Raw genomic sequence first — 72,089 nt, forward strand, 5'->3', positions numbered from 1 at the left:
TATATCCATCCAGCAAAGCGAGTAAAGCTCATGGCTTGCCATCGTGTCCAACAGTTGGTCAGTGAAAGAGATAGGAAAGTGATCCTTCTTCGTCTTTGAATTCAGCTTGTGAAAATCCACACATATTCACAATTTTCCATTCTTCTTGGGTACGACCATGATGGGAATCCCCTTCAGATCTTTATAAGACCATGCAAACAGGTCCAAGTTCTCTTTCAATAAGTTATGCAGAATCAATAGTTCCTCTTCTAGCAAGCTACTACCCACCTTTAGGTGGAGTTCAGAGCCATCTGCATCCACAAAAGTCAACTGTCTTTCACCTTCTACTTCACAGATGAAGGTCCCACGGACTGCTTCTAGATATAGATTCGACTCCTTCAAGGAAGTGGTGTCCTCATCTGATGTTCCACTAGAACCGACTTCTTCTTTGGGTTGCTCCTTGAGATGTTGAAATGGGATTAGGGCTATTTCGGGTTTGATTTCAAAATTAGTGACCTCTTGGCTCGAGGACTCATCTTCTGATGATGCATCCAAGAATGTCACATAACAGGGACCCTCTGATATCTGTTGGGGTGGTTGGATTGGTGATTGTTGGAAAGGTGCATCATTATCATCTTTTCTTGGGAAGGATGGGTGAGGGCGGTAAGAGCCACTGTTGAAAGACAACTTATTCTTTTTAGTCCATTTCTTATAAAGATTTTGCAAATGAGCGGATCCATTTATCAGACCAAACAGTACCATCACCACTTTTTCCCACAATATAAGATCTTCTTCTTCTAGTGCTTCTGGGAGGTCCTCCTCATATGTATCCTCTTCAGGTGGAATAGATTCTTCCACCTCGCTTTCATAATCGTCTTCCTCAATATCATCTTCGTCCTCTTTGGACTTTGTCTCTGTAGGAGCTCTGTAAGAGAAGAATAGGCTCTAAATTTCATCTTATGCCTCCGTCTTTGGCTCTACTTCAGCCATGTAGCAGGGATAGCAGTACATCCAGGTCTCTATCTCGCTATCAAAGGTAATGTCGGAAGTCATTCCTGGTTCAGGGAAGAATTATTTACCTATTGACAAGGACTTTGCATCTTGAGGGAGTTGGCTTATAGCGCCCACTGTTAGGGACTGTACCATATGTTACTTCATTAAAGGAGTCAGTTACGACTTCGATGGACATGGATCCATTGCCCTTTTGCGATCCATACAACTTCAATACTACTTTTTTGGGTCCTCTGCCTAGGATTAGGGTTCCTTTGAACCAATCTATACTCGCTCTCACTTCAAAAAGCCATGGTCTCCCCAGCAACAGAGGATATGAGGTCCCATAAGAATTTGGCTTCACCACCAGATACGTCAACCAATAGTCTCTTTCTGCCAAGGTTGTCTTCATGTATGGGAGAATGCCCAAAGGCTTAATTCTGCTCTGGTCTGCCAGTCTAATAAGCCACTGTGTAGGTTGCATACCTTGTAGGCCTAGATCCTTCATTGTGACATCCGTCATGATGTTTACTGATGAGCCTCCATCAATCAGTGCATCTGCAATAAAGCACCCTTCAATCCATATGCCAATCTTTGGGGTTCTAGGATCTAGGAAGGCTTTGGCTACATCCACTTCCTTTACAGGCTCTAGATCCTTATTGGTCTTGGTTGTTGTTGAAGGAGCAATCCTTAATCCACATCTTCAAGTCAGGTTGCTTTTAAACTTCTTTCGGTAGCTGTGAGACAGCATCAACAACTGTCAAAGCGTTAAATTCGGTTTAAAAGTGTCTTGGTCTTTTACCAATTCATATTCTTTGATGGGATCCACAGGCTTCTCCAACCTGCTAGGAAACGGGGCTATGCCCATTTTCATCTTGCCTTTTTCTTCCAGCAATGACAGCATTGGCACTTCTTCTATTTTTGGAGATATTTATGTATCCTCTATCTCCTAGACCTCTGGTTCTATTTCTAGAACTGTCTCTAGTACCTTCTGTGGCACTGTAGTGCTATGTACTATAGGGTTTTGTTATGTACTGGTCTACCCTTTTGTTGGCAGGTGGAACTTCATAGTCTTGGTAGGAGGATTGTTCTCTTTTTCGACAAGTGGTTCCTTCTTCTTCGCATGCATAATAACAACAACTTCCAACTCCACCAGATTAGAGGTAGGCTCATGTGCCTTCTACTGGCTATCAGTGGCATTGGCCTTGACAAGGGTGCAAAGGACTGGGACAGTCCTTTGCAATGTGGCCTTCTCCTTTACATCTGCTACATAGAGGTTTATAGTCCATTGACCTTCTAGGGTTTGGACAATTTGGCAAAATATGCCCCTTTTCTCTGCATCTATAGCATTCAATTTCTTATCTCTGACCACCACTAGAGACTGTCTTCCTCTGCAACTTTGGGACAAGAACCTCCTTGGTCCAAAATTAGATCCAAACTCCTTGGGCTTTGGCCCGATATCTTGGGTTTTCATCTTTGACTCCAACAGATTGAACCTTGCATCTTCGTCTCTCTTCTGTCTATCATGCATCTCTTTTAAAGAGTAGATATCTTCCGTATGGTTATTCCTCAGGCCGTATGAATAGAAAGCTCCTAGGATAGTAGGTTTGCAGGTACATTCAGTGGCTAAATGTCCCAGTTGATGCCATTTTTCACACCATGTATTGGATCTCAGGGCGTGTCGCACCACTCCTGTGGGATTAGACACATTGGCAGTATTTACCTTCAGAGTCTGCAGTTGCTCTATCAACACACCCATGAGTTCCTTCTTGATATTTGAAACTGAGTTAGATAAGTATTCCTTCAAGCTTTTTCCTCCTGCCATGTTGGTAGCAAAGTTTTGAGGCATCTCTATTATCGCTGCATAGACTGGTTGAGTTGATACAGAGGGCCCTCTGTTCTGGTTCTGATTCAGGGCTCCTGTCTAGACTGTTGGTTGTTGTTGATTCTAGTTGGTAGGATTCCACTGTTGAGGCTGATTCACCATTTGAGGGACTATTTGAGGCCATTGGAGTAATTGTGGAGCCATCATGGGGGGTAGTGTGTTGCCATTGTGGAGTTGGTGCATTGTACTGAGGCATTGTAGGCCTCTGTTGGTAGGGGTAGGAAACAGTTCCCGGGACTGTATTTGGCAGATACGCCATTCCTAACATTGTAGGAGGTAGAACTCCTTTTCCTGGGGTCATTGACAATCTTGCATTATGACTATACCACATGATGCACACATTCTTATCTTCCAATGATGCTTTCACATTTTGTCACCTAAGATGATTCAAATTTTTCTATGTCGTACCAAGTTGCAACAAATAGTTTTAGTGATATTTTTCTAGAAGCCATAGTTTTCCTTTTTCTAGAAGTCCTAAAGGATGTCTTGTTACTTTGTTTCTTTGTAGCATTCATTAATATTGACGAGAACAATATGTTTTTATCATAAAACTGTAGTATACTTGTTCATGGAAAAACATGCTATACTTCGTAATTTTATTTTAAAAATACCTTATTTTCTAATGTGCAAGAATGATAAGTTTTTTTCTTAATAGTCTAATAAAATAATTTAACAATAATAATATTTAAAAAAGGAAAAAAAATGAAATAAAAAAACATGCTACATAGCATGTTGAAGAGTTGGCACAAATCTCTTTATAATTAAATAATTATAGGAGAAGGTGTCATTCCCTCGTCCATTCAAAATATCTGGTTTGTTGAAGCTTTACATTTTCGTTTTTTCAAGTATATTCGAAAGTTTGTTATGCTTTTGTTTTCGCCATACATTCAAAAGATCGTTTTTAAAAAATATTTGTTTCACTACTATTTACTAATCTTTAAAAGAATGAACGACGAAGATTTGAATCTGAACTTAATAAATTAAAAAGACGAAAGACAAAACTGTTTAAACTAATCCTAGAAAGAATGAATGATGAAGATTTGAATCTAACCTTTTAGTTTGCAAACATGATGATCGAAGAACTGACGTTTGTGTCTCCACACACATGTGTATGACCTTCCTCTCTCTTCAAATAAAAGAGGAATTTCATAATGAAAAGAACGGCCTATACTACTTAACTCTCCCCCCTTTATATAGGCTTAAGGCTTCCATGCAGAATCACCAAAAGATACATATAATAGCATGCATTATCCAATTGTCTAATAGATAGAAGGCTTTTGGTCAAAGCCAATACATGGCATACATTATGTAGAGTAAAAGAGCTGCCTAAAGGAAAGTGTAGCCATATATTTCGAATGTCCATAATATCCAATGCCAAGTCATTTTCCAGTCGCACAAAACTTATCATGCTACGATAGGATTGAAACCAATCCCTACACAAGGTAACACAAAAGGAAGCCTAGGAATCGAGTAGCCAACACTAAGAATATGTAGATGAAGCATCGGTCAATTGAGAAGCATTAAGAGAGGAAGTTACTAAGATGTACTCATCATTTGACTCACACTACACTATATTATCTCTTCAATCTTTATAACACTAAGAATATGTAGATGAAGCATCGGTCAATTGAGAAGCATTAAGAGAGGAAGTTACTAAGATGTACTCATCATTTGACTCACACTACACTATATTATCTCTTCAATCTTTATACTAGACTTACTGGGAAGAATACTGGGATCATGAAAGTTTTCTTGCACTTCATCATTGCCTTTCTCTTTACGCTTATTGTCGCTCATCTTATGATACTATAGTTGAATATGACCCTACTTCCCATAATAATGACATAAAAAAGAGGACTTATGATCATGGGACTAACTACGAGACTGCCCATGAGATTGAGACCTTTATGAGTCTCTACTAGGGTAGTCATTCATGCAAAGGTCTATAAGGGGTCTATAAGCTATTCCAACCCACAGATTTGTGATGCAAGGCTTTGGTTGTCATAAAGATTGCATAGATTTTCCCATAATTACCAAGCATTATCCTTAAGTGCAACAACATTGAAGTAAATATGTTTACATGGTGACAATATAAGGGTGGATTTACATAGCTCATCTAACTCATCCAAATCCATGCCTTCGAGCTTTACACTCCAATAGGTGAAATTTGTGCCATTGAGCTTTTCAATATTGAAAACAATACTAAAGAGAGAGATTATACATGAGAGAGAGTGGAGGGGGTTTTAATTTGTGTGTGTGTGTGTGTGTGTGTGTGTGTGTGTGTGTGTGTGAGAAGAAGGGGAGGGAAAAGAGAAAAGGAGAGATTATGTGTGAGAGAGAGGGGAGGAGGGGAGGGGGTTTTAATTGAAAAATGGAGGTTTTGAAAAGGGGATAGGTTTGGGGCTTTTCTTCTCTCCCCGCTTTTCTTCTCTTTGTCTCTCTCCCCCTCCCCCTCCCCCTTCTCTCCTCTCTTTTTCTTTTTTCTTTTCCTCTCTCTCTCTCTTAAAATTTATATTTCTTCTATATAATTCTCTTTCTCTCTTTTACCCCTCTCTCTCTCTTTCTCTTCTCTTTTCTCTTTTTTGCTCTCTCTGTATCCCTCTCTCTCTTCTTATTTTTCTTTTCTTCTCTCTTTCTCTTTCAAGTTTTTTCTCTCTATATGTTTTTTCTCTCCTCTCTTTCCCTTCCTCTTCTCCTATTTTCTCTCTCTTTCAAATTATATATTTTCTCTCAATCTCTCTCTCTCTCTCTCTCTAAGTCAAAAACTATATAAAATTTTTTAATTTAAAAAAGACTATTTTCTTTTCTCTTTCCACTCTCTCTCTCTATCTTTTTCTCTTTTAAAAAAAATCATTCTCCTTCTCCTTCTTCTTTTATCTCCCTCTCAAAGTGTGTGAAAAACTATGTTCAAGAAACTTTAAATTAAAAAAAATTAAAAAGTATTTAATTAAAATAAAAGTTTAAATTAAAAAGCTTAATCTAATTGAGAGAGAGAGAGAGAATCTAGGCTCTACACATGAGAGAGAGAGAGAGGGTAGTAGAGGAAGAAAAATGTTTAATTAAAAAAAACTATTCTCTTTCCTCTTTCTCTCCCTCTCTGGCTTTTTCTTTCTTCTTCTTATTTTTAGAGGGGGGAGAGGGGAGGAATTTAATTAAAAAAGGGAGGGGGAAAAGAAAGAGAGAGATTATACGTGAGAGAGAGGGGAGAGGGTTTTAATTTTTAAGAGAGAGAGAGAGAGAGAGAGAGAGAGAGAGAGAGAGAGAGAGAGAGAGAGAGAGAGAGAGAGAGAGAGAGAGAGAGAGAGAGAGAGAGAGAGAGAGAGCCTAAGCCCTACAATGAGAGAGAGGGGGGGAAGAGAAAATGACAGATTACACATGAGAAAGAGGGGAGGGGAGGGGAGGGGATTTTAATTGAAAAAATGAGGTTTTGAAAAGGGGATAGGTTCGGGAAGCCCTATAGAGGTTTGGGGCTTTTTGAACCTACGACCAAAACTAGATTGACTTTTTGTAGACCAAGATGAATGTATTAATGATGCTTAATAGTTGAAGCTGTAACAACTTTGCATTAAGAATTCGTTTTGTGTGGTCTCGTAAAAGTGACACCATGTATTTGTTTCTCTCTTTCTTCGCAAGACATGGTCGATATTTAGTTATCATCATGTTAACTCCATATTGTTGGCATGTAAGGACGAGAATAATGCTTAACAAAGCTGTTGTAACTTGTATTCTTCTGTAGATGGATCATTTTTTTGCGAGTTGATAGCATGATGTTGCATTGTGACTATACCACATGATGCACACATTCCTATCTTCCAATGATGCTTTCACATTTTGTCACCTAAGATGATTTGAATTTTTCTACGTCGTACCAAGTTGCAGCAAATAGTTTTAGTGATGTTTTTCTAGAAGCCATAGTTTTCCTTTTTCTAGAAGTCCTGAAGGATGTCTTGTGACTTTGTTTCTTTGTAGCATTCATTAATATTGACGAGAACAATATGTTTTTATCATAAAACTGCAGTATGCTTGTTCATGGAAAAACATGCTATACTTTGTAATTTTATTTTAAAAATACCTTATTTTTTAATGTGCAAGAATGATAAGCTTTTTTCTTAATAATCTAATAAAATAATTTAACAATAAAAATATTTTAAAAAGGAAAAAAAACTAAATGAAATAAAAAAACGTGCTACATAGCATGTTGAAGAGTTGGCACAAATCTCTTTATAATTAAATAATTATAGGAGAAGGTGTCATTCCCTCGTCCGTTCAAAATATATGGTTTGTTGAAGCTTTACGTTTTCGTTTTTCCAAGTATATTCGAAAGTTCGTTATGCTTTTGTTTTCGCCATACATTCAAAAGATCATTTTTAAAAAATATTTGTTTCACTACTATTTACTAATCTTTAAAAGAATGAATGACGAAGATTTGAATCTGAACTTAATAAATTAAAAAGATGAAAGACAAAACTGTTTAAACTAATCCTAAAAAGAACGAATGACGAAGATTTGAATCTAACCTTTTAGTTTGCAAACACGATGATTGAAGAACTGACGTTTCTGTCTCCACACACTTGTGTATGACCTTCCTCTCTCTTCAAATAAAAGACAAATTTCATAATGAAAAGAACGACCTATACTACTTAACTCTCCCCCCTTTATATAGGCTTAATGCTGATCCATTTTGGATAGTAGAAAGCCCGCCCAATTGAACTTAGCACCCTCTAGAATCTTCACAGAAGCTGTGAACGGTTCCTTGGATAGATACTTAGATGCAAGTTTGCCCAGTCCTGGAGGAACGACATAGCTGCTTCCATGCTAGAGAAGAGATAAGGGCAACATCTACCCCTAAACTGTTAATAAGATGGTTGAGAAGAAAGGGGATAGAAGTTTCCTTCTTCAAGAGCGTGGCAATCTCTTCAGTAGTAAGTAACTCGTTATCGCTCGGCACAAACGAAGTAGAAATGAGCAACAGTGCTTCATTGATATTAGATGTAGATAAATAGAAGCTACAGTTATAAACCAGACCAGATTGGGTTTTATAAGAAGCCAAGAAGGAGTAACAAAGCTTATCATCCACATGCGGGAATGTGAGGGTAACAAATGGTTGGAGGCTTGCATGTTGAATGCAATATGCCTCTAAAAGGAGGGAATAATCATGACTACAAGGGGAACATGCAATACCACGATCGGAGGGATAAAAGAAGGTGCCATTCAGACTATATCCAAAACCCACACACACACACAACTAGAAATAAAAAGAGAAAACCTACAAAACCCACAAACAAAACCACCACTGAGACCATCAACATGAGAAAGATTTATGACAAGACTGACTGGACTGGACCAAACCATCCCAAGCAAACCATATTCTACAGAAAATTCGACAAGACTTACACACATATGTGACCAAAATCTTTATGATATGCATAACAATCAAACACCCTGATCCCCATAGACAAGCACATAACAGAAAATAAAAGTGTCACACATATCGTAACCCAGACACAGACTCAAAAAGTCATGAGTAAACCAAAAACTCTAAGCGAAAATAAAAAGAACGCCGATCAAACCAATAATCCCAAATCCCACGTAACGTTCAACCTCCTATAGTGCGGTGAAGTGGGTGGTGGGTAAAACTAACGACTCATTTTTTTAGATGATCAATTAAGCACAGTTCATTGTAAATTTAATGTGTTAATGCATGGTGAGTCGGAAATGTAGCCCAGGCCCTCTCAGACTTGACATGACTTAACTTGATTGGGTCTCTACTAATGCAATTCATTTTTACAATTATATGATGTGTGGTACAAAGCGCATGCATGCGTGACTTCAGGGGATTCATTTTAATTACAATTTAAATGTGTCGGTAACGCATGTGCGTGTGCACTTATGAATGGTTTTTAATTTTCAAAAATTAAGTGGATTACAATGCAAAGGTGTGCGTCCAACTACGGGGTTCCTTTTACAATTAACCTTTGGTTCATTTTATTTACAAATTTATGATGTGCATTTTGTTAATTTGGTGTGTGCAACTGTCACTTGATTTTTATTACAATTAAATGTGTGTTATAGTGCACGTGGGAGAGGGAAAAAGAGAAAAAACCTGGTGATGTGTGGGTCCATTTGCAAAGTCTAATATCACGTCCTCAAAGATGGAATGCGCAATCCACGAAAATCCAAAAAAAAACTAACAGAAGGGCGACTAACAATAGTCGTCCTACCGTACAGAAAAACGAAAACCAACTAACATCTTGACCAAATTAAAAAAATGATACGCATGACCAAAATAAAAAGAAAATGGATGTGGAGGAGAAATTTTTGATAAATTAAGGGAAAGTTTGTTTTGTTTTTTCTTTTCGTGCCAATAATGTGGAATGTGGACTGTGATAAAAAGATATATAAGTAGCATTTTGGTTTGTTGTGGTTTGGATTTTGCTTTGTGTGGTTTTATTTGTTTGCTTTTGTGGGTTTTTTTTTTCTTTTTTTTTCATACCATGACAATATAACATGGAGATGTTTTCTTTTGTTTTTTCAACATTAAATGTAAAGAAGTTAGGGAAGTATGATGGAATGGTTGTTTATTTTTGTTTGATTTGTTTTTATTTTTGTTTTAAAAAAAACCAAGAAACAAATGTTTCCCACCACTAGGAGATTGAAAACCTTTTTTTTTTTTTTGGAAAATTGTCGATCATGTTTTTGAATTTTCAAATGATTTTAAATGATAAGTACATTTTTATAAGATTTTATCATGAAAGAATTATGTTCCAAAAAATATGTTGACATTTTTCATTCCAAAAATTTGTCCAAAATGTGAAAGAATATTAATGTAATTTTAAAGAATTTTTATGTATTTTTATTTTTTAATTTTTATGTATTTTTTATTTTTTTTAAATGAATTTTCAGCATTTTATGAATGATTTTGGCCAATTTTGATTTTTCAAAAATTATTTAATGGCATTTTTCATGAAGAAAAATTTTCAAAATGTGGAAAAGGATTTCGGCAAATGTTTATAAATTTTTGGATTTTTCAATGATTTTTCATACTTTTAAATATTTTTTATGGATTTTACAATTTTGAAGGGAGTTTCAAGATTAAAAATGAATACCCGGGTACACACGTGTGAACAGCAATGACCTCGCACGCCCACGAACGTGTCCGATGAGTGTCCTCACGCGTGAAAACATGCAAAGACCACGAACACACCGACCACACATAGAAAACCATGTACAGTTGCGTGTGAACAGTCGCTACGAAATCTTGAAAGCACATAACACGCGTGAACTATTGGAATTGAGGTGTGGGCAGAGGGGGGTGTCTACAAGGGTGAATGGGGGAAAGGTGGGAAGGGGGGGCTTAGGAGGAGGAGGCGACAGAGCGGGCGCAGCGGAAGAAGAAGAGGAGGAGGAGGAGGAGGAGGGAGATGGAAGAAGCAGAAGAAGAAGGAGAAGAAGAAGAAGAAGGGGAGGAAGGAGGAGGAGGAGGAGAAAGAGGAAGAAGAAGAAGAAGAGGGAGATAGAAGAAGCGGGAAAGGAAGGAGAAGAAGAAGAAGAAGGGGAGGAAGGAGGAGGAGGAGGAAGAGGAAGAAGAAGAAGAAAGAGATGGAAAAAGAAGAAGGAAAGAGAGAGCGAGAGCAGAAGTAGGGAGAGAGGGGAGAGGGAAAGGGAGGGGTCAGGGAAAGAGAAGAAGAAAGAAAGAGAGAGAAAGAAGAGGAGAGAGAAGAGAAAGGAAGGAGAGGGGGGAGGAGGGAATCGTCGGGAAGGGGGGAGGGATTTAATTTTCTTAATTAAAAAATAAATGATAAATGATAATAATAATAATAATAATAATAAGGGAGCCCCTCCTCGTTCCGCACATAGGTGTGGGGTGGGGGTAAAAAAATTTGTAGTGGCGGGACCCACAAATGGCCAGGACACCATCACGAAGGCGAACAGTGCGACGGACAAATCAAAAGATGGGTAAATTAAAAAATGTGGAGGTTCACGTGCAACACGGGAGGCGCGTACACACGTAAAAACACTAAAATTTTAATAAAACCCAAACCGTGTATCGGAATGGAATGCCGTAAAAACAAAAAATGTGTCTAAATGCAAGGTAAAGACAATGGAAAAATGCAACAGGGGATTCGGGGAGAATGCATGGCATTCACATGGGAAAAATGCAAAAATCGAGCGTGAAAATATATATGGGGATTAATATCGGAAAATCCACTCGCTGAAACCCAGGCAGAAAGAAGGAAAAATATGCAAAGTAATGTGCTCGACAAACCTATCATGTCAAAACACGATTTCGACTGAGATAAGATGCATTCAAATGGAAAAAACCCAAAAAAACAAACTCGAAAATCAATGCTGGAATAACCAAGTACTGGAATGAAGGGCAATTAAAAAGAAAAATTTTGGGGGAAGGGGATTCACGAGGCTGTCACATCAAAACTCATGTCCGGGGGAATGAGGAGGGGTTCACAAGCGAAAAACACAAAAAAGACGCCCAAAAACACATTGAAATTTTAATAACTAAAAATCCAGCAGGCAAAATAGGGTGGAGAAAAAGGGAAAAATGTGGGGAAAGGTTGGCTGGACACAATTATCAAATTGAATAGGAAGTCCGATGAAAATAGGACATGGGCATATGGAAAAATGTAAAAAAGACGCACGAAAATGTCCCGAAAATCCACCGCAAAAATTAATAACCGATGAACTGTGCATCGAAATGATGGGCAGTAAAAAGAAAAAATGTCAAGGGAAAGGTGTAGGACGGGGTTATTATGTCAGATTGTTTTTCTGAAGCAAAAAGGACACGTTCACATGGAAACACATCCCATTGACGAAAAATTGCTCAAAAATTAATAACTCAAAAATTGTCAAGCAGAACAAAGATTAGTAAAAAGGAAAAATGGTCAGTTCAAAGGGACGAACATGGCTGGAAGGTTGGATGTGGGTTCTGGTGAACCTAGGGTGCATTCACATGAAAAACTACAAAACGAGGGATAAAGGAAAATAGAGAAGGAACAGCCCCAAGGGTGGGTTGAAAGTGGACGGGTGGGTGGGAAGGGACCCCATCAAGGTAAAATCGGGTCATGGCATAGATACATGATCAAATTGAGGCATATGTAAGGTGTATGCATCATAGACGCGTAGGGACACATCCCCACACTTAAAACCTTAATGGACAGGGTTGGATGCATCAACACAGCCTAGGACTCCTCAATCGACTGGACTCTGACGTCCCCACACTTAACACATAACATACACTTGCAATCATAAGTATAGGGTTAGAAAAACTTGGCCCGTTTTGCGTATGGTCGAAGGAACCGTGACTGCTACAGAAGGGTTGGAGTCGGCTGCAGGAGGTACCACGTCTCACTCCAGCATTCAGCTAGCATGGCAAGGACCATGTAGCAGCACCCAAAGAGGTAGCTCGTTGATAAAGCCCGTCGGGGTAGGTGTCATTGACGAAGGATAGTCACTCAGCTCTCACAAGCACTCAAAGGGGATGAGAGAACAATCACTCACCCCATAACTTACATCACTCGAGGTAATATTGATGGAAACCTAGATCTCACACCCGGTTTAGGAATCGACAAGGGGGATGGTGCAGAGAGAGTATGCCAAGGTGCACAGTTGATGGTGCATTAGTGCATCCAACCCCGTCTGGCATAGGTGCAAGCAAGAAGGCCAGGGAGCCTTGTTGTACAGTGTATAAAAGAGGATGACATGTCCTGTCATGATAGGAGAGACCAATCTCATGTGTGCATAGGGAAACAAGAATGTACCTGACTCCAATTATCATAATGTTCCTACATCCTCACCTCTCAATAATTGATTTAGGAAACACCAGTCACACTCAACCCCCCTCTATCTCACACTCTGTTGATAAATACATGAGGGCAGCATATTCCTAAAACCCATTGATATTATCCTCACAATCAAGTGTGCGAAGGTTGTATGCCTTATGCGTGTTTGATGGTGCAGTAGTGTATCCTGCCCTGTGCTGGCATACGGTGTGAGAAGGAAGGCCAAGGAGCCTTATAGTATAGTGCACAAGAACAGATCATGCGTTGTGCATTGAGAGGCCCAGCCTGAGCGTGCAACCCTCTATTCCACACAACTCACCTCTCATTTGAATTGAAGGGAAAGGACTGGTCACTCAGCCCACCCTCTATCTCACGCTCTGCTGATAAATACAGAGGATAGCCCATACTCCAGCCCATCTTGTTAAGATGAAAGCTCACATCACTCAAGGGGTTGTCGAGGAAGATCGCCTCATCTGTTGCTAGCATCAGGGAGTTGATGATGAGGCGTACCCAGGGAGGTAGCCCATATATCTGGTACGATAGATTTTCAAGAGATCATGTTGCTGTGTTAGGGAATCACAGGTTCTGCGGGGAGTGCACACCAAGGTAGGTGGCTTTGAAATTTCTTCTGGAAAAGTGTCTGCTGATGATTCGGCTATCCTGGATTGCGGGGTGTTACCACCTTTTACATAGCCAGCTTCCTATCCAAGGGTGCTTCCACCTTTTCTCAGAACAAGGCTTGCTATTACAAGGAATTGCTTACTTTTCTCCCATAATATTTTCTTTTCTTTTCTTTTCTTTTCGTTTCGTTTCTTTTACCCTATGCCTGAGGGTGTTTCCACCTTTTCTCAAAGGATAGGTCAGCATGATAGGGACCGAAGTCCTTTTCTCCCATGACCGTTATATATATATATATATATATAATGGGAAAAAGAGAATGGTAGAAATACCATGTGTCAGAACCATCCTCGCCACCGCTGCTGGATCAAACGAGGAGAATAGAGTAGGGATGAGAGGGGTCTGGGAGGGGCTAGCAGAAGGAAGCCACCTCGTAAAAAATAGCATAATGGCTATTAGTAGCATAAGGAGAAAGACAATGCAATGCCCAAAAAGGGAAAGGGTGGGTCAATTGTGATTGTCAAGATCCCTAGGGAGGGAAGTACTTCTTCAGGCGATAGCCATTGATTAGGAAGGGATCATCAGAGGATCATTGTCTGGACTTGGATTGAGCCATTCAGATTGACAGCAAGTACATTATAAGAACCCATCCATCGTTGTTGAAGCTTGTTTGGAAACTTTCCAAATCTTGAGTCATAGGCCAGGATGAGATCACCTTCTTTGAACTCCTTCTGCTTGATGAAGCTTTCATGATAGACCTTTCTGTGAGCTTTTGTAGCTTTCATGCACTGTAAGGCCATCCTGCAGATCTCATCAAGACGCTCCAAGTATAAGAGACGACGTTGCAAGGATTTGGCATCTCCCAAGCATTCATTGATGGCCATACATAGAGAGGGTAGCTCGAGTTCAACAGGAAAGAAAACTTCTGTACCATACACCACTGGAAGGGTGACTGCCCTATAGTTGCCTTATGGGAGGTTCTGCACGCCTAGAGGGCCTTTGTAATTCAATCATCCCGGGAGCCATCACATCATTCTTCCCTTCACATCGGCCTTGTTCATTAGGAAGGACATGGCCTCATGAGACACATAAAATTTGAAGTAAGTTGACAGCAAGTAGTGGTGAAACTTCTCTAGAGCAAACACCATTGCCAAACACTCTAACTCTGTCACTATATAGTTATTGCCTCTATCAGTGAGTTTTCAGCTTGCATAGCAGATGGGCTGATCTAACTTCAAGGAGCCTTTCTGGCATAAGACTGTGCCTAAGCCCTCAATGGATGCATCAGTGTGCACATGGAACTCCTTCATACAATCAGGAGATTGCAAGATAGGTGCCTCAACCAGACACAGTGTCAGAGTGTTGAAGGCTTGATCACAATCCTCTCTCCAAATGAACTCGTCATCCTTCCTTAGAAGCTTATGTAGGGGAGCTGCCTTTGTTGCAAAATGGGCTATGAACCTTATGTAGTAGCTCACATGGCCTAGAAATCCCCTCAACTATTTGAGGTTGGTTGGTGCTGTCAAAGTTGCAATCTTCTCAATTATTGTAGGGTTTGTTGATATCCCTTCTACGCAGAGACAATGTGGCCCAATAGGAATCTAGAAGAGACTCCAAATATGCATTTGTCGAAGTTGAGAGAGATCTCATACTCGCGGAATCGATCAAAGCATTGCTCCAAATGTCCCCAATGTTTAAGGATCAAACTATAAACACAGAAATCATCCAAGTATACCTCAATGAGGTGATGTAGATGATTTTGAAATGTGGCCATCATGACTCGCTAGAAGGTAGTAGGGGCATTGCAGAGCCCAAACGGCATCACTCTGTAGGCATAGGTCCCCCACTCTGTTGTGAAGGTTTTCTTGGACTGGTCTTCTTCTACTATCTGCACTTGGTTATAACCACTGAATCCATCCAGCAAAGCGAGTAAAGCTCATGGCTTGCCACCGTGTCCAACAGTTGGTCAGTGAAAGAGATAGAAAAGTGATCCTTCTTCGTCTTTGAATTCAGCTTGTGAAAATCCACACATATTCGTAATTTTCCATTCTTCTTGAGTACGACCATGATGGGCAAGACCCATTCACTATTGGCCACCACTGGATATTTGAACTCGCCTTCTAGAAGCTTCAGCAGCTTTTTTTTTACCAAGGTAGGGTAGTTTGGGTTCATTCACCTCTGTCATTGCCATACAGGCTTGGCATCAGGCTCTAGATCAATGTGATGTTGATATATTGTGGGATCAATCCCCTTCAGATCTTTATAAGACCATGCAAATAGGTCCAAGTTCTCTTTCAATAAGTTATGCAGAATCAATAGTTCCTCTTCTAGCAAGCTACTACCCACCTTTAGGTGGCGTTCAGAGCCATCTGCATCCACAAAAGTCAATTGTCTTTCACCTTCTACTTCACGGATGAAGGTCCCATGGACTGCTTCTGGATATAGATTCGACTCCTTCAAGGAAGTGGTGTCCTCATCTGATGTTCCACTAGAACCGACTTCTCCTTTGGGTTGCTCCTTGAGATGTTGAAATGGGATTAGGGCTATTTCGGGTTTGATTTCAAAATTAGTGACCTCTTGGCTCGAGGACTCATCTTCTGATGATGCATCCAAGAATGTCACATAACAGGGACCCTCTGATATCTGTTGGGGTGGTTGGATTGGTGATTGTTGGAAAGGTGCATCATTATCATCTTTTCTTGGGAAGGATGGGTGAGGGCGGTAAGAGCCACTGTTGAAAGACAACTTATTCTTTTTAATCCATTTCTTATAAAGATTTTGCATATGAGAGGATCCATTTATCAGACCAAACGGTACCATCGCCATTTTGTCCCACAACATAAGATCTTCTTCTTCTAGTGCTTTTGGGAGGTCCTCCTCATATGTATCCTCTTCAGGTGGGATAGATTATTCCACCTCGCTTTCATAATCGTCTTCCTCAATATCATCTTCGTCCTCTTTGGACTTTGTCTCTATAGGAGCTCTGTAAGAGAAGAATAGGCTCTGAATTTCATCTTCTGCCTCTGTCTCTGGCTCTACTTCGGCCATGTAGCAGGGATAGCAATACATCTAGGCCTCTATCTTGCTATCAAAGGTAATGTCGGAAGTCATTCCTAGTTCAGGCAAGAATTATTCACCTATTGACAAGGACTTTGCATCTTGAGGGAGTTGGCTTATAGTGCCCACTGTTAGGGACTCTACCATATGTTACTTCATTAAAGGAGTCAGTTACGACTTCGATGGACATGGATCCATTGCCCTTTTGCGATCCATACAACTTCAATACTACTTTGCTGGGTCCTCTGCCTAGGATTAGGGTTCCTTTGAACCAATCTATACTCGCTCTCACTTCAAAAAGCCATGGTCTCCCTAGCAGCAGATGGTATGAGGTCCCTTAAGAATTTGGCTTCACCACCAGATACGTCAACCAATAGTCTCTTTCTGCCATGGTTGTCTTCATGTATGGGAGAATGCCCAAAGGCTTAATTCTGCTCTAGTCTGCCAGTCTGATAAGCCACTGTGTAGGTTGCATACCTTGTAGGCCTAGATCCTTCATTGTGACATTTGTCATGATGTTTACTGATGAGCCTCTATCAATCAGTGCATCTGCAATAAAGCACCCTTCAATCCATACGCCAATCTCTGGGGTTCCAGGATCTAGGAAGGCATTGGCTACATCCACTTCCTTTACAGTCTCTAGAGCCTTATTGGTCTTGGTTGCTGTTGAAGGAGCAATCCTTAATCCACGTCTTCGAGTCAATATGCTTTTAAACTTCTTTCGGTAGCTGTGACATAGCATCAGCAACTATCAAAGCGTTAAATTCGGTTTAAAAGTGTCTAGGTCTTTTACCAAGTCATATTCTTTGATGGGATCCACAGGCTTCTCCAGCCTGCTAGGAAATGGGACTACACCCATTTTCATCTTGCCTTTTTCTTCTAGCAATGGCAGCATTGGCACTTCTTTTATTTTTGGAGATATTTATGTATCGTCTATCTCCTAGACCTCTGGTTCTATTTCTAGAACTGTCTTTGGTACCTTCTATGGCATTGTAATGCTCTGTACTATAGGGTTTTGTTCTGTACTGGTCTGTCCTTTTGTTGGCAGGTTGAACTTTACAGTCTTGGTAGGAGGATTGTTCTCTTTTTGGACAAGTGGTTCCTTCTTCTTGGCATGCATAATAACAACAACTTCCAACTCCACCAGATTAGAGGTAGGCTCATGTGCCTTCTGCTGGCTATCAATGGGATTGGCCTTGACAAGGGTGCAAAGGACTTGGACAGTCCTTTGCAATGTGGCCTTCTCCTTTGCATCTGCTACATAGAGGTTTATAGTCCATTGACCTTCTAGGGTTTGGATAATTTGGCAAAATATGCCCCTTTTCTCCGCATCTAGAGCATTCAACTTCTTATCTCTGGCCACCACTAGAGACTGTCTTCCTCTGCAGCTCTGGGACGGGAATCTCCTTGGTTCAAAATTAGATCCAAACTCCTTGGGTTTTGGCCCGATATCTTGGGTTGTCATCTTTGACTCTAGCAAATTGAACCTTGCATCTTCATCTCTCTTTCGTCTATCATGCATCTCTTTTAGAGAGTAGATATCTTCCGTATGGTTATTCCTCAGGCTGTATGAATAGAAAGCTCCTAGGATAGTAGGTTTGCAGGTACGTTCGGTGGCTAAATGTCCAATTTGATGCCATTTTTCACACCATGTATTGGATCTCAGGGCGTGTCGCACCACTCCTGTGGGATTAGGCACATTGGCAGTATTTACCTTCAGAGTCTGCAGTTGCTCTATCAACACACCCGTGAGTTCCTTCTTGATATTTGAAACTGAGTTAGATAAGTATTCCTTCAAGCTTTTGCCTCTTGCCACGTTGGTAGCGAAGTTTTGAGGCGTCTCTATTATCGCTGCATAGACTGGTTGAGTTGATATAGAGGGTCCTCTGTTTTGGTTCTGATTCAAGGCTCCCGTCTAGACTGTTGGCTGTTGTTGATTCTAGTTGGTAGGATTCCACTGTTGAGGCTGATTCACCATTTGAGGGACTATCTGAGGCCATTGGAGTAATTGTGGAGCCATCATGGGGGGTAGTGTGTTGCCATTGTGGAGTTGGTGCATTGTATTGAGGATTGTAGTCCTCTATTGGTAGGGGTAGGAAACAGTTCCTGGGACTGTATTTGGCGGATACGCCATTCCTGACATTGTAGGAGGTAGAACTCCTTTTCCTAGGGTCATTGACAATCTTGCCTCTACTTCATCATACAATCTAGCACCTTTCACTGTAGCGTGCAAATTGGCTGGTCTTTTCAATTCCACGAAGTTTTGAACTTTTGGTTGTAGGCCTCTGAGGAATACTCCTTTCTGGATGCCTTCATCAAAATGATGATTGGTCCATCTCTTCAGGATGGATTCCATTCACAAGACATAAGCTTCTACTCTTTCTCCAGAGGACTGACTTAGATTTATGAACTCCTCTTGCATCCGCTCTTCAATACCTTCACGCCTAAATTTAGTGAGGAAGGCCAACTTCAGGTTGTCCCATGTGCCAAATGTTCTTGCTGCTTGTCTTTCATATGATTGAAATGCCGCACCCTTGAAAGTGACGGGGAATATTGCTAACCAATGCTCGGGGGTTCTGGCATTGTTAGCCACACAAGCTACCATAAACTCTGCTACATGAAGATCAAGGTCTTCATTGTACTCTCCCTTAAAAATGGGTAATGGGACTACATTTACTGGCCTGTCATCAATATTTCTAAGAATAATGTGACTAGAAAGGGGACCTTGAGTCGCCATGGGGACTTCTATAAAGAGTGCTTTAGGGAGTCAAAGGAGGCTTCTGTTGCAAGCTCATTCTCGGCCTTGATTTTTGCCTTCTCTCTTCTCATGTACCTCTGGACCCGTTCTAGTACTTGCCTCTTAATTGTGCCATTCATCAGGGGGTTAGCTCCAACCAATTGATCTATACTCAACAGAATGGAATCACAGGGGGCTTCAGTCTCTGGAGAACTCTCTGGCCAACATCTCCTCTACTTCCTTCTTTCCTACATCTTTGAATTCAGCCTTCAAACCACTCCATAGGGGGAGATATTCTGTTCTGAAGGTATCAAAACTCATTCTTCTAAGAATCATTGTTGTGCCAACAGTGTATGTTGTGAAGAACACTCTGTCTACTAACATCCAGTGGGTTTCTAATTGGACAAACATGTCAGTGCACTAGGCATCCCATGTGTCTTGTTGTTGAGCATCTACGAAAAAATTCATTCTCTATTCTTTCTTGTTTTCGTGAACCTCCACTGACCATGACTCCTAAAGCTTCTTGACTATCTCCCACTTGATGATGTCTAGAAATTCTTCAATAAAGGCCAAATCCTCCATTGATAATCATTCTCTCTGTTCTACTCTTCAGTTTTGTGGGAGGAACTTTGCTATTGTGATGTAAGTTTTCGTAGCTTCAGAAGATAGTGGACACATACCACCATCACAGAGGGACCACATCAAAATGGCCTTGTGCTTTCTCCACTGGGGGATTAATCTTTTGTACAATGTGGCCTTGGCAAGGAAAGCTTCCAATTCTTCAATAGTGACAGGAACTTTACTCTCCATTGCTTTTCTTTCTCTTCAATAGTGCCACTTCTTCCATTTTCAGCCTCTATTTGTGCCTATTGATGGCAGTTTTCCTCGACTGCGCACTAAAAATGTAGAGCCCCAAGAGAGACACCAAGGAAAGGGGGTTTCTACTGCAATAAAATCTATCTTGTAACATCAACAAGCTTTTGTTTCATTCTTTAGAGAACCACAACAAGGAAAAGAGCACCACTAGCAAGAAATCTTCACGCAGCATCATAGTAGATATCTCCCACGGATTTGATAGAATCAGCCACCATAATCTTTAACATCTTCATAGAATCCATCAAAACTAATAAGAACACAAGAGAATACACCACTTTTGAATGAAAATAATCACATATGATTCATCTTCATTGTCTTCATAGTTCTCTCTCTCAACCTCTCATAGGTAGATAGATTGTTTTGCATAGAATTGGCTAATTCTTGCATATGATCTCTCTCACAATAGTACACTCTCAATAGTACATCAAAAACCTCACTACAATACTCAATAATCACTCACAATAATCCTTCTTAGGTTGTGGATATACCTCCCAAAAGGTGTGTTAGATGCAAAGAGGCACCACAAACAACATTGTGTCCTGTGAGATCTGGCTTTTGTCTCATCACTGTTCTTTTGTAACCTTCTTTGAATCTTCACCAGCTATTTCTTCACTTCAATTAGCTTGAATAGAGCTTCCATTCATCTTTTCTAAGACAAGAACACTTTCCAAAACATCCATACATCCAACGTAACACTCAACAAAAACAAACAGTACAGACCACAGAACAATAGGACAACAAAAGAACAAAACTACAGAAGCTACATAACCTTACAGAAGATTGACAAAGACCATAAAAACCACAAAAACCAAACCAAAATCAATTCAATCTTTCATAAAACTTTTAACACAACCTCAACCATCTCTCAAAACATCCATTCAACCATCTCAACTACCAAAACAGAAACACAACAGAACAAAACAGAAGAAAATCAAACCTTACAGAACTAAATAGAGAGAATCAAGAACCCTTTAGAACAAGATATCCTTATCAAAAACCAACATAAACCCTTCAAACATACTCAAACCATTCCAAGAACTTCAAAACATCTTCAAATTCAAACAATCAATTACCAAAATCAACCATTTAGCAACAAAAACAACAAAAAATTAGCCCAAAAAACAAATCATTTCCATACTCAACATTATGTGATGTCACCTAAGATGTAGTCAGCACATATATTGCTCCAACCACATGCTTGGTCAAATAGGTAGAGAAGCTTTGATCACTTCACTAGCACCATCTTCTCCAAGCTAGATGTTAGAGGTATTGCTTAAAAAGGTCCTAGGGCCCAAATTTTCATGATTTTTTTGTCTCCTCGTTGTGAGCACTTCTTGTGGAAGACTACCAAGTTAGTAACAAGGTTGCAAATGTATTCATGCAAAGTTCAATCCTTTCATCAATCCGCATGTTGACATCCTCTTTTGAAGAGAATAGCACAGTGAAAGCCAACCCTTACTCCACCAGTACCCAACGTTTCTCTTGAACATTTATTAGCTCTTGTCCCCTATATATGATTGCAACAACTTGTGGAGTTCTATTTTCATCACTCTCCTTCTCTATGGGTGTATCCAATGAAGGAGGTAAATCACCAACACACAATCACACTCGATGAGCTCCAAAGGTGATGTACCTAGTGCATTGCCCATGGGAATAGTGCATACTTTGTGTGAAGGATCCAGTGGGCCAAATACCTATTCACCACTTTTTGGTGGTTCTTCCTTGCTTGAAATACCCTGAGCTATTTCAAAGGCACCCAAATCATGTTAGGTCCCTTGATGGAGTATGTGTGGGTGGCAACAATGGTCACAAAGTCTTCTATGACCTGAAGGGGGGATCCAATAGTGAGAACATGTACTCAAGGTTGAAGTTCTTCAAGAAGACCTCAAAGATCTCATAACCCTGGCTAGCAAAGAGAGTCTCATCAATTCATGCATCAAAGTGTATGTGAGCATCCATCATAGTAGTAAGGAGGAGGGATGTGGTGAATAGAGAGATGAAGAGAGAATGTGTGAAATAAAACAAAGAAACAATAACTAAAGTAGTTCCACCTTAAAAACCCTAAGTTTCAAACCATGAGAGGACTATTCACATATGATGTTTAATTATGGACTTACTTAACGTACTCGTAAAGTTCACATGCATATGTAAACGTGTTAATGTGGCAATTGCATGTTATATCAACTATGATCTACAAGGAGGCCCCTCCCCCTCCCTTGTTACGTAGGTGTCCATGTGTATATGAGATATCAAACAATAAAAGGGTGTTATATATATTAAAAATTTTCATTGTAAATTACAAGAATACACATGCACTCTATTAATTAATGCAAAAAGAAATACGCCTTCTTCCCATGCCTGGGTGGATGCTTGGATGTATATGTCTTATCTCAATTAAAAAAATATGTATATGTGTTCAAAAGAATCAAGGTTGGGGTAGGTGTTTCTCTCCCTTGGTGTGCAGTTGGGTGTATGCATCTTATCTCAAGATTTTAAGTATGTGTACAATTACACATGTTTGAATAGTTTTGAATAAAATTATATAAACACACAATAAGTTTAAAAAATAATTAAAATTTAAAATATTACAAGGGTATGATTTTGTAAAGCGATAATATTTTCTTAGCCAAAAAAATTCAAAAGTTTACAAGTGTTGGATATTATAACTTATGGAGTTGAAATTTTAACGAGACTCTACAATTTCTAAAAATTTTGGAGCCATGACTTTCCATTGGGAATAGTACCCCTAGGCTTTGAATCTTCCTATCATCTAATTTAAAATAAAAGCTAGTAGGTGGATTCTCAATTAATATTGTGATTTTCTAGCCATTATACTTAAGGGGCAATCATTCTCCATTTACAATACTTGGGGCTCGTGGCTCTCACAGATGACTGTAACACTCACAGTTGTACTTTCAAGTGTGCCTTGATCAAGGCACAACCATTCATCCTTAAGCATCCTCCATCTATGATACTTAAACACTAGGCATAAAGTTTGTCACGTGACAAAGTACCTGCAATTGGGAAGGAAAGTTACCTGATCTATCCCAAAATAAGAAAATAGACAACTAAAAGAGTAAATTTTTCTTGAAATCCATGTCCCTTGTTGTTGTTCAGCACTCTACCATGCCAGGACTATGTATAATTTTTGACGTTCAAGTTCTGCCTAGAATCCTTGTTACATAATCCTCCAATGCACTTTTCATGATATACATACTTTTGGTATATCTCAAACCCTCATATTCATTGAACATATGCACAAACAATTGGTATGAACCAACTTAGGTATACATTCTTTGAGCTAGTACTTGAATTCATAGAGTTCAATATGTTTGCCAAAATTTTTGTGCTACATATGTCCAAAATATCGCTACTACACAATGGCCATTCTCTACTATTGAGAGTCGATACATGTATAGACTGAAGGATTCCATATTCTAGACCCCCCTTGGGCAATATATACTTGGAGTTATCAAAAAATACAAGGTTCTCTGTGAGCTACAGTTGTATGCCCCTGAAAGAGTAGTCTACCGATTTTGAGGTGGTAACACTTAAAAAAACCTATGAAACTCTCAACATTTATCCACTCATAGCAATCCAAAGGGTATACTTCTATAAATACAAGACAATGGGTTACATAGATATTATGAAATTTCTCATTCTCAATGTGCTGTAAAGACTTATTGTTCGCAACATTTCATTGAATTATTATAGTGCATGCAATATGTATTTGCTTTTACATGAGTATATGTTGTACCAACACCTCTCTTACAAGGTGAGAATCAATCTTCATTTGTTTGAGAGCTACAATTTTTATCATTCTAGTGCTTTAATATATTTGCAAATGTAGATACTTTCACCTCGAAATCTCCCTTCATACTTGGATGCATATGTACCCAAGATAAGCAATGATACGTATCTCTGATCCAATTTTCTTCTTGATCTTTCATATTACATACTTCTATTGAGAGAAGGTTTGTTCTTCTCTCAGGTACTATAACCTAGGCAATAGATGTAAAGAAGTATATGTTAAGCCCTAAACAGTAAGCATCTTAGGTCCAACTAGTAATTACCAGTATACCATACAAATTAATATGGCATTAATAGATGTTTATACTTTTGTAAATAGACACAAACATTGATATCAAAATGCATATAGTTATGTACATCAACACAAAGTAAGGATTTAATTTCAAGGTATCACTTTAATCATACCATTTACATGTAATAAAATGAAAAGAGTGGTGGTACAAGAGTACTCATAGAATTTTGTAAAAGAAATTGCATTGTAATGAATAAGAGTCTGATCTAACTCAATACATTGCATAAAAACATAAGTATCAAAGAGTAATTGATACAAGGATGGCAACCACATGGCATGCAAATCAGAATAGGCACATTGGATTGACACCTAAGGTATTCTATGACTCAATATGTTGTGCATTATATGGATGATATGATATAAGAGTTTCACGGATCATAGCCAATTGGCATGGAGATCCAAATGGACATGTAGAATCAATAAATCAAAGGATTTTTGAGCCTCAACTTCTAGCAGATCCATATTGTCCAATATAAAGCACAGCAAAATAGTTGATCAAGAGTTTTGTACTTCACCTAAACCTTACACAATACCTACATGACATAGAAACATAGCACTTCTATAACAACCAAGATAACTAATTATTCATGAGTTATTGCAATATAAAAGAGAGAACTTACCTATAATATAGAATATCTATACTATATTGATTGTAGTAATAACAATATATTTGAAACTTATGATAATCAAAACCTATTAAAATCATAGCAATGAGAAAATTGTGACTAGATTGTTCAATTGATGAATCCCTTTTAACAAAAAATATTTAGATAGTTGTATGAATAAAAGTATCATAAAATTGGACAAATTTACCTCTAAGTTGATTTGTTGAAGATAAGATTGAATCATTGTTGGTCAAAGTAGAGCTAAAAAATATTTGCTCTACCTTGTGTTAAGTGTTGCAATAACAATTGATCTGAAAGTTGGAACTAGCATCAAACTCTATTGTAAATATTACAGAAAAGAGAAAATACAAAGAGGAAGAAAGAGAGTGTATGTGTGAGTGAATAGGTGAGAGAAAGCAATGAGCACCTATTCAATCCCACCCAAATTTATCTCTACAAAAAGACAATAGCAAGAGTTAGTATTTACATGACAGTGTATTGAAAAAGCAATAGAATATATATATATATATGAGCACTTATGCAAACTCATCCAAAATAATCTTTGTAATAAAATAACAACAAGGGTTAGAACTAACATTATGTTGTATTGAAAAGATATTTGATCCATAGAGAGATAGAGAAAGAGGGGGGGGAGGGAGAGACCACCACCTTCATCTCTTGCTCCAAATGAACTCTATAGGAAAACACCAACAATTAGAGCTAATATAAAGGTCTATTAAAAATACAATAGAAAAGAGAAACACTCCACACACATACACACACAGAGAGAGAGAGAGAGAGAGAGAGAGAGAGAGAGAGAGAGAGAGTGTGTGTGTGTGTGTGTGTGTGTGTGTGTGAGTGAGTGAGTGAGTGAATGAGTGAGAGAGAGAGAGACAAGTACCTATGTCTCCTACCCAAAAAACCTCTGTAATAAAATAATAATAATAATAATAACAACATCAAACCTTATTGAAAAAATAGCAAACAAGAGAAAACACAAAGAGAGATTGGCATATGTGTTTTGCCCAAATTCTAGAGCTATAAGGAGAAGAAAGTGGAGAGGCAAGCAAAATGCTCAAAACTCTAATTACATTCACAGAGAGCTTCAATGGAGACAAAAGTTAACCAAAATGAAGAAGAGAGAGAAATTAGTTTGCTACTAAACCTTTGGGTCAAACTAATTTCATGAGAGGGGAAAAAAGTAAAATTGGAAAACTCGCTAAAAAGGGGGAAAAATACGACATGAGAGAAACTCAAAATTTTTATACTTTTCATTCACCCCTTTTTAAAATCCCCCACTATCCCTTTTTAAATAGAAAGATTTACCCTCCATGGATATCAACATCTCCCCTTCCTATTGGACAATCCAAAAGGCCTACATCTTAAACTATATCATTTTTAAGGGTGGCCATTATTTAGTCTAATTTTTTCCTAATGCTAAATTGCATGTGGTACCTAGACCCTACATTATACAAACTTACATTTTGAAAATTTTGGAAAGTCTTCCTACACACTATAGAGTCTGGTTCAGTAGAACCCATGAAAATGCCATCTTGTGCTTAATTGTTTAATGGTTTCCTCAATCCTCATTAACCTAGGGATAGTTGTAAAAGCTTTTCTACTTGTGTTATTAAATTTCTATGCATCTTCTAATATTCTTTCCAATAGTAGAATCATGCCTTTCATTGTGTATAACTTCTTCTTGATTGTCTTCTTTCTAATTTGGCTTATATATATCAAACTTCTTATCATTATGACTTCATGTGTATAACTGCCTATATTCTAGATAGGTTAAATGCCCATGTTCTACAGTCTAGCCTCACTCATATATTCAGGCCCTTGTCCTAGAGTAAAGGTATACCTTGGATTTTTGGAAATATTAATGAGTAGGTATACCTTGGATTTATTCCACCCTCTTTGTCTAATGCAAGATAGTGCATGGTACATGGGTTTTCTAACTACTACTAGAGTGCATTATAGTTTCTAACTAGAAGTATATCCCATTGAAAACTCCATGATCTCCTCATATTTATGGCATCTTGGGTGGGTGAATCCTCTTGTGATATGCATCTTGATGATGTGTTAGCCATGGTCATGGTCTCACACTTTATGGGTCATGTATTATGCCCTTAGCATGGTTAGTCTTATGTGTGAGGCAGCCTCTATTTGTCTCATGAAGTTCACTGCCTCATGAAGTGCAATTTTGGGGTAGTTGCAAAAATGTAACCTCCTGATGAGGCATTTTGTGTATTCTTCTCATCAATCTGGTCATATGTAATGTCTATGCCTAATGTATGATGGATTTATTTGATTATGAAGAGAATCTAGCAATTGGCACCATGATCTATGGTGTCTTGTCTCATTTGCAGCATGTTCTATGTGTTAAACTTCTCATTTTCTGATCTCTGTAGTGCTAAATAAAGTATGTCTATGCTTCTATATGGTTAGTTATGAGTTTCCATGGTTTTTGGATGCGATATTGAGTATTTTCCCCATGAAGCATTCTCTGTCCTATTATGTATTCTACATAGATAGGGCAGCAACACTTTGGCGATCCTGCCACACTTTTTAGAATCTCTAGTGTGGAAGTTTGACAACACAATGACTTCAATTGAAGCCATAATTTTGAAGCTCTATAAAAAATGACCCTATTTTGGGGAAGACAACCTAATTTTGTGTATGCAGTTTGGAAGGTTTTCTGGGTGCAGAATTTTTGCAGAGACTTGAAGTAGTAACAACTGAGATTTGTGAAAAATGACTTTGTTTTATGGACGAAAAATGAATTTTCTATATGGATTTTAAAGGGTTTTCTATTGGTATATATTGCCATTGATTCTCTGTGTCTTTGTGTTCAAACACCATTAAAAATAGCAAAGGTTGAGGTCACAAATTTGAATTTGCTATATGGAGAAGGATCCCTATATGGAGCACAATTTTTGCTTGAAGTGATTTTCTGTTTGAAGTAGAGTTCTTGCATGAAGTAGAATTCTTGCATGAAGCAGTTTCTTGCATGAGGAAAAGTTTCTGTAATATGAAGCAGAATGTCCTAAAAATCTGAAAGTTTTATCAAGACATGGAACAGGGCAAATTGCCTAAAGCAATGATAATTGCTTGAAGTAGTCACAACTACCTAAAGCAATGGGTAAATCAAAGTAGAAGAAAAAGTGGTACAAAGTTTGCTTTGAGTTTGGACATACTTCAAAGCATTGTTCTTATGTTCATGGGTCTTGTGAAGACGGAAAATATTGCAAGTATTTTTGCATGTTTGATTTATGCAATGAGTTTGATGGTATCCGCAAGAGGTTTTCATTAGTAAAGAAGGCTTCAAGTTCAAAGATGGATAAAGCATGGGAGAAGTTGGATTCTTTTGAGGATATTCTTCATGATGCTTATGAGTGGCATGATTATGAAGGCAAGAAAGTTAGGTCTTGTTCAAGTGCTAAGCATATTGGGAGATTGCTTACAGTAGTTGAAAAGCTCAAGGAAAGATATGAAGATGTTTTGAATTTGGATTCAAACTCTAATTCAAGTTCAAGTGATGATGATGATGATTGGTGCCCTTTACCCATGGCCTTGCCAAAGATTGAGGTCAAGGGAGTGAGAGAGGACAAGAGCCAAAGAAGCCAAGAATCCTCAAGTGCCCCAAACTCCACAGAAAAACTTGCCAATGGGAGAGTAGATCATCATACACTTTGCATCAATAATCTCAAGGTATTTTTCATATTTTGTTATTTTCAAATTGTCATAATCAATCTTCAGTCATCTTTAATCAAGAAGAAAGGAAACCAGCAGTTATGAACAATGAAGATGATCAAATTGGTGATCAAGAAGATCTGTTATGTATTCCAGAAGATGATGTTGTTATGGATTATAAGTTTGAGGATTATGGTTGTTGCAATGAAGATATCATTGTGCATGATTTTTTTGGTTCTCTTATTGATGCTAAGGAAGATAATGCAGCTACTAAGTTGGATTTCAATGAAGGGACTTTACCAGAACTTGAAGAATTGCCACTACTTGTAGTGGAAAATGCACCATCTTTGGATGTATTTGTTCAGGATACTGATGTTTCCAACATGCAAGATAATATTTCATGTCATTGCATTACTTGATCTGAAGAACAAGTCAGTGTTCTGCTACAAGAATTGAGGAATTGCAAGATTAGCACTGTAATTCCTTTGCAAGAAGAGCAAGATTGCAAGATTTGCACTACATTTCCTTTGCAAGAGTTGGCTGAATATGAAGCATTGTAGAATGCAGTTAGTATGCATGGTTTTTCTGAAGTTCCCCATGAGGTACACTCTATGCTTCAATCTCCAACTGGGATGATCCATTGGTTTTCTATTGAGCTTGAAAAGGATAGAAATGCAACCAATGTTGCAACAATTGAAGCTTTGTCTGTTATTAATCAGCTTCAAGAGGAGAAAGCATTACTATAGCAAGAGGTTTCTCAACTGAGGAATGTAATGGATTTCCAAGTTTCTCATTGTTTTGAAGTTATTAATGCTCTTGAGGAAGTTGTTTTATAGAAGGATAATGAAATTGTTTATTTGCATACACAGTTGGTATTTTCTCCTGATTTAAGTCAAGATGTTATTCTTGAGAATCTCTATGCATTGAATAATCAGGTTGTTGATGTTTCAATTCAAACTACTATTTCTGAAGTCTTTGAGAACTCTGATCAATCTATCACTGAAGTTAAAGTATCTGCAAGTATGCAAGTATCTACTGTGGATATCTATGCAGTTCATATTGCATCAAGAATGGTTGATGTTATTCATGTTGATTGGTTTTTGAGCATGAAAGTATTGATGTTATATGAGGTGGATGCTTGTAGCAAGTGTATGTTACAGTTTTTTGTATCAAGAAAGTTTCAAAATGATCTGCAAGAACCTAAATTCTAGCAATTTCTACTGTTGAATTCTGAATTCCTGCAACAGTAACTTGACTTCATGCATCAGCAACCAAACTTCATGCACCAACAAGTTGAATTTCTACAGTACCTACAGTAGCAAGCTAAATTTCTGTAGTACCTATAGCAGCAAGCTGAATTTCTATAGTACATATAGTAGCAAGTTGAATTCTTGCACTTCACAGCAGCAAAATGTACTATAACAAGCAGAAGTGCTACATCAATCTCAAAAACAGCAAATACGACAGCCATAAGATGATTACTGGTTCTAAGTACTTGAAAATAAGCAATTACAAGTTATTGTGGATTATCTTACATATTTCTTTTAGGATGCAATGTCTTATTCAAGATCCAAATTGGGTGGTACATTGCCATACATTAATTATGATGAAAATGCTAGAGCATCATTGATATTTTTTCAAGTCAATGCAATTCATCTTTGCATTTGGAGCACTAATCTACTTATTATGTTATGGTTCTATATCTTCATTCTCTATGATATACTATGGATGTCATTGTATATGATGGGTTCTCAGCCTTGGCATATTTCATTGAAATGGTTGTACTATATAACTATGGTTCATTACCTGTTAGCAGTTTGTAGATACATTCATTCTAGCTATAATGCAAGGGGACATTGTTCAAGTTGATTATGATGAGCCATAGAAGGATTCATAGGTCTAGAAAGTAGTTGGAACTAATTTTATGCTCACAGCTATAGTGCCTCGCATTGCAGTAGTGCGGAATTCTATGGATATTATGATTATTTGTCAGTTTTATGAGATAAATAGCTCTCAAACTTTGACAATATCTCATTATACTTATGCTGGTGATATTTTAGTGTTGGCAGTAGTATTTGTTTGTCTTGAATGGACAAAACAGATGTCATTCATGTTATAGGAAACTACGATCTTGATGAAGGTGATTGTAACCTTGCTGCTGCGAGAGACAGTTATTGCAGCAAGAAACAAGGTTATTACAGCACATAATAAGGTTACTACTACAGGAAATAAGGTTACTACTCCAAACAACAGGTTTACCATTGTTAGTAAACAATAACCCCCTACAGCAACATAATTAGCCCATACAACAACATAGTTACCCTATAGAGCATGACAGTGATTTCATACAGCTAGACATCAACTTGGTTGTAGAAAGCAATGGTAATCCTAAGGGGAGTAAGTGAACTGATATGGAAACACTCAAGAAGCAGCAAAAGCCTTTATATAAAACAAAGGAGGATTTTGATAGAGTAAACCAACAAGCTATTATTGATGCAGAGTTTAAATATGAACACACTATGAGTAAGTCAATTAGAGTGTTTGAAGATGATGTTCAGGAAGTGTAATTGGATACCGAATCCCATTCTAAACCGATAAAGTCAAGAAGACAAGTATGGGTAAACTGACACATTAAGAAGAAGTTCTTTGAGGAGGGAGATCTTGTCATAGTCTATAATCCAAAGCTTGGAAAGCATCTGGGAAAGCTAAAGTTGAGGTATACTGGTCCTTATGAGGTTGTAAAAGATGTGGGTCAAGGTACTTTTGTGTTGGCTACTTTGCAGGGTGAAATAATCAAGCCATCAGTAAATGGGTTTAGATTAAGGAGGTTGGTACAACCAGATTATAATGATTTACCTCCTAAAGTTCAAAAGAAATCCATAGTTGCTATCAATTTGGTTCAACTTTCTGTAGTTTTGCCCCATAGAGCAGGTAGTGCAATTTTGCCTCATAGAGTAGGCAATGCAATTTTGCCTCATAGAGTAGTTTATGATTTTCTTACTCTTTCTCAGCCCTATGCAGTATTACAACAGTCCTTTGTGTTTGAGAATATGGAAGCATTGGTACATGCGAAAGACATATTGAAAGAGAAGTTGGATGATGTACAGGCTAAGTATCATAGGCTTGGGATATGATTGCTGGATTGTAGAGTGAAAGGTGAGAAGGATTGAAGCTTGCACTCGAGAGCTATGGCGGGAGAGCAAGAGCAAGAAAGAGAGAGACAAGAAATGGGAACTCCAACAGTCACAATGTGTGACTGGGCCTTCCTTTATTCAAACTGTCACTAAAAGATTAAATAATAAAGTGACGGTGACGGCGGGCGTCCGTCACCTGCAGTGTGCAGTGGCAGTGATTGTTAGTGTAGTAATACATGGGCGGCTAGGTGGAGGCGCCTTTACCCCCAACAACCTCCCACTTAAAGGCGAATCTACCCTAGTGAGGAGTGAAAAGAAAAGGAAGAAAAGACAGTACAACATGTACACATGTACAACAGGATGAGGAAAGACGTCATCTCATCCCACGCCCATCAACCTCCTGAGGAAGGCAAAGCGCTCTGTAGAGAGGATTTTCGTGAGCAAATCTGCAGGATTCTGGTCAATCGAGATCTTGACAAGATCAACAGACTTGTCCTCAATGACCCCACGTATGAAGTGATACCTCACCTCAATGTGTTTTGTCTTCGCATGGAAGACTAGATTCTTGGCTAACTAAATAGCACTCATAGAATCCGAATGCAGTGTAGGGATAGCATCAATACCAAGGTCAGCAACTAAACGACCCAACCAAATGGCCTCCTTGCAAGCCTCAGTGGCTGCAACATACTCGGCCTCTGTAGTAGAAAGGGCCGTGCATTTCTGCACCCTGGACATCCAAGAAACAGCACCTCCAGCATATGTGAAATACATAACTGGAAGTGGACTTCCTACTATCTGCATGTCCTACATAATCAGAGTCAATGTACCCCACGACTCCTATATCTTGGTTGCCATAGCATATACACATATCTGCAGTGCCCTCAGGTACCTCATGATACCCTTCATGGCATCCCAATGCTTCTTGCTAGGAGTAGCCATATAGCGTGCCACAACACCAACTGCAATGGCAATATCTGGACGAGTGGCTATCATAGCATACATAAGACTGCCCACTGTGGATGCATAGGGAATCTTGGTCATCTCAACCCTCTACTCATCTGTCTGCGGACAATCAGCCTGTGATACCTTCACATAAGAAGGCAATGGATAGCCAATAGGCTTTACGTCCTGCATGCGGAAGCGCTCAAGGACTTTATGAATGTACTCCCTTTGTGACAATTAGAGGAGTCCCTGATACCTATCGTGTCTAATGCACATACCAGGTATGTGAGCGGCCTGTCCTAGATCTTTCATCTCAAAGCTCTTCTTGAGCTGAGCCTTAAGAGCATCTAGCTCATCATCAGCTTTCCCTGCTATCAGCATATCACCCACATAGAGAACCAAAATCAATAAAGAACCATCACGTGCTCTCTTCTGTAAAGACGTGGATCCATAGCACTCCTGCTGTAGCCTTGTGACTGCATAGAGGCATCAAACTTATGATACTACTCCCTAGGTGCCTGTTTCAAGCCATAAAGACTTTTCTTCAATTTGCACATTAGGTGCTCCCTGCCAGGTTCTGCAAAGCCCTTAGGCTTCCATATAAATCTCATCATGCAAGTCCCCATGTAAGAAAGCCATCTTGACATCCATCTGGTATAAATCCAAGTCAAGCTGAGCAACCAAAGCCAAGACTAAGCGCAGGGTGATCATCTTGACCACAGGAGAAAAGTCCTCATCAAAGTCCACACCATGCTCCTGCTTAAAACCCTTAGCTACCAATGTAGCCTTGTATACCGACTTGGGGTGTCTAGGGGTACTTTTCAGCTTGTACACCCACTTGGATGGCAAAGCCTTCTTGCCCTTAGGTAAGGAAACCAAATCCCAAGTTTCATTCTTATGCAAGGAGTCTATCTCAGACTGCATAGCCTTATCCCACGAGTGACTCTCACCCCTGCGTATAGCCTCATCATAAGTGAAAGGCTCTCCTGCATCTGTAACCAAGACATAATGCATCGAGGGCTGAAATCTATCAGGTGGACGTCTGTCTCTAGTAGACTGTCTAACGGTAGGCTCTGTTGCCTGCCTAGCTGCATGTCCAACACCCTAACCATGAGCATCTACTACAGCTGTAGGCTGTCCAACTAGCTGTGTGGGAGCTCTCGGCTTCTCCTGAAATATGACCATGCGGATCTCAACAACTCTCTCAAGCTGCCTATGCATCTTATCTTCATGGAAGCCTACATCATGACTAAGGATGACTTTTTGCGCCTGCGGATCCCAGAGACAGTAACCCATCTCGCTTTCATCCCCATAACCAAGGAAAATGCATCTGACACTCTTAGGATCCAGCTTACTTCTCTTGTCCCTGGGCACATGGCAAAATGCCTCACATCCAAAGACACGAAGATGCGCATAAGAGGGAGGTTTTCCAATTCATACCTCCTCGGCAACCTAGAAATCCAAACCACTAGAAGGTGATCTGTTTATGATATGCATAGCTGTACTAACTGCCTCAGCCCAAAAGCTCTATGGTAGCCTTGTGTGGCTAAGCATACTACGTACACACTCCTAGATGGTTCTATTCATCCGCTCAGCCAAATCATTCTGGGGGGTGTAGGGGGCGGTCAACTGATGCTTAATACCCCTCTCATCACATAACTGCTCAAAAACATGTGAGACATAGTCACCCCCATTATCTGTCCTTAGGCATTTTAGCCTATACCCAAACTGGTTCTCAACCAATGCAAGCCAGCTCTGAAACACATCCAAGACATTAGATTTCAGCTTAATGGGATAAGCCCAAACTTTTCGTGAAAAATCATCTATGAAAGTAACAAAATACTTGGCACCACCCATAGACTGACAAGGCATGGGCCCACATACATGTGAATGTACCAATGCCAAGGGCTCACTCATGCGTGGCCTACCAGACTTCTTATGCGTAGACCTAGTCTGCCTGCCATAAAGACAATGTTCACATGAATCAAAACATGCATAATCAAGGGGCGGTAAGTACTGCAAACTAGAAAACATTTTCATTCCCTTCGAAGACATATGGCCCAAAGGGGCATGCCAAAGAGATACATGTGAGATAGAATCCACACACAAAACATGATCAAGGGAAGAAGAAGATACAATCAAGGGATAGAGGTTGCCAGCCTTGGCACCTCTCGCAATCACAAGTCTGCCATGAGTGATCTTCCATGCAGAGTCTCCAAAAGATAGATGATAACATGCATCATTAAGCTGTCCAGCTGACATGAGGCTGCGTGTCAAAGTAGGTACATGACGTACATCCTGCATAACAAAACTGCTGCCAAAAGAAAACTGCAGCCTAACATCACCAATGCCCACAATATCAAGAGAGGTATCATCACCCAAGCGCATAGAACTCAAAACAGTACGGTATGAATGAAACCACTCTCAGCAAGGTGTCACATGAAAGGACGCACCTGAGTCCAAGAGCCAACACTGTGCATACATAGAGTGTATCTCTGTCATCTGCGAAGCACTAGAAGAAGCTGCAAGGATATAATCATCATCAACATCCTCAGGCTGCATAACATTGATCTCTTCAATTTTAACACTGGACTTTGCAGGCACTATGCTGCGATCAGAAGACTTCCTGCACTTTGTCTTTCCCCTTATCTTTGCGCCTTTCATTGCACAATTCATGGCATTGTGGCCTAATATGGCCATTTTTCCCACAATGGTGACAAGTAACATCTGCATTCCTGCCACATGATTTGCTATGTGACTTTCCACGAGACTTGAACCGAGATTTTTGAGAATCCCGTCCACGGCCATTGCCACTCCCATGCTTTCCATATCCATTATTCCTGCCTCTAACAGTCATAGCATGCGACACACAAGAGGCATCCAAATTCTTACGGTTAACCTCTTCCTACAGAAGAGCACTCTCAACATCAGATAATTTCAAGGTAGCAGTAGAGGCACATAATGCAGTGCGAAATACATCCCATGACTCATTAAAAGTACCAAGCAAGAAAAGAGGAGTGACATCCTCTGCAAAAGTGATGTCCTGCGAAGTCACGTTCTTGAGTATAGCATGGAAATGGCTCAAGTGAGCACACATAGTCACGTTCTCCTTCATGTGCTGATCCATAAGCTACTTCAGCCAATATATCTGTCTCACTGGACTTTTCTTGTCATAGAGATTCTTGATTTTATCCCACAACTGCCATGCACTCTGTTCTTCCTCAAAGACATTGTAATGAACCTGTTTTGTGAGAGATAATACAATAGTGGACTTGTATAACTCATCAAGCTCAACCCATTCCTCATCTAGCATAGTTGCAGGCGGATGCCCGCTCAACCTCAAAGGTTTGATCTGCGATTTCTACACCAACACCTGCCAAATCTGGCTCTTCCAATAAGAGTAATTCGTACCATCAATCTTAGTGATGTTGAAAATAGCATGTTTAGTGGATGAACTCACCATAATGCAAGTTGGAAGACTGTAGACAGTTCAAAACTGCTTGCTGTTTACTGCAAAAAAAGACCAAAAAATCACCAAAATCGAGAGAAAATGGCAAGAAAAGTGTAACCAAAGCTGTTGTCCACCAAGTACTAGTGAAAGTACATCATTTCAGAATATTTCAGCATGAAAAATCCATGTCAATCCATACATATATGCTTGCTGTAATAAATTACAAATTTCAGTAAATGAGAGCTAACAGTGCGAAAATTGGATCCTAGGTCAATCAGATACTGCCAAGACCAAAGTCGGCATCTTGCGGGCATAACATAGACATATGACAGTCGATAAGCATGAATCCAACACCCAAACATGTCATACAAACATCTTCCAATGAGTAGACATACCCCCCAGTCAACGGGGCAAAGTGTTCCTACCACTACCAAGACTTGACACAAGTAGGTGTCAACTCACAAAGAGAGGGACCCAAAGCAAAGAGTCACCTCATAAGTATCAAAGGAGCCAAGACATATGAACCATGCACCATCCTGAAGGGTAAAAGATCCCAAATAGTCTCAAAAGCTCAAAGAGCATAGACCGTCTGCTCAATGGCTATCAAGTATCCAAAGATGATGTGTCGTGTCGTGGGGCGGGGGGTGTGCTGTGTCGTGGGGGGTGAGGTGAGGTGGGGTGGGTTGAGCGGGGTTTTTTGAGGTGTGGTGGGGTGGTGTGGATGGAGCGAGGTTTTTTGAGGTGCTTGGCACAAAATCCGTAAATATCAAGCAACAAAGCTCTAACGAAGCATGCACAAGCACCAGTGACAAGTATCCAAGATCAAGCATCAATGGTACATCCCGGACATGTAGGCGGTAGAGCATTTGTATGTAGCATTCATAAGCATGTAAGACATCAAGTACATCCCAAAATACAACTTTGGCAAGCTGATAAATAGCTCAAGTAAGCTCCGGGAATCCAAGGTCAAGCCAAGACCGAGCTCCAGTAGCAATAGGCTCCAAACAATGTAACTAGCATGTAGTAATGGCATAGGCTAAGCATGTCAAGACCAGTCAGACATAAACAACATACATGCCATAAGTACATCCAAGATGGAGCATCCAAATGCTTTGCAAAACGAGATCAAGCTCAACCAACGATCCCGAATCAAAACCAAGCTCTATGTCGAGCCCCAAGTGTCAATACATCACCACATATATGCCTGAAACATAGCCCGAAAAGCATAGGCATAAGCATACATGAGTAAAATGACTTCAGCCCAACTGTGTACAACAGTGATTTACTATTCTAAACTGAGAATTTTAGCACCAAAATCAGCTCCAAATGTTTGCCAAACAATAGGCATACATTTCCCTAACATCTGGGTATCAAACGGGACCAAACCGGGCATCAAATGACAATGCCAAACAAGCTGTAGCATCAAATGTCAGTGTAACACTATCATAAACTGCTTGTGGACTGTTGTGACAGTCCCAAAACAATGTTAAATCAATCCAAATGCTATGCCAACACATCAACCATCAAAACAAAGCATCAAAGCATGTTCATATGCCCGAAATGGAGCCTTTTCAAGTGCCAATGGAGGGGGAGAGCTGTTGTTGTGACTGTCAATGTTGAAGACACATATGGGAGAGCTACGTGATTGTGCCAACTATAAATGCTGGTCCTGGGGCTGCAAAAAATGGTGGCCAAGCTTCGGAGTGGTCTAGTTAAAGCCAAGGAAGGCCTCAAACAAGCTCCAGCAAGGGGAGAGTAGCCCACATATGAAATGAGAGCTGGGAGTGTAATGGCTGCCCTGTTTCAAGAGGGCTGAAAACTGAGGTAAGCCCTATAAAGAGTGAAGAAATACCTCTGTGTGAATGCCTTGAGGGTGCCCAAAGGGACCGGAAAGGTGCTCGAGAAGCCGAGGAGTGGTGGGAGCTCGAAGGAGTCGGATATGGCTACCGAGAAGGAGACCCAATGCGAGTGGGGAGTCGATGCGAAGCTGAGAATGCCATGAACCAAGCTCAAGCGTCAAAAAGCCGAGCTCTGATACTAGTTAAAAGGTGAGAAGGATCGAAGCTTGCACTTGAGAGCTATGGCGGGAGAGCAAGAGCAAGAAAGAGAGAGACAAGAAATGGGAACTTCAACAGTCACAATGTGTGACTGGGCCTTCCTTTATTCAAACTGTCACTAAAAGAATAAAGAATAAAGTGATGATGATGGGCGCCCACCACCTGCAATGTGCAGTGGCGATGACTATCAGTGTAGTAATACACGGGCGGCTAGGCGGAGACGCCTTTACCCCCAACACAAAGTGCTAAGAAAATTAAGCAAAATCGGCTTGCAAATGTTGTTGATGTGGTTAGGGCTAACATTAGTGATGTTTTGCAGGATCTTAACGAGCAAGTTAAGATTAGATATCTCACAATTGAGAAGATTCATGATATTTCACCTATTAGATTATAGGAGCATCATGTTCAGGAGTAGTTTGTTAACAGATTGCCATGATGCTCATGAGCCTGATATAGTTCATGAGTTAGTTTGATGTACCAATCTCAGATCTGTTTCTTTCTTTGTCCATCATACTTACTTCATATGTTATATCTATGCCTCTAGGATTATGTCTTTATTTTTTGTTTTGACTATCTTTTGAGGGGATTATGCAACTGTAGTAGGGGGCTATAAGCATCCTACTTGAGAGGCTCTACTTATGGTTACTCTTTGTGGCTTACTTCATGGTGCAAGGCTATTAGTAAGGCATAATTTTTCTCACTAGATATATCCAGATTTGGATAAGGCATTTTGACTTCATAGATCATGCAAGGGTTCAAGTCATGGCTGTGGTAGGCTGTGCCAAGTGTTAGCCATGGTCATGGTCTCGCACTTTATGGATCATGTATTATGCCCTTAGTATAGTTGGACCTTAGTTATGTTAGTATTATGTGCGAGGCAGTCTCTATTTGTCTCATGAAGTTCACTGCCTCATGAAGTGCAATTTTGGGGCAGTCACAAAAACGTGACCTAATGAGGCATTTTTGTATTCTTCTCATCGATTTGGTAATATGTGATGTCTATGCCTGATGTATGATGGCCCTTTATCTGATTATGAAGAGAATTTGGTAGTTGGTGCTATTACGTGAGTGGTGATTGAGAGCAAGCCTCACTCACAACCCGATAACGAGAAGTTAAGGAGTGCCGGTTGGGATAATTGACTTTGTTGGATGTACAACACAACTTGAAAAATTCAAATATTCGACAATACACCACAAACCACACACGAATACAAGATAACACACAATGCCTCTTGAAGCTCAAAACAACTAAAAACCCAAATGTGGGTAGAGCATCACACAACCACAACACAACAAAAATACCAATTATTCAAAAACAAACCAAGTGAGATATATTTTCGTACCTTAACAACCTTGATCCGATGCTTGGCACTTTGACACCCAAAAGTTCCAACTTCCAAATTAGCATGACAAGAGCTCACTCTAGCATGCGACTCTCCTCTCTCCTCTCTCACAAAATACAATTGTAAGCAAGGGGGAAGGCCCTTAACTCTCCATTCTCATCTCCTTATATAGTTTTCTATCCACACTCACACACATTAGGCTTTTTACTTTTGCTTTTCTACTGCTTTTCACTATTTTTGTTTTTTTTGCTCTATGCATGTTTGCAACTTGTTTGGATCATAACTTCGTCATTTGAACTTCGAATACAGTTGTTTGGGTACTCAAAACGATCGGAACACATTTGGTCGACAAGCCATCATGGGCAGAATTACAAAAATCCATCAAAAATAAGTAAAAATACTGATATTCATAAATCACATCATTTTTCTCCATCTTTTATCTTGGATGACTTATTTCCTTCCTTGGCCTATTGTTATTGTAATTGCACACACTTTCAACACACATGTCCTCTTTTTCTTCAAGAAATACTCGTTGACGATGTAAAACTTACGACCTTTTCCTTTGATCCTTGAGCCTTCAAAATAAACATTCTCTGGATATGAACCTGTTTTTTTATGCAGTGTGCCCTAGCAGGAATATGGTTTTTTGAAATGAACTCCGTGCCCAATCATTCATGATTTGGAAAAATATGCAATGTCGGATCCATGATATGCAATCAATCAATCCATGCTACACACAAAATAATGTATGCATTGAAGAATTGTGCCTAGCCTATCTAGATGTGATCGTGCGTCATGCAAAATGCAAACAAAGTTCCTTGTTAATTTAAAATTCATTATCCTCACCTCTCAACGCTCATCAATAAAATATCAATCTCCGCTCCACCCATCCAAAATCTCAGAATCACTCAAGAAATTGATGGTCCTCAAGATGTTGACTAAATATAAATAACCCATCTCACAATTGGTGGCATCCTTTTTTCGACCCTCTAACTCACACAACCTCCTTACACACTCAACCAGAGGTTCCTAACTTTGTGATGAGCATCCCAAATGGTGCGCGCAAGAAATGTGCGTGCTCAATGATGTGTGCTCTCTCATGTGCGCATGCATCTAAAACTTACTGCATACAGCTGCAGTGGACCTCATGCTGTACTAGTGCTCAATGATGGTGCAAAATGTGCATAATCTCAACCCATGCATGGAAGTATTTGAGAAAATCATGAGATGACCCCCGAGTATAGTGCATCAACAAGTGCAACATGAAGTGCTCGTGAACCCATTATCCCCATGATGTGCAAAAGTCTCGAGAAGAAAACATACCTAGCTCCTCAATGTTCAGTAGCTATTGACAAACACAAGCTTCATGCTGTTCAAAAAAATACCAAGCTCGACCAAGGCTATCAAGTTTCACACTCAACAAAACAAACAAAATGACAGAAGCAAATCCTAGGCTAAACAAACACAAGAAATCCAACTACAAAATAACAAAACAAACTGTCACGTAAATAACTAAGCTAGCAAAAATCAAACCTAACTACAATTTGACTAGGGGTTTTCAGTTTAAATAAAAACGCTTGACAGCGCCATCATCTATGGTGTCTTTGTCTCATTTGCAACATGTTCTGTATGTTGCACGTCTCATTTTCTGGTATGTAGTGCTGAATAGTATGCCTATGCTTCTATATGGTTATTTTTGAGTTTCCATGGTTTCTGGATGCAATATCGAGTATTTACCCCATGAAGCATTCTCTGTCATGTTATGTATTCTGCATAGATAGGGTAGCAATAGGATGCCCCACTACAAATATCCATGGTTGATTGTGAATAGAGAGTGTTTTCAAAGCCACTTAAATCAAACCTAAGCAATCCATTATGAAATCAAGACAATTATTATCAGGGTTATACATGTTCTCTAACATGCAATGACACATTTTGAGTGGGTTGTATTTTGCCATGGAATAGTACTTTCTAATTGCTTGATTTCATTATAGTGAGTGATAAGAAGTGTTTCCCCATGAAAACCTCATGATGTCCTCATATTGCATCTTGGAGAATCCTTTTATGATGTGCATATTTAGGATGTTGATGGAAAAAAACACATTGCTAGCACCCACACTCTTATATATCACATAAGCATTGTTATCTACCACATTAGCAAGAAAATGCAATTCAAGAAACTATACCTCATGATGTCCTCATATCCTCTTATAATATGCACACTATCCATATCCTATTTATACTTTTTAGATAGCATCACTATAGCTATCCATGGTGAACAACTGGCATTAAGGCTAAGAAATCCATTATAAAATCAAGACAATTATTCTCAAGGTTTTACATTTTCTCTACCAAGCAATGACACACTTTGAGTGGGTTGTATTTTTCCATGGAATATTGTTTTTTGATTGCTTGATTGCATTATAGTTTCTGACTAGAGGTATTTTCCCATGAAAACTTCATGATGTCCTCATATTTATTACACCTTGAGTGAATCCTCTTGTGATGTGTATCTTTATGATGCTGATGGAAAATAACACATTGCAACCTCCACATTGTTATGCACCATATTAGCATTGTTATATACCACATGGTTATGTGCCATATTACTAAGAAAGTGCATCTCAAGAAACTACACATCCATCTAGATGTCCTCAAATAATGCTATCTTTGCTCTATTCTCTTATGATGTGCACATTAACCATTTCCTATTTATACTTTTTAGATAGCATCACTACAACTATCCATGGTTGATTGTGATAAATGAATGTCCTCAAAGCAAGTTGCATTTAACCTAGGAAATCCACTTTGATATCTCTATCTCAATGGATGTACTAGTCCTTCATAAGAGTTGCATATCAATGTAAAACCTTGTGATTGCTTGGTAGAGAAAATGTAAAGATGTAGAGCAATGACACACTTTGAGAAAATGTAAAAGCTTGTGGTTGCATCCACTTATCTAATCTTATGATTTTCAACTCTTAAATTGGTACTTTCTCTTTCAATTTTTATTTTATTAATCATGTGCTGGAAAATGAATATTATTAGTCATTGTAGCCTAGAATTTTACACCCATCTTCCCTTATTATGCCAGTTTTTGACCCGAAACCTATGACATGCATGGATTCATTTTGGCTAGTTGGAATGTCTTCCTCTGCACCCTAGGGTTCGAGTTGGTTTCTGATGTTGTATTGTAAGATTTTCTATGTTTTGTTTCTATTACTTTGCTCCCAAAGCCAATTGAGGTGAACGAAGAGAAGACCACATGTCTTGATTTCCTAGGATCTAAAGATGTATTCGTTAGAGAGGAGATCCCAGTTGTTGAAGAACCTCTTTTTCCAAGAGAGTGTGAAGCTAGAGAAAATCCTAAAAGTCTAAAAGATCATGATATCCAAGATGACATATTTGTTAGAGAGGAAGTCATTGTTGATGAGTCCCTTGCAACAAAGAAGCTATTCTCCTTCCTTCACAAGGTTGGCTTTGATAATGCAAGGAGAATGTTCAATGCTCCATTCAATCTAAAGAATGTCATTTTTTCCAACATGGATTTCATCTCAGTAAATGAGTTCAACACATTTAAAGACCTTGTGAAGTCAAAAAAAGTTGTTGAAGATTCCAGGTTCTTCATATATTTTCCATATGAGGGAAAGAAGTATAATCCTAAGAGAATTGTAAGGAAAATGCTCCAACACCTCTTAGAGGATTGTAAGAAAACATTAGGCTATCCATTCCACAAAAAAAGTTATGAATTTTTATGTAATCTACTCTAGTTTCTTGAGCTTGTTAGCTTCCTAAGAAGAGCCTGCTACCCCAACAAGGGTTCAAGAAGAGATTGCTTCCTCTTGCAAGAGAACTAAATATATCAAAGAAGCTAACACAGTAGGAAAGAGGTCCTACATGTTGAGTAGGAGGAAAAAATGTCAAATGATCTTGATATAGTTAATTCAAAGGTCGATAAACTTGTGGAAGGGGAGCAAAAAGACATTCCAATGTCTGTTGAATCCCGTGACTCTTTCCAATCTCCCCTCCATTTCAATACTTGGGAAGGAGTTATTGTTACTTAATGATATCCAAAAAGTCATGGAGCTTAAGGAGGACTTTTTCATGGGAGTGATTGTAGACACTTGTGAGGATGATTAGGATCTAATTGATGATTCCAACAAGAAATTCAATATCCTAGATAACAATACCTCAAATTTTCTTGAGGCAAATTATGCTCTTAAATTCTGCCTCTACAAAGGCTCTTGAGAACTCAAAGACACTTCCAACTAAAGATGAGTTTCTGGAGACTTTAAGACAAGTTGATATTAAGTATATGGATAGGGAGGTGGAGAAGAAGCTCACCATGGAGAGACCTCATCTAGGTTCTATCAAATTGTGGTGGATAGATGAAAGGGTTGTAGAGGGAAAAAAATCCTCAAACTGTAAGTCTTTTTAAAAGTTTTATTTTCATGTTCTTTAATTACTTGAATATTGAATAGTTAAACTAACATATTCTCATATTTTTTGTAGGTATTAGTTTACAATGACAATGGTTTGTTGGCTCATTCTGCTAGCACAAGACCAAGTTTGGGTAGGATTTTTCCCTCCCACATTATTTTCTCAGACATTATGAATATCTACCATACAAATTATAGTATGATGAGCCATCTATTCCAATGGCTACTATGAAGACTTTGTCCAAATATTTAGATTATTCCCACATACTTGGAAATAAAGACAAAGTCGTACTTATTGAGAAGTATGCTACGATATGTTTTTTTACTATGCACCTAGATGCAAAGGCTTAAGGAGTGAATACTTCTTATGCTACAATGCTTATCCATGCTACCAATTCCTTAAGAAACCCCTCTTTGCAAGGGTATAGGAGGCAAAGATACCTCTTGTATAACAAAAGTAGTGCATTTTTGCTAGAAGACAAAAAAGTGTATCTATTTTTATGGTTTTCTCATACATGTGTGTGCGTTTAATAAATGTGTCTATTTGTGTGGTCTTCTCATATATGTGTGTCCTCTCTCGCACTCATCATTTTATTTTCTCTCCTTTTTTTTCTTCCTCTTATCTCTCATCTTTCTTCATCTCATATGTGTACATGTTATGTATGCATGTGTGTATATCCATATGCACATGTGTGTATGCATTGCATGTATATATACATGTATATATTTGTGTGTGGATGTGTGTGTTTGTATATGTGGATGTGTGCATATTAAAGTTTGTATTCATTGTCACTCTACTATTTCTCTCTCCATTTTTTCTCACTTGTATATATGTTTAGATGTGTGTGAGTATGTATTTATTTTAAACATGTGTGCATTTGTGTGGTCTCATAAGAGCCTGCCATCCTCAAGCTTCTTGTCATGAGGATTATTAAAGATATATGTGAAAGAAGAAATCTAGACTATCATTGGCATGCCTTAGCATTGGATTTTCTGCATGAAGTTGTAGAAGACTTTATGGTCGAGTTATTCCAGGATGCATACATTCTTGCACACTAAGTTATGGTTACGCCAAGGGACTTCACATCCCTTAGGGTTTTGAGGTTCAAATATGAAAAATTACTAAGCTCGAATGTGTTTGAGATAGAAAAATGAAGGAAATTTCAGAAACCCCTCCCCTTAGAAGGAGCAAAGTGTGAGATAGAGGCCAGGGAGACCAATGATATTATTGAGATCGATGAGATTGGTGAGAGGCACATTAGGATACACGAGGAGAACCATGAGCTGCTAGATATGCTTGGTCCACTCTTTGACATCATATTGCCTCTACGAAGGATGCACTAGTAGCAGGACTTGACCATGTAAGCATATTCCAAAGAAAATTTAATATCCCCCTATTTTAAAATATTTTTTGGTCCCCCCTATTTGCGAGGAGTTTGGGCTAGTCTTTGTGGGCTTCAAAGTATCTCTAAGATTGAGCTTGATCATATAGCCAAGTTCATTTAAAGTCTCCTATAATTAAGCTTTTGCCTAGGTATATGAACAAGCTTAATCAAAACTCTCTTTTAGGTTGGAAGGAGATCTCTTCCAAGTTGTGATTGATTGTGTGGCTACTCCATTGGGAGGGATTTGGACAAGCTTGGACCTTTTAGTTTTAGAGAGAGAAAGCCTCTCAAACAACTAATAGGGCAAGAGCGACTACCATTATGGTAAAATAGGGCTTTTTGAATTTTGAAGTCTTTTATCTGATATTTAAATATTTTTGAAATAAAGCATTTTGAGGCATTTTTGGAGAAAATTTCATTGAGACACAAACTAAAGAGATATTGGTACAATTAAAGAGGCTAAATAGAGACATTTCTTGTCAGTCCCATATAACCTTATAACCTTCCAATTATTTTCTCAAAATTCTTGAATAATATATCCATTTTGGTTTTGGCTAAAAGCCTAATTTCAGCTACACAATTCAAAGATGCAAGTTATGGTGTCTCTTTTGGTGATTCCTCATGGAAGCTTACTTGCGGAAATCTTCTCTTGGCATGAGGTGCCAAGTTTGGTACTCTCTACCCCATACTTGTATCTAGGTCTATTGACTATGTTTTGGCAATGGTTGTAGTATCACATGCATCATTATGGCATCGCCACCTTGGGCACATGTCATTAAAGAGAATGAAAATGCTTACCTATTTGCAGTATCTTTTAACCTTTGACTATTATAAGTGTTTTGATTCTTGTGATCATTGTCTTTATGGGAGGCAAATTCATTTGACATGAATTAGGTTAAAGTATGTTGATTTATAAGTATGTAACTTAATAGAAATATAAGTATAATATTAAAGTAAATTTTTGTGCTAATATCAAATTGATAACAAAATGATATTATAGTGTCAAAGTGTAGCCTATTCTAAGGGGACTTGATATGAATTAGGCCAAAGTACCCCGATTTCTAAGAATGCAACTTGACAAAAATCTAAGTACAATGCCAAAGTGGAAAATGCTAACAAAACAATATCAAATTGCATCCTAAAAGATTTTAAATATATCAAATTAAACCAAGTTGTGGCTTCAAACCACTTTGATATCAAAGTGGTAGTCCTAGTATACTTTAGTCTAGTAAGGGTAGTTGACTTGATTTGAGTCATTGCATTAAAGTTATTGATAGATTAATGGTACTAAAGATTCTATTAGTATCATGAACTGAAAGCACATCCTCCCGTTTTAGATGTGAAAATATTTGATATATTATTGATCTTAAAGTGCATCCAATAGTGTTGAGAAGAGATAAAATGGAGGTGCATCCTACTTTAACATTGAGGTGAATCCTATGTTGGTGAGAAGAGACAACATTGAGATGCATCTTATAGTAATGTCATGCAAAGATAGTTAAGTTATAAATGACTTTATATTGCCTCATTGTGTTTAAAGCATGGAAGTTGATATGTATATATTATGTAGACATTCTTACATGAAGAGCTTCACCTTTTTTATCTCATGTTTTTGAAAAAAAAAAGGTTTGGGTCCCACTAAACTCAGTACATAATGATGAAATGTCTATCATTTAGCCCAACAAGGTTGGAAGAATAAACATTGAACTATATCTTACTAAAATCTAATGTCTTATCTTAAAATTCTCAAAGATTCTTAAACATGAATACACAAGGTGCTCGAAGGTGCTTGAGCACATGGCTAAGCTAAGGTCACAAACTTTAGCTCAATGCATGATCTTAAAATTCTCAATGATTCTTAAGCCTGATTACATAAGCTGCCACAAGTACATGGCCAAACTAAAATAAAAAAGTTATAAATTATTGGAAATTTAAAGGGATCATAAAAGTAGAAATATGGACACTAAGGTCTCACTAAGTCTACTACTAATTGACCATAAAACCCTCCATCCTTTACCTTGTCACTAGGTTTTCGAGTATAAAAACTGGCCTTATGACCAAACTATTAGCATGTATTTAGGATGATAAATGACAAAAGGTTGCCATATTGCACCAAAAATGTGACCAAGTTATAAAAATGGGTTACAAAAGCTAATATATACAAACTATTAGAGTATTTTTGCAAGAAATACCCTAACTATAAAAAATTGGCCATGTTGGGAATGTGACTTTTTCCACTTTATCTAAAACATTCTTCAACTATGGTTTCAAGGTTTCTTGGATCTCAATCAAGTTGATTTTTTACCAACATACAAAGACAAGATACAATTTTTACCATATGACTACCCACTTAGCTTTAAGAGAGAAAACAAGAAATTTAAAGTGAAAATCAATATGAAACTATCTTTTTATAATTTACCCAAGCCTAGTTATCCTGGTTTTGACCAAGCATCATTCCATGGGATCATTGTGATCTCATGTTGGTTTGATTTGTTGGGATGCTCTAGAGTCGTAGAAACTAGTTTTTGAGATGTCTTTTACTTGTATGCACACTAATTTCCTTCAAACATCAAATGGTTATCATACAAGGCATAGAAGAGATATAGTAGTGTGCTCAATTTTTTGGAAGTCATTTTGAATTTTTTTTCATGATTTGAATGCAAGGGGTTATTCATGGGCTAGAGTGACTTTGGAGATAGTTTGGTGTAAATAGACTTTGTGGGACGACTTAGCATCAGACGTTTGGGGGTAAAAGGGAAGAAACATCAACAAATAAGCACTGAGCTTATCTAACCATTGAGGATGCTGCATCTAATACCGATCTTCTCATCATGAACCTTTCGGTGTGCCCCCCTGCCCCCATTTGTGAAGATTTTTAAGTTTTATGCTTCTTAAGCTTCATTGAGCACTAATTGAAAAATTATCTGTTTCAATTTATTTGCATTTGCACTATCGGCAAAAGTGGTTTCAGGCCAAACGGAGGGGCAAACCCCCTCTGATTCATAATCCAACTAGATGGGTGGCTTCTTGGCATAAAAAACTATTAGCTTGGCCTCTATCGCTTGCTTTTCGGCTTCTAGATCAAGTAGTTGCTTTATAATGGCAAACCTTTCTGCCATTAAATGGGGGGTCTGACGGGCTTTGATCGACAAATGGACACTTGCATTGGATTCCCAGTCTTGACATCCACCTAGGAAAACTCAAGCTCCTCAATCTATAATCTACATATTTTTCGCCAAAACTGCCACTTTTGTGCTTTAAATTCCATCTTAAAATGAGCTCTCAGAATCTTTGATGCATTTCATGGCTCTATTGGTGAACAAGTATACAAAGCAACCTCAAATAGGTCATTGACTACTAAGAATAGCATTTTCTTTAATGATCAATTTTACAATACACCATCAAGTGTGACAAAATATGGATCTCTTAGGCCTCTTCCACTCTAGCTTTAGATAGCATAGAGAGTGGCCAATTTCGGAACTAAAAACATGTGAATCTTTTAGATTAAAGATTTGTGCAAATATTCAAAGATATCTACAACCTAATGTAGTGAGTTAATAGGGTGGCAACTACAATCTTCATGCCATTATATGTTTTTGTGGACTTTTTTTTATGAAAAAGAAGTTCATAAAAGATCATTAATGTTCATATAAAAATTGGAGAAATACATGGACTTTTCTAGGTCAAAGCTATGATAGAAAAGAACTTTTTGGGATTGCATCCAAAGCGTTATGGAAATCCATTGTTTTAAATATATGTTTGCATCACAAAATTTATTCTAACTTTCTTTTATATAGGATGGAATTATGTGGATGGAAAGATTGTAGCAATTGCCCAAGACTTACAATCTTAGGGAGACATGTGCTCAAGATTTTCTTTGTCTCAACCATCAATTCAAGGTGAGGATAATACAAGATAAAATATTTACTTATGTTTTTGGATATTCCACCCACTATTAATGGTGCCCAGAAGATAACATTGATAATCCTATGACAATGTTAGATGTTTGGTTAGAGGATGAGCTCTTAAAAATGATACTTAGTGTAAGGGGCAAATATCTCTTTATGTCAATTGCAAATGGACCTAGTAAACAAGGACCTAATTATCCCTACACTTATTCATTCAAGTGCAATGGTTACAAGGTAAATCAAACATATAATCCAAAACTATGTTGCATTGTCTAAGATACATGCTATTTTATTCGATAATAATGTTAAGAATGGTGAACATTTTTGGTAGGTGCCTCATATAAAAGAGAGAAATGCTTCATGTAGGGACATTCTCACGAAACAAGTTTTCTTCTTACCACAATCTGTATAGAAATACAGATGTAATAGTTGTAAAAATGACAAAGACTAATACAAAAAAAAAAAGAATTTCATTACCGATTATTGTAATTTGATTATAAAGATATATTTTATATACAAGAGGGAAATTTGTGATTTGCATACAAAATTTTAATATATTTACAATCGGCACAATGCAAGGAGAGGCCTGAGCTGGTGGTAGATCCACTCCCATTTTTGTGCTCTCTCTCTCTCTCTCTCTCTCTCTCTCTCTCTCTCTCTCTCTCTCTCTCTCTCTCTCTCTCTCTATTGTTTCTCATGTTTTCTCTTTATCTTTTTCTATTGTTCTACTCTCTCTCTCTCCCCTTAGCTTGTGGCGTATGCACACACCCTCTCCCTCTCACAAATCGAAGGTCCTCCTTCTCTCCTAAGGTATGGCCCTTGTCTTAAGTCAAATTTTTTGTCAATTCTCAATTTCAGGGGTAATGGACCTACACAATACAAGGGGCTGCCTTTTGAAAATTTAAAGTCCCCCCCCCCCCCCACTTTGCGTTGTACAGGTCACCTAAGGGTGACCTATAGAATTTGGGGGGGTGGGGAGGGTCAAGAATTTGCACCCCCACTCATGTTGTGAGAGTCCTCACAACGTGAAAGAGGGCACCTATTTCCAATATGCCCCCCTCCCCTAGTGCTTTGTGTGGATCCCTAGAGGTGATCTGCATAATGCAAGGGGGAGGACTAAGGTGTGACCTAAAAGAGTATTAGAAATTAGGGAAAAACTCATTTTAGAAACTACAATCTACAAGAGTAAATATAATTGAAGGATTTTTTGGAAGAAGATGCAACATGGATTGAAGAATCCATTCTCACAAAGATCAAACTAAATTTCTCTCAAGATGAAGATATCTTAATTTCTCTAGGGGGAGGAGAATGTAATGTATCCACCTCTTTATGCTATACCTCTTCTTGATATAATCCCATTGTAAATTTTTACTACATGCAAACATGCAAGTCCTAACCTAGTTCAATTAGCACACATATAAACAACTCTCATGTAGCATGCATAATCCCATAACCATGTAAATTTCTCCTTACTTCACATGCAATCACATGGACACCCCATATGTGTAGGAAAATATATATACAAACTTCCATACAATACTTACATTAGTAAAGCAAAGTAATCAAAATAATTTTTAATTAATACTAGCTAGTAAATTTAGCTAGGTTAGATATAAGTAATATTAGATATTAAATATACTAATTAATTAATTATTAAATATAATACTTATATTAAGTTAGTGAGAAAACGGCCCCGGGGGTCTTGCCACACCCATCCCACCCATTCCACCATCTTATGTTTACGAGAGGGTCCCAATGCCCACTATTAGCACCACCCCCACCATTGTAGGTCCACTAGGGGGTGTTGGCACCACCATTCTCCCTCCAACATTGCAAGCTCATGAGGGGGTCATGGCACCACTAGTCCCCCATCCACCATCGCAAGCTCATGAGGGGGTCCTACCACTACCACATCCTTGACAACTCTAATGAAAGTTATATTTGGAATTACATGATATGTATCTTTCTGTGCCTTCCTTATCTCACTAAAATGCTCCTACATATTATAGAACTTAAGACCTCCTCTTTCTTACTAGCTTGGAAGGCTCGCTAGGTGGAAGAGGAGAGGGTCCATCTTGATCAACTAACTGATTAGGTCCCCTAGGAGAGGTTGGAACCTGGGCAGTTGGAGAAGAGGACTGTCCACCAAGCTCAAACTGTTGATCCTCAACGGAAGGAGGTGTTGTGACCTTGCCTTGAGCACAGGGGGAGGACACATCCTCTACACTAGATTGCTTCAATTCCATAGCTAGAGACTGAACAAAACTAGGTGTAAGAGGGATCTCAATGGCAACAACCTCCAAAATCTCAGATGGTCCAACCTTTGGAACCTCTGAGTGCCCAACCTCTGGAACCTCTCTACTCTTCTTCCTGTTTATATATAAAATTTCCTTGATGTATGCCTTGTCCTTGCCATTGGGTTGATAGAATTCTTCGTGTTTATATATAAAATTTCCTTGATGTCTGCTTTGTCCTTGCCATTAGGTTGATAGAAAATGACAAGTCAAAAAGTGACATTTAGGTTGATAGAAAATGACAAGTGAAAAAGTGACAGGATGCTCATGTGATGTTGTGTGGGCAAGGAAGATATGATGTGATATGAGAAAACCAATAGCCATGGAAGGAGACACTTGTACTATATATTGGGGTAGGAAGATACGATGTGATGATGTTGAAACTAGCTTTGCGATGCCGCATTTCATATCGTATCATGGAAGAGCAACGAGGACAGTGAATTCTTGAAGTTGAAGAAACAATGCAAAGAGTGGGATGAGAGTGAGCAGATTGGAGAATGCACGGAAGAAGAAAACGTAGGGGCCGAGATAAAATGCAAGATCGAGGATGGAGGGAGACTTGAGAGAGCCATTTGCACCATTGCGTGGGGAGCAAGAATGTATTGCAGCATGTATGCGTGGGGTCTCTCGAGACACATGGGATGGTTTGATTCACCAGAATTTCTAATGATGGACTCTTTAGCACACATGTCATCCATGTGTCGGCGGTCGAGCATGCATGCCATGTGTTTGGCCCGCATGTTGTGCCTCCACCACTTGTTCCGCCACGTGTACAGTGCATGTGAGCCACGTGTCCACCTTCACCTACGACATGTCAAGTTGACTAGGTCGTGTATAAAAAAGGCGTGGATCGTTCATTGTACGATTTTTTTCTCAATTTTTCATCTCATTTGTCTTTGTTTATAGGTCTTGCTCTCAATCCTTCTTTCCTACTTTTGCCCATTTTCACTCCTTCTCATTTTACAATGTGATAATGGCTTTGCATGGATCTTTATTTTGGCTCTTCATATCATATCTTCATTTCGGCTACCACCTGGAGGACTCTTAAGATACGAAACGAGGAAGGACTTCTAATCTGGTGCAGATTTGTCTATTCGCGTTATATATTCACTTTAACTTGACATGTCAAATTCCAAAAGCTTTTAAGATTCCCTAGATTTGCAAACGTAGAAGAGGAAAAGAAGAAGGTTGTCTAGGGTCAAGGGGTTCAATTAGTACTACAACATCTTTGGCTCTTGAAAATTTTTCTGCTTTTTCTACATGCTCAACAACAAGTATGGGAATGCTTGGGAAATCTCTTGGCAAATGTAAGCCACCTTTGAGGGTTCTTGGTCCATCTCAAATCATATAGGTTACTCCCTTAGAAGAATCTAGGAATTTCTTCTTCAAAATGGCATGGAGTTGTCTTATTATGCAATTGCAAAGGATATTTTCAAGCCTGATTGAAATCTTGATCATGTGTTGAAGTTTTGCAAAAACTTTTGTGTGGAGGACTTTGTTGCTGAGTTTGAAAGTCTAGCATTGCCTATGGTTGAAAAGGATACAAAGGAATATGTTCATATATCCTATTAAAACCTCAATTATAAAGAAGTACATGTTCACAAGGAAGTGTGAAACTCGTTCTCTTGATAGGCTTTATGCAACATATGTGTTTTGTTCCACTCATTCTAGAAAATGCAAGCTTATGTCAAAATTTGCTACATTTATTGTATGTACTCTTGTTAAATATCTTATAAAGGCTAATGAACAACAATTAGAGGCAACAAGTCTTCTATCTTTTGCCTACTGGATGAGCTAGAAAATGAGAAGGATACAGAGGAGCATGTGGACCCTCATCCCAAAGCATCTATTGCTGACAATCTGGATGTTGCTCAATTTAGAGCTGAGACCATTATTGAAGAAAGCCATGCAAATGTAGATACTGTGTCTGACTTGCCTTCTTGCTTTATTGTTTCTTCTCTACCAACTTTTTCCTATCAAGAACAAGGAGTACTACTACTCTTAGACATCCAAAGGCTCTTTAATCTCAAAGATAATAATTATTTAACAATCATTGCAGAGGTTTCCAATGCAACAAATGGCATAGTTGATGTCGAGAATGTAGCCAATGAAGAGTTATTGGAACTAGGTACAAAAATTACAAATGACAAATTTATTAATGTAGGGGATGCCCTTTCTCTTTATTTCAACAAAGCAAGAGATGCTGAGAAAGAGTTAGGGATTACTTATATGAGGAGTTCAATCGTCTTCAAAACCCACTTGCAATTTCCAATTTTGGTAAAGAACAATTGAAATATGTTGAAGAATTGAAAGATACCAAAAAATGAGACATAATCACCAATTAATATATGGAATCCAACTGAACTTGAGCACGATGAAAACCAAGTGGTAATATTTTCTCTAATTTTGCAATATACAATGAGAAGTTTGACTTCAACTTTTATTTGGTATTTGTCTTTTTTGTTGTTGGAGATTGCAGATTCTAATAACTTGGGATGTGGCAAAGGGTTGAGAGTTGGTGGTAGTGCATTGAAAGACATTGTACTTGGGCATTACTTGGCTAGGATTTATCCTCATGTTTTCTCAGTATTTCATAGCAATTTCTCAGAGGAAGCAAGATGCCCTTTACTCTATCGCATTTCTTTGGGTTATAGTGTAATGCCCACTCGTATCTTTGTAATGCCCACAAAGATACGAGTGGGCATTACACTATATGCCCACTCGTATTTTTAAAACAAAGCATTTTGAGGCATTTTTGAAGAAAAATTTCATGGAGACACAAACTACAAGAGATATTGTTATAATTAAAAAAGCTAGATAGGGACATTTCTTGTCATTTCGATATAACATCGCAATCTTCCAATTGTTTTCTTAAGATTTTTGAATAATACACCCAACTATACTCCCTTCATTGTAGTATTTCTCTCTTTTTCTTAGAAATCTCAAATGGTTCAAGAAAGTATATGTCCTCCCTTCATTTTTGCACAGGATTTGATATTCTCTCTTTTCACTCAACGTGCTCTTCTTTTTCATCTTCTATTCCAATGGAAGCTTCATGTCATCGGCATCATTTGTTTTCTATCAAAGCAATCACAATATGTAACAATTTCGACCTTAACATTAATATGTGGATACCTATCACTATCATTGTTGGTTCTTGGGTCATGTTACAAACAAAGAAGAGGAGAAAACATGGAAATGAATTTATTGACACTTACAAGGAGTGAGTTTAGAATTTCAAGCTTGAAAGACCAGGAAAAAAAGTTAAGGAGGTGCTTATATAACATGCATATGTGCACTCAGAATTGCACTTTTGTAGATTTTTCCCATGGACATATCATGCCATAGACCAAATTGTTAGTTACATTTCAAGAATTTGCTAAAGTTTATCTATGTTTGCAAATATATATCCGTTAAATCTTAAAGATTGGCAAACTATTGCAAGCATAACTGGAATCTTTGATGCATTCCATGGCTCTATTGGCAAGCACTTATACAAGGAGATCTCAAACAAGTTATTGGTTGAGGAAGGTATTTTCTTTTATGATAAATTTTTACAATGCACCACTAAGCATGATAGGATATGGATCTCCTAGTTCTCTTTCACTCCCATCTCTAGAAGCACAAAGTGGCTAATTTTGAATTTGAAATCATACGAATCTTTTAGGTTAAAGATATAAAACAAATATTCAAAGATATCTACGACCTAATGTAACGAGTTTACAGCATGTGAAGATCACAATCCTCATACCATTACATGTTTTCATGGACTTCTTTAAGGATGAGAAAGTTCAGAAAACATCATTAATGTTTATGTGTAAATTGGAGAAATGCATGGACTTCTTAGATAAGGGGTTTCCAAAATTCCCTTCATTATTTGATTAAAAATGCCATCCACGCTCATCAAATTTGTCATATTGCTTTTTATACATCCATTGGTATAATTATTCCAAATTATTGGCTTTCTCTACTCCTCCATCATGTCTCATATGGTTGAAATAGCCAGTACAAGCTTGATTATGGGTTTTCTCCATACCTTGAGTTGACAACATGGATAGGCTACCATATTCTTGGCAAACCAAGGGGTCTGATTATATATAATGTGTTGTGAAAGAGTAAAAAAGGATACCAGATTAGTACTGCACTCTCAATTAAGCAATTATACTTTATCATGCATTATGAAGACAATGTACCATGTAGTGGGCAATGTGTTTATATGTCCATGCACTAACCATTGACTTTTAAAACTCCTCCAATGCTATTGTAAAGGCCCTGATAGTCATGTTAGTTTCACACCCACATATCACAAAAATCATATCTAAAGACTTCCAAACATTCACCCTGTGTGATCATGCTCAACTACTATCAGTATGGTCAACAACCTCATTATGGATGCACTTTCACCTGTTGAATTGAATCCTCTATATGAACTATGTTGCTTGACAAGGATTATCAGGGATAGTGTAGATAAACATCTTCTTGCTTTCACACCTCCAATGGAAAGTTTCTTTGGCATGTTGCGACCACCATTAGATCTTTTCCTGACCTTTTTAATAATCATGTTTCCACCATGCAAACCAATGACTGACAATGCCTTCTCAAGCTTTGCAATTGCCTTTACTTATGTTGGCCTAGGTCACATTGTCCATACAAAACATATGTACAAGAAAACCAATTTCTCAATCATTTTTCATAGGCCAAGTATTGTACAAATATGGACTCTGGACAAGGGAATATGCAAATTTGCTCTAAAATATGGATCTTTGAGGTGCCTATTAGGTGTCTAAAATATGGACTCTGGACAATGGAATATGCAAATTTGCTCTAAAATATGGATCTTGGAGGTGCCTATTAGGTGTCTTTTTCCTATTCTTTTATCAAGTTCCTTTGCAACACACATGTAATATATGCATGGGCTCTTTGAATAGGCTCCTTTCGAGACATTGTACATGCACTTCAAGGTCTTTAAATCACCCACTAGATACCACTCTACATTGAATCTCCATGTCCATGAGTCTCCCAATAACTAATAATTTGAGGTATAGTTTTCTTATGGAAAATCCAATGCAATGTTTTGAAATCCTCATACATAACCTAGAATATACATATATTATTACAAACATGTGACACAACCACACCATTAGCATAAGTAAACTTTCCATATATGTACATTGCTTACCTCAAAGAACCCTAGAGAGAATATATTGTTCTTAGGTTGGACACTAAACCATTTTGTATTTTGCCTTGAAAGTGTTGGATCAAGTGCCCTGTTCATAAGGAGGATGGTAATCCATTCCAACTTTGTGTCCTTCACAATCTGACACTCATCAAGCTTGAAAACAAATTTTAGAATACCATCGCACTCATCTTGATTCACCTCAAATAATTCAATAGAGTATGAGTGTACAACCTCCAAGCTGTAAAATACATTATTGTGTGTGTTATATATAAATCATTACCTCCCCTTTTGCTCCATAATACGTATCCTCGATATGGAATGAAACTCCTAAGAGACTGGTAGAACTTCATCATTCACTTGTTTTCACATTATTTTGAATGATGTTGGGTTTGCCAATATTGATCCACATAGCTTGGATTTCTTAATCTTCAATTGAAGGGTTTTGTAAATCGTTATGTATCCCTTGTTGGATATACTTGCCTCATCCAACAAGGCTTGCATATTGCTTGACCTAACTTGGTTTCCTTTCAAGAAGGCATCAATCTCTTCTTTTGTTATCTTTTGATACTTTGTGTCCTTTAGAATCGCTTTAATAGCTTCCTTATTGAGAAGCATTTCAATGTATGCAAGTGATGCCTCCATGCTCAAATTATTTTCTTCATTATGTTGTAGGATATCTCTGCATCCATAATTAAAATGTTCAATCGTTATAAAATACTTCACAAATACTTTATGAAATAGAGAAAGATGTTACAAACAACTTACTTCATTGCATGTATCTCTTTTTTAATGTTACCGCTTCGTAACTTTATATTTTGAAGTTTTATGCATCATTTGCAAACTCCGAATACTATTTCTTTAAGCCTCAATTGATCTCTTTGTTTCTTCAACTCTAGAATAGTCTCTTTATTTTGATGTAGTTTATACTTACATTGCTCTAATGTTAGTCTCAAGGAAGCATTTTCCTTCTCTAACAAATCTCTATCCAACTTATGCACATTGCTAATGGCATCCAAAGGTTGTGTGTATCCTAAAAAGCCATTATAGCCATCTCCAACAAAGCTCACTAAGGATGTAATAAGGTGTAAAATTAATCAAAGGATCTTTTGGGTACAATTTTCCATCAGTCTATAAATCTATATTTCTATTTCCTTGTGACCTACACAATTCTTTGGATGTAGAATATATTAGATAGGGTTTGTTTTTCTTAGATAGTGGCTCATGGCACTCACGCTCAATTATGAAGGTGATATACCTCTCACATGCATCTCTTTGATGATGAGTGTGTAATGTCCCCATTACTTAGTTTATTTTAATAAACAATGTGTATATACATTCCAAAGAAATTTGATTTATGTTACACATTTTTTTAAAACTAGCTCTAAATATGAAGATAATATTTATTATTAACAATGTATTATATGCCAGTTCGAGGAAGAAAGACTTGGGAAACTTCCCCAAGACAAGCTTATTAAAACTATGTTTGTAGTATCGAACAACAAAAAGAACTAGCCAAGTGGATAGTCACTTGGCAGTTAAGTACACTTGGGTGACGACATTACTGGGATGGGTAACCTCCCAAAAAGATTTTCCTACAAGCTAGTAGGAGCTTCTCATGCATAGCCAATGGCGCCAACGAAGCCTTTCCAACTCCTTTTTCAAGATGCCAAGGACTATGCCTTGGTCGCCGCCTTAGTCACGTCCTTAGTCGTATGCCCTGGAGTGATGCTCGCCCACCAATGATGTGATGTGCAGTGTGTCCTCGCCCATATATTTATCAATTTTTATCTTCGAGCTACAAAAATGGAGCCCCTCCCTAATATCATCAATGGCATCGTCAAAAACTTTAAAAGAAAGCATTCCCTCTTTGTCATCAATGATGTCATTTAAAAAAACACTAAAAAGCAAGTGTCCTCTCTTTACCCCCTCCCCCTCGGTTACTATAAAAACAGGGGTAGAGTGTCACGTCTGAAATACACATGACACACGCAGACACACAATGACTCGTGCAGAAGCATCTCTACTATTGACGCAACGAAGCTCTGTTGCAATCCGTTGAGCCTCTCTCTCTCTCTCTCTCTCTCTCTCTCTCTCTCTCTCTCTCTCTCTCTCTCTCTCTCTCTCTCTCTCTCTCTCTCCCCTCCCCTACGCGCAAGCACAACTCGAATTCGTCAAGATTCTTCCATGGCTCCCAAGAGACATCGAGATGTTGAGCTAGGTCATGCTCAGAGAACTCCCCAACGTGAAGAAGTGGTCATTGCTAAAACACAAGCAAAAGTTAGCCCCGAATCCATTCAACCTGAAGGACCAGTTATTCCACAACAAACTGAGGTTACAGCTATAAATCGTAATCACAATGGATGGCCAAATGGAGATAATCAAGCTAGTACATAAGAAAAGGATCACAATTAGTTAGAACTTACTTAAACTTGTAAAAGCATGTTGGTATTATCAAATGCTTTTTAGGAAGGAACACAAAAATTAATGAAGGGCATAGATTCTATGCATCGCATACATTGACAAGTGTGTTAAAAATGTTTTATGGTTATGACTGCTTTTGGATTTGTGAATGATGATTTATGGCTCTTATGATTCCGAGCTTGCACACCAGACAAGTTGTGGATTGTGGTGGTTCGGGACATGGGGTCCCCAACCCAATGCTCCCAAAACACTCTGCTTGCGGAGTGTGGAAATTCTCACCTAAGGGTGGGGGTCCTACACTCCCGAGGGAGGTAGGTGTTTTTAGAAAAACTCACTTGCAAGGGGGGTCCTATGCTCATGAGGGAGATAGATGTTTTTTATATTTGATCACTCGAGCACCTGAGAGGGCAAAGGGCCAAATGATAAGTGCCTTAGTTATGTAGGATGGCTTCGAAGGCTCAGGAAAGCTTAGAGGGGCTCTGAGCCCGTAAATTCCCTGTTGATCATGGATGGAGTGCAATAACATACAGCCCAATCCCGAGGGATTTGAAGGTCCTTGGACAATTTCTTTCTACGAAAAGATGGTTTTGTATCACTCTGTGGAGTGATGGTGAAATAAAGTATCTGATTTTTGAATTGTTTGTCATGTGCTAACAGATTGAGTTTAACAAACCCAGTTTAATAGAGAAATTAAAGGAAGCTGATTTTATATGTCCAAATAGTGTGGTAGTATGCTTTGCTAATTAGAAAACTAAGCAAATCCCATCGAGGAAAGTGGGAGGTTTCAATCTTAATGATTAGATGCCTATGGCTAGTTGGACCCGATAAGTTGGGTAACTTTCCAACACTAGATAGAGCTGATTAAATCATGACCCTCCAAATACTGGTAGGATTAGTTACCAAGTTTAACACTATTTTAGGGGGCCAGAGCTGAGATTTTATCTTTTGGGTAGGGGGATCGAGTTATACTCTCCCCCATCTCTCACTCTCTTTGAACCAAGTGCGGTGTTAACCTCACTCCTGCCTTTAATTGATTACAAAGTAGTATTTCTTAGGTAGTCGTTAGATTACTGTTAGGGGTGACTTGTCCACGCTTCCCCTGTGAAGTAGAAGTGAGATTCCCATGTTCAACTAAGTCCAAGGTTTCCCATGGGGAGACGGGATGGTGATGTGCATGGATATGAATTTCAATCAACTACTAAGAGGAATCCTCCATGTTTGTTAGAGGAAGCATCTCACAAAGTGAAGCACCGCCTTGTCCATTTCTAATGTTGATTTCATCCCAACCATCTCCATTTGTGATGTTGAATATGTTGAAAATGCGTGGATCTAGAACATGGCTATGGTGGATGGAACACAAAAACAATGTTCATAATGGCATAGACTGGAGAGACCAACTATTACTCAAGTGAATTAGGCTCCAAGATGGAAGCCTGGACTCATAAACACAATCTTGAGTATGACACAGACTATGACTGAAAGAAAAAAGTATAATAGTATTCCATCATTGAATGATAAGAAGGTACATCACTTTATAGGCTCATAATGGTTCCCTTTTTCTCCACTATGCTTATGGGATTCAAGCATCCTTTTTAGCAAATTGCTTGTATCTTGCCCTATTGCTCCATACAAAGAGACTGTCACATGGGTGTGATTGCATATTTCTCAACACCCCTCCTCAATCACAATCGTGAAAAAGACACTAAGTGTACAAAGGCTGTCATGAATAGAACCTTGCTAAGTGTGGGTATGCCACAAACATGGTAAATACCAGAGGCTGTCACAAAAAAGGCTAAGTGTGGGTACCAAAAAACATGGCTAATATCCAGGGGCTATTACAAGGCCTCACAAAGTGTGTAGAGGTTATTATGCATATGCTTACATGAGGAGTTTTACAAGGCATATGTCAGGAGCATTAATGGCAAGTACCTTCAATACAAAGTTCTAGTGAAAAGTAGAGACAAGGACCAACAAGCCCTTGTGATTTTCTTCATTAGATATGTCATGGTAGGCATAGTAGATATTCTTTTCTTTGTCTGCTTCTTTGACATAGTCCATTTTGATTTCTTTGATGCTCTTTTTGTCTTTATGGTCTTCTTTTTCTTAGTCTTTTTCATTCTGGTCTGTTTGGTCTTTTTCTTCATTATGGTCTTCATTGACTTTGCTTGCATTAATCTTCATGTCCCCCTCAAGCAAAGATATCACCATTTTTTAGATTTGCATGATGACTAGGGTAGCTGAAATGTCTTCAAAATCTTTAAATGGAAATATTGATTGTACTTGAGTGTAGCCAACTTCATGTCTTCCTGCAAGTAAAATAGAAACATCTTCTATGTAATACTAGTGAGTAAAGATTGCATCTCTCTTTATGAGGAAAACCTTCATGCTCTACATTCTCATTAATGAGAATCAGCCTCAAATCTTTGATTTTGTAGCAGAAGAATTGAAAGAATTTGTGTCAAGAAACACAAGTGCAAGGTAGTGTGAAACACACTCTATATGTAGTATCAAGCGATACTATCATGATTGTTGCTTGCACTCTTGTTGAACTTGAGGGCTTCTATCCTTCTAAATCCAAATCTTATCTTGAATTTGAGCTTGCTAAACCTTCATATCTGAATGGTAGAGGCTTGAGTGTTGCAGCATATCTTTGAGTGGTAAAGATTGAGGTAAGAGAATGTAGTGGAAAATGAGCACATGACCCAGTTTAACAAACCCAGTTTGAGGTAAAGATTGGAAGATTCAGAGATGACATCAAATGGGTTTCCACTACATTTGGAATCTTCGAGTGGTAAGATTCGGAGATTGTAGCAATGAAGAACTTGGTGTTGATGTCATCTCCGAATCTTCCAAAGTCTTCACAAATTTTCCTCCTCGATGAGAAATCCTTGTAGAAGTTTTTAAATCAGATTGGCAATAACTTCAATGTACCAAGAGGAGAGAAAATGAAGGAGAGATGAAGCTTTTGAGATTTGGCCATGGAGTCTGCATTAGGGTTTCTGGGGGCAACCTAGTTTTTCCCTCTATGAATAATGTATACTTGATCATTTTCAAAAACAATTATGATAGAAATCTTATCTCATGGGCTTCCAAAGCCCTATGATTCTTGGTCAAATCGTTGCACGTGCTAGGAGAGAAATCGGCATGAACAAGACAATGCCTATTTCTGATAGCGTGACATAATTTTGGGAATGCTGAGGCAATGAGCAGCTAATCTCGAGCTTTGACTTGATGGAGAGTTGCGGTCTAGCCTAGAAAAGAATCCCCTAGAAGAAATCTTGTTGAGTTATAGCTTGTAGATGGAGTTTTAGGTACTCACAGTTGGCTAGCTCATCCTAGCCATGATAGACACACAGAGCACAGGTTGGGAAAAATGACAATGCTGAGCTATGTGGTAAGGAATCTTGAGCTCAGAGGTGATGGGAAGTTTTCCCTCGAGTCAAGGAACAAATCCATAGAAGAAACCTTGGGAGATATGCTCTAATTTGGGAGGTATGAAAGCTTCAATCATAGCAGGTCATGTGTGGCTATGGCAGATAAGGGATAGTGAGCGTAGATGAAGTTGGAAATGGAGTCATAGACCAATCCTAAGCTGTCCAGAGATAAAGAGGAGCTGAAAGAGCAAAGAGGAGGCCTGAGACATGCTAAGCCATGCTCAGCTACGCTTTGATACCATGTTGAAAATGCGTGGATCTAGAGCATGGCTATGATGGATGGAACACAAAAAGAATATTCATGATGACATATATTGGAGAGACCAACTGTTACTCAAGTGAATTAGGTTCCAAGATGGAAGCTTGGACTCATAAACACAATCTTGAGTATGACATAGACTATGACTGAAAGGAAAAAGTACAATAGTATTCCATCATTGAATGATAAGAAGGTACATCACTTTATAGGCTCATGATGGTTCCCTTTTTCTCCACTGTGCTTATGGGATTCAAGCAACTTGTATTTTAGGCATCCTTTCTAGCAATTTCCTTGTGTCTTGCCCTATTGCTCCATAAAAAGAGGCCATCACATGGGTGTGATTACATATTTCTCAACAGAATCAACCATAGACATCCCCTTTATTCCACCAGAGCCATCTCCATTTCTCACATTGTTTTGAATGCAGCCATCTCCATTTGTGTTATTGTTTCAATCTCATCCATCTGTGTTTGTGTTGCTTGTGAAATTGCTTTAAAAAAATGAGATGTCTAGATTAAATATTTCAAAACATAATTTGTGTTAGAAGTATGGCATGGGACCCTATGTAAGTAAAGGTGCTTGAGGAAAGGTGAGGTGTGAATGGACTCGAGGATGGGGGAAACCATGTGAACCTTCATAAAGTGAATAGATGTAAGCTTTGCTGCAAAAACAATTCGGATTGTCCAACCACATAGGTGATACCATAGTTACTTGGCTATGGGGTGGTTTTTCTGTAGATAATACTACCTTGGCCCAAGCTATATAAACATGGCCAAGGGTCACTCTAAATAAATGAGAGTGTGCATCAGTTGTACTTTCATGAGCAACTAAATAAGCAATATCTTCTTGTACTTTGTGAGCTCTCATTCTCCCTCTTGTGGACATCTTTCCATGCTACAACTCTGATATTCCAACATGGTATCAGAGCCATCTCTGATCCATTAAGATTTTCCTAATCCTATCTCACCAATTAAGATTTTCCTAATCCTATCTCACCTAAGTGCACAAGAAGATCTCATTTTTCTCATCTTATCCTCTTCTCCTCCATAGCTAGTTTTAACCACCAACCAATGGAGGACTTGGGGAGAGAAAAGGAGGCAATATCTTCACAAGGCTTCTTCTACAAACCTTCTTCCCACCTCAAGATGCAAATGTGTGGCATGTCAAAACCTACAGCCCCATGAGCTCGGCATTCTTGTTTTTTTTTAAATGGTGCATTTTGGAATAGCATGATGTTTCGTGCTAGGTTGCGGGCTATAGGAGGGGGGCAATCTCTTGGGCTATGGTAACCCTAACTATCACCCTATTTAGCAGCCATAGCCAAAAAGTTTCAAGCTTGATTTTTTAAATTTTCTTCTTACTGAAGTCATTAACACTGATTCTAATCATTGATTAAGAAAGATTCAAGTTCATTCCAAATTTGGAGGCTCAAAACTCAGAGCTTCTTGCCCTAAAGGTGACTCTCAAGCCCATAATTCAAATGGACTCTAACATAAGCATTTCACCAAGCTTGGATATTAGTATTTTTAAACACTAATGATCAATCTATTTATCATTGTTTGCTAGTTATTCTAAAAAAAATTGAAGGTTTTTAGACCTTAAGCATATTCATGAGTACTTAACTATCATCATCTCTCTTTTTATCATTGTAAGGTTATGTATCAGATGTAGATAGATAGATAATTTCATCTCTTCGTCCAATTGTATATCAGTTCTAAGTCATGTTTAGCCTGCTATCTAAGCATCATTATGTTTATTTTTTATCTTATTTCCCGCTTTGTAAAGGAATAGACACTACCATTGCCCTACGCATTCGGTAAGACCTTCCTATCATGGTCTATGATGATGTAAAACCTCAAATCTGTAAGTTTGATAACTGAGGCTTCCATCCATGGTAGGCATTGGTGAAATATAAAATGATGGAGAGGGGTTACTAGTCCTTCATAAAAGGGACCAAGGTCATTGACCCATCCAATAATATAGATGTAGAAGATGATGAAAGAGCCCAAGCTATACCACCACATTGATCAACTGTCAACCACAAAGAAATGGGATGAGCTCAAGAAATTGTATGGTACTAGAGGAAAAAACTCCAAAATATTCCTCAAAATAGAATTCTTCAACTTGAAATACAAGCAAGGAAAGGACTTCAGGAAGTTCATTTCCCACATGAAGGGGCTAATGGTCCAACTAGCTTCACTTCAAGCTCGAGTTGTTGAACAAGATGCCATTGCAATTTTTCAGAGCTGTAAGGAAAGTCTTCCCAACTCTTGTAACTACTCTAACAAAGGTACCAAATCCTACACTTGAAAGTGTCATTCAGTCTTGTCTAGATGAGGATAAAAGAACTGAGGATTCTAGTGAAGCATCTACCTTAGCCTCCCGCGACCAACTCCTTGTGCATACTACTTCACCTAAGCGCTCCTTTCTGCAATAAAAAGAGCCACCTAGTCAGCAATTGTTGGAAGAAATTTCTTGAAAAAATGAAGTGTAACAAATGTAAGGAAGTTGGGCATATTACAAGTAAGTGCCCTAACTCCAACAGAATCAATTAAAGATTTGGAAGCTAACTTTGTCTCTAAAGCTCCAAATACTGATGATTGCCTTTTTTAGTATCCTTTGTATCATATTTCCATAAATATCCTTGTAGCCTACTTTATAAAGGAATCCTACTAATTGATTAAGGGAGGGAACATCTAACATGCTATGTAATCTAATGCCACCTTGGCATTGGGGGGGGGGGGGGGGGGGGGGGGTGTGTGTTAGAAGTATAGCATGGAAACTGTGTGCAAGAAAGAATGCATAAGGGAAGGTGAGGTATGAATGGACTTTGGGATAGGGGAAACCCTAACCCTAGCTCTAGTAAGGCTATATAAACATGGCCAAGGGTCACTCTCAACAAATGAGATAGAGTATACTGAATTGTACTTTTACGAACAACTTAATAAGCAAGATCTTCTTCTTATACTTTGTGAGCTCTCATTCTTCCTCCTATACACATCTTTCCATGCTACAACTCTGATATTCCTCATGGTTTCATGTAGTATTTTGGCTCATTTTTTTATTTAAAAAACTTGTGTCATTAATCCCAATCAATCTAGATATGAGCCAATTCTAAGCACTGAGCACTTAATTTTAAGTTTTGACCACTACACTCTTAATTCAAGCTAATTGATAACTTAAATGCTATGGGGGAACATTTTCATATTTTGGAAGAAATGAAAAGCATTCAATTTTTTTATTTTTTAAATTTTTAATTTTTTTTGAATTACCTCTCTCTATGCTAACGTGAAATTTTTTACAAGTCCCAAACTTGAGTTCGCAACTCATTGAATGGCTCTTCAAAGCTAGCTTTGTACTTTTCTATCTTATAAAATGGTATTGATTCTTAGGTTTCATTGTCATCTTTATGTTCATTCTTTGAAGTTGTCGTCGAAAAAACTAATTGAATATCTCCTCAAGAGCATTACTTTTTGTAACTTCTCCTCCATATCTTGTGCTTCAAAAAAAACTTGTACGTCCTTGATAGTGAGATTTTTCCATGCCTTGGCCACTATAAGTTGCTAAGTAAGCCACATGAATATGAAGGATGTGTTGTAATACAAGAGAGCAACAATCATTTTACACTATTGAAAAATATGACTAAGAAAACTCGCATTAAACATTCTCTATTTTACCTAATAAAACGTGATATCCTTTTCTCCCCATGCCTCCTTTATTGCTTAAACAAGATTTGCAATTGAACATTTGAACTCTTCCAGATATGTATATGTTGCCTTTTGTTGTGTAAGGAGAAAGACATCCAGGTATCTCCAAACCTCCATTGTTAGAAACACAAGTCATTGTGTGCTTGCAACATTTGTTATGATCCCACACAACTCTCTCCAACGCTCCCAAGTTATATTCATCTATTTTCATGCATGGTTTCTTAGAAATCGTATGGCTTTTGAGCCTCCCACAGAGACATTAGCCAAGATAACTCTTGTTTTCCTTGAAAGTATTATTTCTTTTCTTAAGTAAACTTGATCCCCATGAAAACCCATTTTCAAGAGTAATGCCTTGCATTTGTCAATACACTCATTTGATAAAGACAATGGTTTAATAGAATATGCATAGTCATGATGCAACCTAAGAAGCTTGTCAATTATTCTAATCTCTAAATGCAAAGTACAAATATGAATATTTCTAAGAGAAATTTAAAAAATGGGATCCCATATGTTTTTAAATTTACTCAAGTCTAGAGAGTCTTTAGTTGGGGCTCTTCTTGCTTGTCGCAAACTGCTCCAAACCCAACACTTTCCATGCTATAAATACAAGGATATTTTGCATTTGTCCCATTGCATATTCCAAGCATAAATTTGAGATTTTTAAGTTTACACTCATATACCATTCCACATTAAAATTACCAACCCAATTAACTACCAATATTTCTCATTCACTTTCAAATTTAATAATATTTGGAATACCTATATGAGTGAATAACCATTTCAATGTTTGATGATTCTCAATTGTTACTTAAGCCGCACCAATCCACCAAATCTCCATCTCATACTGGAACTTATGCACTGCTGCTTGACCCTCACCATTGCTATAGTCCAATATCCTCTTCATGATGTGAATGCTGACTCTTTCCAACTTCTATCCTTTTTTAATTTGTGGTTCATCCAACTTCAAGACAAACTTTGAAACCTCGTGATATTCTTCTACGATGAGTTTATATATGTGGACCATACACTCTTCTTAGATCAGCCCATATATTGTTAAATGCATTGTATTCAAAAAGAGTTTTTCTTTTCTACTTTTCATAGGGCATAGACCCTTCGATATAAATGTACTCTCCAAAAACATGTGAAATCTTATGATTCATGGTAATTCTTACGATTGAAACTGCAAGGGCTCAAGGCAATCCAAATGCACTTACCCTGTTACATTTGAGTTCTTAAACCATAATCTAGTGATAGCACGATAAGATTTCTGGCTAATACCCACAATATCACATGCGTCTACAATTTCATTCGGTTTTAGTATGCCTGTTTAAGTCCTTTACTAACTCTTTGAGAGTTGGACCTCTCAAATTCACATTTTCAAGTGACTTAAGATTCCTCAAAATATCTTTCTTATTCATAGTTTCCTTTAAAAGTTTGATTCTCTCCTCACTCTCTTGGATATTAATGCCTAATATGTTAAGACATAATCATTTGCAAGACTTGGTCTCCTTTTCCTTTCTCTCTCACACAAGTTGGTTTTAATTTTATTGGTCTCTTCCTCTCTCTAAATCCTACTTGAATTTATTTCAATGTCTTATGATGACTTATTAGCATTCTCCAAAATGTCAATCGTATTTGTTAGCTCTTCTCAGGTAGAAGCTCCAATGCATTTAAGGCCTAAGTTGATCAAGAGATCCCTTGTAGAGATGGTCATCACAAGACAAGCAAAGAGAAAACAAAAGCACTGGAACAAAAAGGAGAACGATGTATTTTTTTTGAAAAAATATGATATTCTAGTGGGTGTTTAGTAGCTAGAGTTGACAATCAACTAATGGCTATTATTGGGGCTCTCTGGACTTCAAATGAATCATCCAAAATATGCAGCCCTTTCATCATTGAGAGTGCTCACAACAGCTTGTGGTGTCAAACTTGCTAAGTCTCCCCATAACCATCCTTTGTGTGAGAAACTCCTCATGAAGGAAGAGTTGCATATTGCTAAATGATTGGGATAAAAAAGCATTATGATTGATGCCATTACATATGTCTTTTTCCTTCACTAGAGACCCGAAAATTATTGACGCATATGCTCCATTGAATCCAATCTCAACTTCTTTGAATGGTTTACCACAACTGAGTGACACAAAAACCTAATCCTTAGTGTGCTTCCACTCATGTGAAACGAATCTTCATTGAATGTTGTGAAGCAGTGTAATGTAGGTAAACCTTCTAATAGCAAGGATGCAGTAGTAAGAAACCATACAGTTAAGATTAAGATCCTAAGTTGGATGTTACTAAATTCTCTACTAATCCCACCCACCAATTAGACCAAGATAAGTAAGCAAAAACCTAAATCTCTCTAGAATATATTGCTTAAACTCACCTGCAAATTATCCCTATTAAATTGATCCTCCTTTGGGTCTTAAACCTCTACTTATGTATCAATCTCTTAGCAACATGGCTCTTGAGTTGGCCAAGAAGGAGAATTATCTTAAAACAAAGTTGCTCCAACTTGGCTCTAATTTTTGTACTTTTTACCAAATTGTTCGCCATGACAAACATGGATTTGGTTTAACTTCGTTCAAAATGGCATTCCATGTGGGAGGAGAACAAGCATCTCTTCCGCAAATGCGTATTTGTCCAAGTTCAAAATGGCATTCCATGTGGGAGGAGAACAAGCATCTCTTCCGAAAATGCGTCTTTGTCCAAGTAGAGTTCTCCAAAACCTTTCCTCAAAAGTAATTGCAATCATACTAGCTTATTCCTTTATATGTTTTTCTTACAACATGTAAACACTAGCCAACAATTGACGAGTTTTAGCTGTAGAAACACAATTACTCAAGCTTTTTCTTAAAGTGATATATGCATTATCTTGATCTTGCTTGTGTTGTTTGTTGCCTCATGATGATAATTGAGCAACAATATGCAGTTATACTATGAGATCACTTGGCTTCAATCAATCATCATTGCTCGTAATTTGAACTTATCACCAAATTGCACCCATTGATTGATAAGATTATGATTGAAGAGGAATTACATAAGGAATCTTCCTTGCTTTGTGATTTGACTACTTATCTTTGTGAGGGCTGACTATGAAACTAACTATTTTGTATGCTTTTGCTACATTAGAATACAACCCAAATTTTTATAATCGATCAATTCCTAAACTGTAAGATATTCATTCTTGTATATACCTAATCCTATTTAACTTTATACATACTTGATTTTTTCATAGAAAGTTTTACACCAACACAAGTTGATCCCTCCAACACTTGAAACATTATTACATTTTGTGGAGAGAGGTAAGAGATATGATGCATATACTAAAAGCAATGATGTCATCAATTATTTCAATTTTTTGGACTAGAATCTACTACCTAGTACTTTCAAAGTTTTACCAAGTGAATGTAGCATAACACTAGGTGGAGAATCAAGGAAACTTTAAGGTTTGAAGATAACATCTACAAGCAGAAGTTTTTCCCTAAGAGCCTAAGCTGTAGATACATCAAGACAATAAGATTCCCATGGAGCATTAAACAAACATGAGAAAATCATCAATATTGCAGCTCAAATTCTTTAACCAAGACATATCTTGACTCTAATAAGCCATAATCATCTACTTCCTCAGGAGTGATTGCAAATTACTTCATCCATGAGCACACAAGTCTTCATCAATAGTATGGTTCTTCTTCTTCAACAACTTCTTCAATAACACCATAGTTTTAAAGGAAAAGGGAAAGGAAAATATCAACCCCAAGATAGACACCTTCATGGTCAAGTAGACCAAAATGGCAAGGGAAGATCTCCCTCAAGAAGCAAGCTTATCAACCTCTTGTGGACTACTACTACATAGTTATTGAAGGGGAGGGTGAACTTTGTGATGTCCCAAGTTATTGGAATGAGTCTCACCAAGAAGGTCATTGCCATCACATGGAACATTATGGAGCTATGCTCCAAGAGAAGGAAGGTAGTACTCCATAGAGTTGTGAGGAAAAATAAGCATGAGACTGTAGCAGTCCAAGAAATCAAAATGGATGCAGGAGAGGTGCAAGCTATTGACATACATGGCTATGTGCCATTGTCTTGGGGTTGCACTAGAGGCAAAGGAGGTATAATTCTATTGATAAATGATGAACTTTTATCGAGATTGATATGGGAAGACCTAGGGGAGTCTATTGTTGAGGCTAAGGTCACCTTAGAAGGCTAAAGTTTGAGATGTGTCTTGGTGTGTGTAGCAAACTCCTCTATAAGTAGGGCAGAGTGGTGGATATTGCTCAAAAACAAGATGCACTCCACCCCTTCCATCCTTTTGGGAGATTGGAACATGATGGTGGAGATTGGGGATCGGTCTCATTGTATAAGGAAGATGCTGGATTTGGAGAGAAGTGCATGGGATAGCATGATTGGCATGTATCAGCTCACCGATGTGACCCTGATCTTTGACAACGGTCAACCTATCTATATGTGGCACAATCATCAAAAGGAGAGCCTTTGGAGAGCAATCAAGCTCAATCATGTGTATGTAAATTATGGGGCTTGGTGGTTGTCCTCACATTCATAGATTTCACTAGTCCTAGAGGTGATCATCAAATCATTGTCTTTTTCGGGTGACCTTTAAGATGCAATGTAGTGGAGGCTCTACTGATGGCCCTCCTCCATTTAGGATTAATGTGCCCTTTCTTAATGATTCCAACTACTTGGCAAAAATGAGTTATTAAAGCAAGTTGTTGGGGTCCTATTGAAACATGGGTCAATTGCAATGCAATAGTCACAAGGACCTCCAAGAAGCATGGCCAAATTGTTGTGTGTAAAAGGAGATGCGCTATGGATTTCATTTTTCGAGCGAGGGATTCTCTTCTTCCTATTGTTAGCATTTCTCCTAATGATCATATCCTTTCTACTGTTTTACATGAAACTGAGATTTTCCTTAAAGCTCAAGAGGCCTATAGAGTTAAGGCTGCAAAAGTTTAGCTGAAAGCATGTTGGGAGGTGGAAAACGAATGCTCCAACCAAGTTCTACCTTGGAGCACTCAAGGAAAAGGCTAGAAGGGAGTACATAGGCCAAATAGAAAATGCTAAGGAGACCCTACCATCCAACTCAGAGGAGATAAAAGAGGCATTCCATGGCCACCTCTCATCCATTGTTGGTCAAACACTAGCGAGGGTAGCAAATTACGATGCCCAACTAGCCATCTTTTCTAAAGGGTCCCAAGCAACCATCTAGGAGGAGGACATGTAGCCCTTGACCAACTTAGCCCTTATCGGAGGACAAGGTGGAGTGCACCTTGAAGATAATGAAGGATGGCAAGTCCCAAGGCCCAGATGGTATGCGTGCCAAATTCAATGAAGCCATTTGGGGCATATGTGGCAAAGATTTTGTAGCATTCTTTAATGCATACATGAGGGAAGAAAGTGTGCAAATATCAATACTAGTCTCATAAAATTGATCCCCAAATTAGCAAATCGTATAAGGATGAGCTAGTGGAGATGTCTCACCATGCTAAATCTTGCATACAAGTTAATGGCCAACCTTGACACTAAGGTTGAAATTTCTTCTAGCTAGGATCATCCATGCAAGACATATATGGCTTTATCTACCATAAGAAGATCCAAGACGTCATACTAAACCACTTTAGTTGATTAGGCGATAGCTACTAGGTAGACCTTTGTTGCAATTGCCTTTGATTTCAATGCTATGTGTTGGAGTGACTTAGAAAAGATATTCATGAAATTTTTATGGACTTTTGGTGATAGTCATCAATGGCATTCAATTCCTTTGGGCTTAATCATAGCTAAAAAGTCT

The sequence above is a fragment of the Lygodium microphyllum genome, chromosome 12 (genome assembly GCF_053477565.2).
Source record: "Lygodium microphyllum isolate KBCC chromosome 12, Lygodium_microphyllum_v1.1.10, whole genome shotgun sequence".
Taxonomy (NCBI): Eukaryota; Viridiplantae; Streptophyta; class Polypodiopsida; order Schizaeales; family Lygodiaceae; genus Lygodium; species Lygodium microphyllum.